General features: G+C 28.9%; 3 protein-coding genes across 6 annotated transcripts in view; all 3 read left to right on the top strand.

The window, feature by feature from the left end:
* LOC111680779 (protein diaphanous) overlaps window positions 1-1,515 on the top strand; it is a 15,957-nt gene extending 14,442 nt beyond the window's left edge. For all 4 annotated transcript variants that reach the window (XM_046951773.1, XM_046951766.1, XM_046951776.1 and 1 more), the window contains 2 exons: window positions 1-386; window positions 738-1,515. The exon at window positions 1-386 is cut by the window's left edge and continues 145 nt beyond it. In XM_046951773.1, coding sequence (XP_046807729.1) covers window positions 1-386; window positions 738-1,216 — 865 coding nt within the window. In that variant the 3' untranslated portion in view covers window positions 1,217-1,515. The remainder of the gene's footprint in view (window positions 387-737) is intronic.
* Window positions 1,516-17,368: 15,853 nt separating this feature from the next.
* Window positions 17,369-47,085, top strand: LOC111680395 (homeotic protein caudal). The gene is made up of 2 exons (XM_023442029.2): window positions 17,369-18,281; window positions 46,032-47,085. Exons 1-2 carry the CDS (start codon window positions 17,549-17,551, stop codon window positions 46,496-46,498), a joined length of 1,200 nt encoding a protein of 399 aa, XP_023297797.2. The 5' UTR covers window positions 17,369-17,548; the 3' UTR covers window positions 46,499-47,085.
* Window positions 47,086-72,061: 24,976 nt separating this feature from the next.
* The window catches only part of LOC111680690 (proteasome maturation protein), a 770-nt gene continuing 742 nt past the window's right edge, over window positions 72,062-72,089 (top strand). Inside the window, exon 1 of the mRNA XM_023442394.2 lies at window positions 72,062-72,089. This exon is cut by the window's right edge and continues 122 nt beyond it. The gene's annotated coding sequence lies outside the window, so the exon portion shown is untranslated.

Below are 72,089 nucleotides of genomic sequence, written 5' to 3'. Positions count from 1 at the left end.
CCTGGAGCTAATATTACTCATGGGTAATTACATGAATTCCGGCACCAAAAATGATCCCGCCTTTGGTTTTGAAATCTCTTATCTGACCAAATTAACAAACACAAAAGACGCCGAAAATAAGCAAACTCTACTGCACTACTTGGTTGATGTAGTGGAAAAGAAATTCCCCGATGCTTTAACCTTCTATAATGATATGACACACGTGGACAAGGCGTCACGTGTCAATTTAGATGCCATACAAAAGTCAATGAGACAAATGACTTCTGCTGTTAAGAATTTAGAAACCGATTTGCAAAACAATAAAGTGCCACAATGTGAAGATGATAAGTTTAGTGAGGTGATGGGTAAATTTGCTGTTGACTGTCGGCAACAAGTTGATGTGCTGGGTAAGTGCTTTATTTTACAGAACGGCCCATGGATGCTTTATCTGGTGGGTAACCATGAGAACTTATAGATAGATGGATAGAGATAGATAGATATATAAATAGATAGATAGATAGATAGATAGATAGATAGATAGATAGATAGATAGATAGATAGATAGATAGATAGATATATAAATAGATAGATAGATAGATAGATAGATAGATAGATAGATAGATAGATAGATAGATAGATAGATAGATAGATAGATAGATAGATACAAAAGTCTCTCAGACGACTAATTTTTCGACAATTTAACTTAAACTTTGGCACAAATTACAATTGAATTGCAAATTATTGTTTATCTAATCTAGGCAAAATGCAAGTACAAATGGAAAAACTATACAAAGATTTGGGTGAATATTTCGTTTTCGATCCCAGCAAATATACAATGGAAGAATTCTTTGCCGACATCAAAACCTTTAAGGATGCCTTCGTTCAGGCCCACCAAGAAATCATACGTCAACGTGAGGAGGAAGAAAAGAAGCGACGTATGCAAGAAGCCCGCGAACAATCATTGCGCGAACAACTGGAAAGACAACAACGTAAGCTGGCCTTAGTCGATATGGATGCGGCACAAACGCAAGAAGGTGTTATGGACAGTTTGTTAGAAGCATTACAGACAGGTTCCGCTTTTGGCAATCGCAATAATCGTCAACAGCGTAGACAACGACCGGCTGGTGCTGAGCGACGGGCGCAACTAAGTCGTTCGCGTTCGAGAACAAGAATAAATCCCGGCTCTCTGGTAACGCGAGAAATGCTCAGTAATGAAGCTTTAATGGGTTCTGCATAATTTATTCCTAGAAAACTCTTTATAATAAATTTCATGTATATATAGAAAAAAGTAATTAAAGAAAAAAAAAAACAAACAATGCCACTATAGTCATTTAAGTCATTATATAAAACTCTACTTTTAACTACAACTACTTATTTTATAACTACTATATAAACGAATGAATGGTTCTATAAAAAAACGATTACCGTTGATAACTAAAAATCGTTTAATAACAACTATTCTTTAATACTTTATAAATATAATATATTTTTATACATCGAAAAATGTACTTGTAAAATAAAATAAATAAAAAAGTACTCATTTTTTATTTATACATAAAAAAACAGAAACTTACTAAGACTAATAATTTTACTACTAAAAATTCTTTTATTTTTCTACTATTCCTTTAAACAAAAACTATTTTTTAATTATGCATTTGTAATGGTTTGCATTTTTATTTAATAATTTTTTATGTTGCATAGTTGTAGCTTTTTTTACATTTCTTTTTACAAAACATTTTTCTACACAAAATATTAACTCAAATTTTATTCCTTTTTTAGTTTAAACTCTGGTGTTAACAGTAGCTGTATTTTGTATAAAAAATTTAACTAATTTTTATAAAAATTTATTTCTATTTTTTTTTCAAGTAACTTTTATGTATTTGTATGTATTTTTTTAAAGAAGTTTTATTTTAATGCCAATGTATTTTATTTAATTGCATTTGAGTTTTAATTATTTTGCGTGTGTTTTAAAAAAGGCATGTAGTTTGTAATTTATAAATAAAATGTGTTAATAATTTGTATTTCTATTAATTTGTGAGGAATAAAATTCCATTTAAGAAAAATAAACCATAAACTGAAAACAAGAAACATATTTTTGCTTTTAATTTGGGATGGTGTGGTTTTAAGTCTATAGTCTAGTCTACAGATTAGTCTATAGTCTAGTCTACAGATTAGTCTATAGTCTAGTCTACAGATTAGTCTATAGTTTAGTCATTTGTCTAGTTTATAGTCTATAGTTTTGTATAGAATCTAGTCTATAGTTTGGTCTATTGTCTTGTCATTTTTCTAGTCTAGTCTATTTCTAATATAGTCTACAATTTAGACCTTAATCTAGTCTATAGTATAGTCTTAAGCGTAGTCTATAGTCTAGTCTAAGTATATATAATTTAGACTATATAATAGTCTAGAGATTTGTCTATTAAATTGTCTATATCTAATACATAGTCTTATCTATAGTTAAGTCTATGATCTAGTCTATAGTTTTGTCTATGTTTTAGTGGATAGGCTAGTCAATAGTTTAATCTATTGTCTTGTCTATATTCCAGTCTGTAGTCTGCAGTTTAGTCTATTGTCTAGTCAATAGTTTAGTCTATTATCTTGTCTATAGTCTAGCATATAGTTTTGTCAATATTCTAATCTGGTTTATAGTATTGTATACATTCTAGTCTACAATTTAGTCCTCAATCTAGTCTTTGGTATTGTCTATATTTTAGTCTATATAATTTAGACTATAGACTGCATAATAATCTATAGATTTGTCTATTGTATTGTCTATACCTAATATATAGTTTAGCCTAATCTATAGTTTATGTTCTATGTTCTAGTGTATGTTCTAGTGTATAGTCTAGTCAATAGTTTAGACTATAGTCTTGCCTATATTCTAATCTATAATGTAGTCCTTAGGCTAGCCTATAGTTTAGTCTATTTTCTTGCCTTTAGTTTAGTCAAGAGTATTGTCTATATTCTGGTCTAGTCTGTAATTGAGTCCATAGTCTATACACTAGTAGTCTATTGCTTAGTCTATAGTCTAGTTTGTTATCTAGTATATAGACTAGTGTCTAGTCAGGTCAATAGTCTGGTCTACTGTTGCCTAGTAGACTGTTGCCTGTGTAGTATGTAGTCTAGGCTTGAGTCTGTTTTATAGTCTAGTCTATAGATTAGTCCAAGTTCTAGACTATAGTCTGTTCTATAAAGTTTATAGTAAATAGAAATAAAAAATCAAGTCGTATCAGATCAGTGAAAATTTTTATGTACATAAATACAGAAAAATAGACTTACGTACGTAAAATCTGACTGTGTGAAGTGGTTTTATGATACAGTGTCATCTGTTGCTGTATAAGTTAAATAGAAATCTTAACTACAAATAGAACCAATTTAGTTTATTCAACAACCAGTTCCAAGTGTATAACAGTTTTTTATTTATGTTTACAAATCACCCTGTTAAAACAACATTGTCCCAAACTAGTTTTATCAATGAATGCAACTCTTTTCCTGTAATTCACTGTTATATATGTTTATAAAACAAAAGTGTTATAAATAAAGAAAAATACACGAAATAAAGAAAAATACAGTATCATTCATGAACTGAGTTATTGATGTTATCATCTGGTTACTTATGTTGAATGCTTGTGATCAGTCATACCGCTAAACTCAAATTCTAATTGTATCAAATTCAATATTATACAAAATTGAAAAGCATAACAATTGAATAACGAAAAAAGCAGCAAAAAGTCCTTTCATACTATTATTTTACTCTTTACGATTTTTTATCTCTTTGAATTTTCATGAATACCAAACTAATATTTATAAATTTTTAACAAAATTAAATTGAAGAAAATAACATTAAAAACAAGTGAGAGTGTTATATCCGGCTGTTCTGAATCTCATATACCCTCCATCAAACCGTATGTCTTAAAAAGAATGCTGCCCTATAAACAACACTCATCAAATTAACTGGAGAGGACCTTGTATGAAAGATTGGGTTAATTATTATTAACCGTTTTTAATATTTTTGTTCATGCAAAACATATTTACATCCAATATCACTTTCCGACACTTTTCGCATGAAATTCGGTAGGAAGATTTACGTTCCTATGAATGTTTCTTATATACAATTTCATAACTGTTCACGAAGTTTTAAGTTAGCAAAGATCGTTAAAGTAATATTCTTATATACCGATCCCCAATACATTTGGTACAGAGCTTTTAAAATATGTTTATCGAATTTCATAGTTTTTCGTATATTCAATACATTTGGCAGAAAGGTTTTAAAATATGTGTCTCGAATTACATCGGCTTTCTGTATTTTGTATTTTTAAACCAGTAATGATCGTTTAAGTAATTTTTTGAAGGGCACCTTATATGGGGAGTAATGTCAATTATCAATTATGTATCGATCAACATAAAGTTTAATAGAGAAATTTTGGAACATATGAAACTTATGTGTGTCGAATTTTATCACTATTTTCGTATTTTTAAGTCAGTAATGAGCGTTAAAGTGGAGGGGACCTTATATGGGCGTAGGGTCAATTATAGATCGATCAAATAAAATCAGGAAGGGAGATTTTGGAACATATGAAACTTATGTGTTTTAAACTTTATCACTATACTCGTATTTTTAAGTCAGTAATGAGCGTTATAGTAATTTTCTGAAGGGGGTCTTATAAAATTGGGTAGAGAGATTTTGGATCATATGAAATTTATTTATGTCGAATTTCATCGCCATACTCGTACTTTTGAAACAGATGTGCCTGTTTTTCGGGGGTCCACTTGTATGGGGCCTATCCGAAAACGTGGACCGAAATTGCTCATTTTCAATACCAAACAAATCTTACCTTAGAGAATATTTGTGGAAAATTTCAATCCTCTATCTTATTCCGTTCGGACTCTATCGTGCTTTCAAAAGACAGACTAAAGGACAGACATGGCTAAATCGTCTTAGAATTTAATAAGACCCAGAATATATGTATATATACTTTTGTGGGTCTATGACTAATATATCGATGTGTTACAAACGTAATTCCAAATTAATATACCACCATCTTTTTTAATGGTGGGTATAAAAACTTACGATCATTATATAAAATTTCAAAAAGCTAAACTCTTCATTAAAAAATGATACGTTTTGTGTTGGCTCATACTCTTAGGAAAACTAAACTTCGTTTATGAAAAACTCAAATAACTTTAATTAAGACCTAAAATCATAATTCGTTAAATATACCCTCAATTGAGAAAATAAGTTATATTTGAGATTACCTACTTATTTTCCTCGCCAAAAAATTTTTGACAAAATTTAAATTTAATAATTAAGAAAACGGATCACGATTTGTGATTACTAGAAACAAAAATATTATTATCATATTATTTATAACATTATCATATTATTTATAACATATTTTTAAAATATAAAAAATGATTCCTTTAAATGGTAAATCTTAAAAAATTTTGAAATTGCACTTTAAATTTTATTTTAACATTTAATTTGTAAGATTCGATTTTACGCTCAAAATTAAAATGGGCGGGATTATAAAGTGGCCCCGACCATTCTCATTATGTTTTATTTCGATCAATTTTTAGTCGGAATTTGAATAGTGGATGTGGAAACTTTTATTACAATTAATATATGAAATAAATCGGGTAACAATATAGTACATGAGTTATTTAATTTACTAATTACGTAAGTGGGCGGGTCATTTTTAACAAAATACTTTGTTGTAATTAAATATTGTTACTGCCTTTTTCATAAACACTTACCAACGTTTTATAAAGCAAATTTTTATACAAAAGTTATACCCAATGTGCTTTGCTACCCTAAAAGCAATATAAATAAAAAACCCCCGTGACGATTTTGAAGATTCTTATTACAATAGTCTTCTACATTACAATTTGAAATAAATTTATAGCCTATAACCTCTTCCAGATATAAACCAGGAATACACTGTGCAAATTTCTAAAAAATCGGTTCAGCCATTTAGTATAAACTATTCTATTCTATTCTATTAACCTTTAATAAATGTTTATGAGAAAGGCCCATAGACTCTAACTAGAGTAGTGTTGATGATCAACTTTAGTCTTAGCTTAACTCAAGTCTCTGAGTAGATAAAAGTTAATAGACTACTTTTTTCTGACTAGAGAAGAGTTAACGATCTACTCTTTGACTAGAGTAGGGTTGATGATCAAATCAAGTCTTTGGCTAGAGTTGATGATCATCTTTAGTCTCTGACTATAGTAGAGTTTATCATCTGACTAGAGTGGAATAGACAATCAAATCTAGTCTCTTAGTAGTAAAGTTGATCTTTTCTATGACTAAAGTAGAGTTGAAGAGTAACTCTAGTCTCTAACTAGGGTAGCGTTTATGATCAACTCCAGTCTCTGACTAGGGTAGAGTTGATAATCAACTATAGTCTCAGATTAGGGTTGAGTTGATGATCAATTCTGATCTCTTACTAGAGTAGAAATGATGATCAACTATAGTCTCTGACTAGTGTAGAGTTGAAGATCAACCCTAGTCTCGGACAACTCTTATAGTTGATCGGCCCTAAATGGGATTGTTGTTCATCTCAGACTAGTGTAATGATGATGATCATCTTCAGTTATTTTCAGCTATTTTTAAGAAACTTTTATATAAAAACTATTTGCGGCATTTTTAGGAAATTCCTTTTAGAAAAGTGTTAATTATTAAAAGAAATTCAATGAAGTTAATTTACAAGAAATATGTTACTACAAATAAGTGTGACTTGCTCTGCAATACATTTTGTGCTTCCAAATACAATTTATTTATTTCTTTACTCTTAATGACTTCAAAGTAACTCGTCCTTGCAAACCTCTAAAAGTTGCATGACTTAAGTAAGGCCGACAGTAAGACAGACAGTTAGCGTAAGGAATAATATATTTATGTTTATACTTGCATACAAAATCCTTTACAAGTACGGTAGTCAGTTTTAACTTTTGAAAAACATTTGGCACGGTTTATGGTAAAACGGTGTAATTAAGTAGAATTTTGGCGGGTTTTGTTTGTGAAATTTTTAAAACTGAGTTTTTGTTTTGCCTGCCTGCTATATAGCAAGTAATAGGAAATTTTATTTTCCAAATAATACACAAGAAATGAAGACAAGAACGTGCAACTAGAATTTTAGCCGACATTTTGTTTTGAGTTGGAAAAATTCACCCTCCCTATACCTGGTTGCCTGACTGCTTGGCATTCGTACATTCTAATGACGGTGTGATATTTATGGCAATGTGCGAAGGGCCTTTTGTTTAGTGTCCTTTTATAGTGGGTCATAAAACAGCCTACTAATCCGCCCTAGTAACTGGTATTCTAGATCGCGTTTTCAATTTGCGCTGTTTTGTCTTTTGTTTAATAAACCATCATAAAAGTTTCCTTTTTCGATCTGTAATTCAAAGATCACTATTTTCATTTACATTAAAAGGGTTTTTTCCGTCATTATTACTATTATTACTTACTACTTAGTAGTAAAAAAAAACTTAGTCTCTTGCTAAGCTTGTTCTTACCTAAGTACTTTGTACTTGGTTACTTAGTAAGTATTTATGTGTATATTATATTTTTATGACCATTCTATAATTAGTGGAATTGTCCTTCTTATTGTGTTGGACTCAATAATAATATTGTTTGTAAACAATACTCTGATTAGGGAAATAAAGCAAAGTATTATATTAAACTATGGATCATTTTAATGACCTTAACCCACACTGAATAAAATTAGATTTTTGTTTAGTTTATGAATGGCTAGTGTAAACAAATTCATTGTCAAATCAATTTTACAGTAATAGCTACTTCATCATTTAGAGAAATTAGTAATTTTTCTAAAAAAAACTAAATTTGAAATGTTGAAAAAGTTATTTTAACTGGAAATAGAAAGTACTCTTTCGAAAATATCCCTATTGCTCATATTATTTTGATATACATATGTATGTACTGTGTTAATTTAATAAATGAGTTAATCGTAATAAAGAATTCCGAATAGATCGATACACAATCATCTTTTGAAGACCTCCTTCCAAATTCACTTCAAGTTTATTATATATATTTATTAACTACTACTTCTTTATAATGTTATAATAACATTTTAATCAAAATTTCATTTATATTTGTAAGAATATTACAATAACAAAATACAAGTAAAATTTGTGCTCAAACTACTCGCTCGGTATCTAGAAACAGCACATTAGTTTTATTTTTGAAGAAAATAATAAGGGTTTTCATTTAAACGTTCAAAACCCTCGTAAACTGTGCAACCTGTGCATGTTTCCATTCTAGCAATTGACTTGTATGGAAATTGATTTGCACAACCCTTATAAGTTTGAACTACTATTTAGACTGACAAACTTGAGCAAACAAATTGTGCATTTAATAAATCCGTTCGCTATTGTTCACTTTTGAATTTATGGACTTGAATATTCACGTTTTAAACATATTTTGTAAAATTTTTTGTTAAAATAATTTATTAATTAATTTTTTTTAATTTTGTTTGACATTGTTTTTAACTGTTTATAAATATTGTAATTGAACAGAATTTGAACAGGGATTTCATGAAACAAGTCAAATAAACTTACCTACTTGCACAAATGGGAAACTTAATCGTTTAAATGAAAACCCTTAATATAAAACTCAAGAATAGCTTTTATTTTTCAAGCAAAAATATAAAACTCAAAAATAGTAATTATTTTTTGAACAAAAAATAAAAATCCAGAAATAAGTTTTATTTTAAACATAAAAATAAAACTTAACAATAAAATGCTGGAGTATTGCTTTTTTTTCATACCAATATAATTTTAAATTTGACTATCTCGTTTTAATCCACTCCAGAGTCAAACAATTTCTACTCCTGAGTCTAGATTATTTTCAATTTGGAGTGAACATAAAAATGTTAAAGCTAACATGACAAATGCTAATTTAAAATAAAACATTTTGTCAAAAATAAATAGACATTTTTTATTTTTTAAAAAAGAATAACATTTGAATGTATTTTTATAATGATGGATGATGCCTATTTTGCAGGAAAGAGGTTTGCTTGAGCCGAAGGAACTTAGATACATACAGAGGACAAGTTGAACACTATTTTCGAAGGGCAGGTTGCAAAGGAATAGTGCTGGACAGGTTAGGCATTTTTTATGGCAAGCTGTTCATGAAGGAGCATGGGTGATTGCAGGAGGAATTGAGAATTTTTTAAACATTGGGCTTTTGGAAATGTCAAAAAATACTTGGGAGAAAATGAGCAGTGGATTAGATAACATTAATGTCGGAATGCTATAGGAATGTGTTTAGTGGTTAGACTATTAGAAATAATAACTGGAGGTTAAAGCAACCTCGAATAAGAAATCTACCACGAAAATAAGATTTCCCAATGTCGTAGGAGATTCTCGCAGAAAATGTTCAATAATTTTTTTCTGGAGATGGTAGGAAACTTAAAATTCAAACCAGTTTCATATTAACTTTGCAGTCATTTTTTTCCGTTTTTATATAAGTATTGTAAACTATTACCATTGGAAGCTTCAAAAAGCAATTGTTATTAGAATTTTTGTAAAATTTATTGAATACATATTAAAATTGCATTAAAATAAAAAATTAATTTTACTTTGTTTATATACAATTAGTTTGATAGTTTATTTCGAGTATTTTCCACTCTGTATTTGGAACAGTTAACATTTTCTTACTGGAGTGCATAGTGGAGTACTCCAGCATTGTAAAAATAGCATAAAGGTTATTTTTTTGGAAAAAAATTTTGCTTAAAAAAAATAATTTTAAGTTTTAAGCTACGTTCACAATGCTAAGTACTCCAGCAAATTGTCTTTCTGTTTCTTTTTATCAACAATATTTTAAATTTGACTTTCTCTTTTTAATTCACTCCAGAGTGGAGTAGTTTGCCATTGTGAACGTAGCTTTATAATAAAACTTAACTGTATAGATTGAAAATATATCGAACCAGATCACCACATAATCTGGTACTACGGGTGGCCACTTGCCCGCAGGACTATGTCCTGGCTGGTCAGTTGGTGGATTATACCCAAAATCGCGGGGAGAGAATATTGGTTTATGGACTGATTTATCCTATACCTAATAGGTTGGAGAATTCTCTCATCTAACAGATCTGTGCACAAAGCGGCATATGCTAGATACTTCAACCCAATCGGTTTTGGGACGCCGGTCGCGTTATGGGACACTGGTATTATTTGGGGAATTGTCAGGTTAGTATTCAATGGTTACCTGTCATTCCGTAGATTGACCTTTTTGATCATGGGAATGGAACTTGGAATTGGTTAACGATCACGAAAGTCTCCATATATAGATTTAGTATGCCTTTTACGCTTCGAGGAAGTTCTTCGGTGCTGTTGTCATCTCAACAGGATATATTGATACATGCTACACGGCTATTTGTCGTAGTAATTATTTAAATTTATTGACTTTAGAATTCCTAATTCCTTTGTCAAATTATCGGTTCATAAAAAAGGACATTCGTTTTAGTCTAAAGACTAGAGTTAATTATCAGTTCTACTCTAGTCTAGAGAATAGAGTTGATAATAAACTTTACTCTAGTCTAGTAAGAGATTAAATCTCTACCCAAGTATAAGATTTAAGATGTTCGTAAACTCTACTTTTTTAGTAGAGTTGATCATCAACTACTACTCTACTCTAGTAACAGACTAGAGTTAATTACCAACTTTACTCTAGTCAGAGACTAGAGTTGATCATCAACTTTACTCTAGTGTAGACACTAGATTTGATCATCAACTCTACTCTAGTTAGAGAGTAGAGTTAATCATCAACTCTACTCCAGTCTAGAGACTACAGTCTAGAAACTAAAGTCTAGAAACTAAAGTCTAGAGACTAGAGATGATCATCAACTCTACTCTAGTCAGAGACTAAAGTTGTACATTAACTGTACTTTACACAGAGACTAGATCATCAAATCTATTCTGGTAAGAGACTACACTCGTCAGAAACAAGAATTCATCATCAACTCTGCTCTAGCCTAGGGACTATCAATTCTACTCTAGTCTAGAGACGAGAATTGATCATCAACTCTACTCTAGTCTAGTAAGAGATCTAGATCTCTACCCATGTAAAAGATTAAAGTTGATCGTAAACACTACTCTTTTATTAGAGTTGATCATCAACTTTACCTTTACTCTAGTAACATACTGGAGTTAATCATAAATTTTACTTTAGTACAAGACCAGAGTTGATCATGAACTCTATTCTAGTAAAAGGCTAAAGATGATCAACTCACTCTAGTAAGATACTAGGCCCCGTATTCATAAAGATATTAATCGCATATTTTAGGTTTACTTATTTCGCACATTTTCCATACACAATTCCTACAATAAACCATTAATAACTTATTAATATCTCTACCCTCGCAAAAGACTACAGTAGAATTGATCTCTACTAAATTAAGAGACTGTATTTGATCATCAACTCTATACTAGTAAGAGACTAGAGATGATGCTTAACTCTACTCTAGTCAGAGACTTGTGTTGATTAACATCTCTATGATAGTCGAAGTCTATCGTTGACTCTCTGCTCTACTTTAGTTTTTATATGTTTTAAAAAAAAAATATTTTTAAAAGTCTTTGAAAAGATTTTGTTGTTAATATTTAACTCTTTTTCTCTCTATATATACTTCTTTGAAGCTAATACTAAGTAAATAAAAATATGTCATAAAGATTTTATTAAATTTGTATACATAAATAAATGAATAAAATAATTGAAATGCAAATTAGAGTATAACTACCAAAAATAACTTTATTATTTTATTTACATTCTTTTACGAATTGCGAACCTGTCTTACAATATAATTTCATCAAAAGTATATGAACAATGAAATAAATGTGCAAATTATTTAATTTGTAAGACATATTTAGGTATATATGGGTTATTAAATGTTAAATTTTAAAATTTATTATATTTAACATTATATTTAATGTTAAATATAAAATATTTTGAATTTTCGAACATATGCACTAATGTTATGAATGCCGTAGGCCAAAATTAAGGATTTTTATTTGATTCAAAGATTAGATCAACTTTTGGATTTGTTGTCAGTTTAATTATTTTTCGAATTTAAATATTATGGATTCATATTATTTACTGAAAATTCCTTAAATAGGGATGGGCAAATTAATTAATTAATATAAAAAACATTTTTTTTTTCAAAACTATGACTATAAAAAGTTAAACTCTCTTTAGTGGTGTTTCAAAAACCCGTTTTTAATTCTCCAAACTTATTATTAATAACAATATAAATAAACCCTTTTAATAGAATTTATGCACAACCCAGCCCAATTATTATTTTTTCTAATTTAGTTAATTTAGCTTAAACACACAACCGCAACAATATTAATTTATAAATGTGGGGAATGAACCAGAGCAATTTATTGCAATTACTAATGCGCCACAGTAATAAAATTTCATAAAACATGAAAAATATGCTGAATAGTAATTAACTTTCAAATAACTTAAAAAAACTGAAAAAAACGCAACAATATTTCAATTATATACATACAGTGTGGGTTAAAACAATTTAAAGATAATTATGTTATCTTACAATTAAGAAAAACTTTTATAAAAGTAGTAAAATTAGTAAAGTTGTTTACAATATTAAAGCTTTATTCTCTAAATTGAGAAATATTAAATATATTCGTATTAACTTAAATGTGAGTTTTTATCTACACAAAAAATAGCATAAACCGTATCGAGGATATAATCATAAATGGAAGGACCTTCAGACGGCAGTTTCAAACTTTTACAAGTTTTTTGTTAAGGCAAATTTTAAATTCTTTATGTAACTAATATACAGTTGACAATTAAATAAAATTAGGTTTATATCTCTCACAAACTAGCGGTACTTGCTTAATTTTAATTTAAAGAATTTCGGAAAAAACTATTTTTTGGTAATCTTTTGAAAAATTAGCCTTAATTGCTTAATGTTATGCATTTTATATAAAACATTTTCAGAATAAACAAGTATGAGTATTTAATTATTCGGGTTTTTGTCTTATTCGGTTTATTCGACAAATAATTGTTTGGGGTTTTATTATTTGGGATAATTCAAAATTATTCGGTTAATCGAATAAAAGGCAAGTGGGTGTTTTTTATACCCTCCACCAGCATCAGTGGTGATAGAAAGTATATATAACTTTATCATTCCGTGTGTAACACCAAGAAATATTCATCTGAGACCCAACAAAGTATATATATTCTGGGTCCTTATGAAATTCTGAGTCGATTTAGCTATGTCCGTCTGTCTGCCTAAAACATACTTACGTTAAAACTAAGCCAAGGACATTAACCAAATTCACCGAAAATATTTATTGTTATCCTAAGCAGTTTGGTGTTGAAAATGAGCAAAATCGGTTCACATCGGGAAAAGTTATGAATCAAAATTTAAAACAACCTCAAAAAAAGCATTTTTTACACATTCTGATGTAATTTTCTCGAAAACTATGCAAGATAATTCCATAAAAATCACCATATATTTGATTCTGTATAAGGGATTAAACTCTGCTGAAAATCGCCAGAATCGGTCCAAAATTTCATATACCTCCCATACAAAAGTACATATTCCCGGAAAATGGGTTTTTTGTTAATAACTTCCGTCGCAATGTCGATATCTTCACAAAATTTTACAAATTAAATTCTTATGCTAATAGAATTCATTCAGAGGAAAATTTTTTTGGATTGGTCCATAATTGGACATAACTCCCATACAAGGTCCCCTCCCGAAAATCACTTAAACGCACATAATTCATTACCAAATTAAGATATCCATATAAAATTTGGTACAAGTATTGCTCGGTCCGTAATTGATTATAGATTCCATACAAAGTCCCCAAATCGTCAAAAATTGATCGATTAACCCATCGACGATTTATCGTTTGAATACCCTATTATATACCGACCATCAAATTTCATTGCCGAAAAAAATTTCTTCCTTATGAATAAACATTTATATTTAAGAATCAACACTTTTGTTATTATTAAAACAATTTTCTCAGTTTTTAGTTCAATTATGGTGCGATCCTCGAAAAATTTTGTTGAACGATATTGCATCATACTAAACTTGTTTTTTTTTCTTGTAATACTGACTTGTTTCTCAAGTCAGTATTACTCGTTAATGTCAAGGGGATTTTCTATGGGGTTAGGATTAAATATGGTGAGATACTCGAAAAAAATTCTGGAAAAAATTTTGTTTATACAGATCTTATTTATGTTGGATTTCATCGCTTTACTTATATTCTCAAAAAGGAACCTTATATGGGGAAAGGATAAATTATTATGGCCGGATCCTCGTTAATTTTTTTAGAATAATATTAATTTATACAAATCTTGTTTGTGTTGAATTTCATCGCTCTGCTGCTTTTCTTAAGGGTCAATTATGAACCGATTCTCATAGAACTTAAAAGATAAATTTTGGCTCGCACAAAACTTATTCTTGTCAAATTTTATCGGATAGGATCAATATTCAATATTGACCCTACCTTAGGGTAGTATCAATGTTGAACCGATCCTTATTAAAGGTTCCTATAGTATATATTCATGTTGAATTTTAGATGATTCTTTTGGGCATTTAAGAGCTTTAAGGTTTCAGCTCGCTAGCTACTTCTATTTGGACTTAATCGTGTTTTCAACAGACAGACGGACATAGCTAGATCGTCTTAGAATTTAATAGGGGCTTAGAATATATGTATACACTTTTATGGATTTTAGATGAATATTTCCATGTGTTACAAACGAAATGACAAATACATATCTTTTCTGATGATGGATATAAAAATATCAGATAATACGAAACGTACGTCTGAAGTTTTAGTAAAATAAAATAATGTAAACCCATAAACAATTAAGTTCAAACTCAAGCTACACTATATTGAGAAATTTTCCTGAAATTATAGTGAATTATTAATTTGATTTCAATCGATTTAAATCAAACTTATCAAAATTATATAATAAAGATTCGATCTAAATTTACCCTTTAACGTAAAAATATTTTCATATAAAATGACTGTAATGATTAAAGAAAACAGATGAGGTTTCTGCTAATATAAGTACAACATTAACGTCAGTCGAATTTATTTTTACATCAAAAATATTGTAAATTTTATGCAAAACATGATTGGGTCAATTATAGACCGATTCTTATGGTATCATAATTTACGTACTGTTAACAAAGTAATGATCGTTAATGAACGTGACCTTATAGGTGTTGTTTTTTATTTTAGACCGATCCTAATGAAATTATCTGGATAGCTTTTGGTTTTTGTCTTTGTCAAATTTCATTTCTACATTTAGAGTAATTTTCTGAAGGGGGGCCTAATATGAGTATTATTGACCATTTCCAATACCAATAGATAATATTAGTTAAACATTTCATCTCTTTACGTTCAGACTCTATTATGCTTTTAGCATATAGGTTATATCTTCTTGGAATTTAATAAGGACATACATATGTATATACTTTCTTTCAATTCTAATTTCTTTATTTTAATGGCGGAAAATGCAATTTATGTTTTGACTTCAAAACTTCTCCCGCCCTATTACGAACTTTAACAAAATCTTTACCGGTAAGTAGGCAAGTAAAACGACAAATCATTACCAAGTAATGTATGATATAACTACATTACCTACAATACTCGTTACAAAAATTTTAAAATTTGTATTAAACAAAATACATACATAAATATGTGTAAATTGAGGCTAATATTTTCCAATTGTTTTAAAACGCTTAATGTTTAAATAATTTTGTTTTTAGATCTTTGCATATAATTGCGCTAAATTATAACATCAGTTTAGCGTATTTATTTGCACTATACTGTGTACTTATAGGACTAGATATGTGATATTTGTATGTAAAATATGTAAATAGCGTGTAGAAAATAACTCGCGCGCATGCACACTTTTATGACCTTTAATTACATAATGTCCTAGTAAATAATTACCAAGTACCTACCAACAAAAACCTCTATATGTATAATAAAACATAATAAATACAAACAAAACAATGAAATAAACTAAAAAAAATACTCTAATTTAAAATGTTTGACTAAAATAATGATAGGCACGCCTATTTGGGATTCTACCTGTTATTAAACTAATTGTAAATATAAATAAAAATTACCTTTAGACTAAGGTGTATTAATAACAAAATCAACCATTTAAACGTAACATTTGGGAATTGTGAAAATATTTGATTAAAACCAAAGGCAGGGAGGAGTTTAAATAACATGTATACAGTTGTATGAGTACGATAAAGAGTTTCCGTTTTGTAAGCAAAGGGGAAAAGAGAAAACAGACACACAAAACAAAAGCCATCTTGAATATTTGTGATAAATAACTACAAAAAGGCGGAGTTTTAAACTAGAGGGTTAAATTTATTTAAGGTAAACACATGTTTTTAGTTTTCGATGACAGTTAAGACAGAAAGAGAAGGTTCACTGATTACCTGTTTCATTTGAACGCATGCATGCAATGTTGGTTGATAAGTGGGTGTTTTTTGTTTGTTTTGTTTTTGTTATACGACTGACTAGGGTTTTTTTGTATTCGTTTTGTTTAATATCAGTTTACGAGTTTTTATCAGCGCAACATTTTTAGTCAGAACGCTAAAGTTAACAACGTTAGACGACTATCGGTTGGGTAAACTCATAATAAAACTTCAACAACATCGTCGTCACAACACTCGTATTTTGTAAACAATTTCAATTCCTATTCACAGTATTTTATGATACGCAAACAAGTGAGTTACAGTCGTCGTTCGCTTACGTTGTCGTCGTAGTCGTCATTTTTAACGCTTTTATTTCAAACAATTCATTTAATTACGACGGTGATATACTATTTAAAACTCTAACGCTTGCTGTTATGGTGTTATAAAGAAATATAATCAACATATAAAATAAAACATAATTAAGCAATTGCCATCACAAATATTACAAAAAATCACTTGAGGCCTAAACATTGTGAATTATCGCAATCATTATAAACAAATTACAATATAATAAAATAACAAATATTTAAAATTCTAATAAAATTAAACTTAATATTTTGCATTAAAAAAAAGTACTCTTAACTAAGAGAAAAAATAATTGGGATTATAAGAGGATTAATAGAACAAAGTTTTAAACAGTTTTAAAAAGAGAGTGTTTAATTTTTTTTTACAAAAATAAAAAGAAGTGTGAGTGCAATAATCAACAATCAACAATATTGATCTGTCATTAAGTCAATTGTCAACAATATAACGGCAGTAATAAAAGAACAAAAATAATAAGACAACAACGCGTGCAAAAACAAACGAAAAGTTAACGCAAACAGTTTTTATATAAATTAGTGTTAAAAAACAAGAAAATGTTAAACATAAACTATAAAAAATAATTTATTGAAATAATAAAAAACAGATATTTTTAAATACTTATTAAACCTAAACCAGTGTTATTTTAAATAAATACAAACGAAAAATAAAAAAAACAAAACGATTTTCTAAAAATCGTTTCTAACCTCAAATTATCAATAAAGAAATTATTAATTGATTACCCCTAAAACAAAAAACTCCCTTTAAAAATGGTCTCATATTACAATACCCTGTCCTATCCCCAAAAACATAGTGCTGCCAATTTGGCCTATTCAGCTGGTCAGCCTTGGCAATGGACTGCCAACTATCATACACCACCCAATCATCAATATCTCGGTGATATGGATTCACCTCATGCTGCCCATCATCAAATGTATTACAATCCTCATGCCATGTTCCATTCAGCCTCTAATGCCGCCGCCGCTGCCTCCGAATGGCATTCTCCCTCTTCGGCCGAGAATTTCGCTCAAAATGCTCAAATGCTGCAACAACAACATCAATTACTTAATGGCTCGGCTGTGGCCAACGGTGCTAATGGCTCTACACCTTCCTCTTCTTCAGGCAGTTCCACTTCTACAACATCGGCTGGCCCCGCTTCGGGTAGTACACAATTGAATGAAACCGTCAGCAGTATTGGTGATCAACAACAACATCAACAACAGCAGTCATCACAACAACCTCCACATATTACCGAAGGTCTACCTTCACCACCGATTACGGTTAGTGGTAGTGAAATATCCAGTCCAGGTGCTCCAGCATCTTCTTCATCACCCCATCATATTGCTCATCATTTGAGTAATAACAATAATAGTCCTTCAACCGCTAATAACAATAACAACAATAATACAACAATCAATAATAATCATCGTTCGTCGCCGATTAAGTCGCATCAGTACTATGAATGGATGAAAAAGCCATCGTATCCGGCTCAACCAGCACCCGGTAAGTGTTTTCTTTTTTTTTTGTTTAGTTTTTTGATTTTCTTTGTTGTCTTATTATTTATTAACTTTAATTTGATATTTGTTTAAACAGTTGAGTAATTATAAAAGTAAAGTTAAGTTATAAAGTCTACATATTTTCGAACATTTACAAAAAGTTTTCGGGTGCATATGGGCGTTGGTCTTTAAGAATACGTTACTTAAAACATTGCTTCCAAAATATCGAAATCGTGTAAAAATTATAACAAAACCCCTTCCTCGTAATTTTTGTATTTCGTTAGCCCGGTCCAAAGCGTTTAAAAATAGGTTACATTATTTTTTTAATATATCCGATTAAAATTCCCACATTGATTACTTTAAGGGTCGATAAATGTTAATCTTTACCCGATTAGTTCGATCCGACGTGGTGGTTATTGTGAGTTCCATTGATTTCTTATTATAAACCCTAGTATAATAACTTAAGATCTTTAAAATTCCCACATTGATTACTTTAAGGGTCGATAAATGTTAATCTTTACCCGATTAGTTCTCCGTTCGATCCGACGTGGTGGTTATTGTGAGCTCCATTGATTTCTTATTATAAACCCTAGTTCGTATTAGCTATTCAAAATCATATCACATTTGGGAAATAACCAAAGTAATCCACTAATTATCAAACATATCATATAAATTGTTGGACCTAGAATTGCTCAGAAACTTAAAAAAGAATTAGTTTTGAGTCAAAACTTTTCCCTCTACATAAGTATTATAGAAAATATTCAACATAATTATAGCGCTATAAGTTCTGTTCGGGGCTTTTCTATAAGACCCTGGGATAAAATAAACATTTGTTTCGAATTTCATATAGTTATCAGTTCTGAATAGATCGGTATACTTCAAGGTGGGTGTAGGACCAATATTTTAGTGCGGTACAAGCATCAGCACAAAATCGTACTACTATAGTGTTGAGAAGTATAAAATGTGTTCAAAATCGGCTTGTGAATTATTAAACCAGAAAAGAAACATCTTAGATTTAGATTTTTAAAACTAAACTTCTAAATTTCGAGTTTCTTATAAGGTTCTACGGTTTGGCCCGATTTTGAGCAACTTTATTCTACAAGATAAAAATATTTATAAAGATTTCAAAATAAACAAATGGAAAATTTCCATATTTATATATAAGTTATATATAAAAAATGTTTTATCTACAATTTTGCACGATCTAATCTTCATAATCTTTTTAAGATCGTATAAAAAATAATATACTCTAGCAATTATCTCAAGCCAAACAAATAAACAAAAATATAAAATATTCTAAATTAAGAAAATCCCCTAACAATTCTTGAACCGTTTGTAGAACTTTTAGTTACTCGTGCTGCAAATATTGAACATTTTTGATTCCCTACTTTAGTTTAAAATATTCCCTTAAAATTGACAAATTTTCAAATAATAAATCATTTAAACAAACAACAACAAATCGTTAAAATTCAAAAACAAGCAAAGGTTTATTATAAAGATTTGTCGTTTATATTTTTTTACGAAAACATTTAAATATTTCCTTGGTATTGTTTGTTTTTCGATCATCGAATCCAGTCAAAGATATTTACTATTTATAACTTTTATTATTCTTTTTTTTAAGTTTATGTATTTTTTGGTTGTTTATCTTTTAATTGTATTGATATTTTTAGCTGTTATTTTTGTGGTTTGTTTGTTGTTTTTACTTTAAAGTCCATAAAATCCGAGGTATTGCAATTAAAGTTTATGACTGCTTTTTATGTTTAATCCAACATGAAAATTAATTTATTATTTGAATATTTTCTTAATGATTTTTGATATTAAACTGAAGACATGTTAAAACAAAAGTATCGCTGGTAGTAGTTATAAAAAAGGGGTTTGTTTTGCATTAACAGCTTTAGTGTTAGAGTTTGACATTTATGACATTTGCTTTAAATTGATTTGTGATTTATTGTTATTTCTTTTGATTTGAGATGTTGACTAATAGTTTTAAAAATAAAACAGAATTTCAATATAAGACTAAACTATAGACTGTTCTTTATCTAAAGACTTTTCTATAGACTGATCTGTAGATCGATCTATAACTGGTATAAAGAATGATCTATAAGCTGATATATAGACTCATCTACAGAGTGGTATATAGTTTGGCGTATTGACTGATCATTAAACTGACCTAAAGAATGATATTTTAACTAATCTATAGACTAGTATATAGAGTGGTATATATATTGATCTATAGAGATGGATATAGACAGATCTATAGACTGGTCTACAAAGTGGTTTATATAAAAATCTATAAATTGATCTATACACTGGTCTATAGACTAATCTGTTTACCAGTTTATAGACACAGATATTGATTTGTCAACGGGTCTATAGAATAATCTATAGATTAATTCATAAACTGATCAAAATCTGATATATATATTCTACAAAGTGGTTTATATAAAAATCTATAAATTGATCTATACACTGGCCTATAGACTAATCTGTTTACCAGTTTATAGACACAGATATTGATTTGTCAACGGGTCTATAGAATAATCTACAGATTAATTCATAAACTGATCAAAATCTGATATATATTCTGAACTATATAATGATCTATAGACTAATTTAATGGCCAATTAATACACCGATCTACAGTTTTATATATAGATTTATTTATAGACTCATCTGTAGACTATAGTCTATAGACATAGATAAATAAACTGATCTGCATATTGAACTATCTACTGGTTTATAGAATAAAATATAGATTGATCCACAAATGGTCCATAGTCCATAGATTGATATTAATACTGGTCTATACACAGAACTATTGACGGATCTATAGATTGCTCTATAGGCCGTTCTACAGTCTGATTTATAAATTGATCTACAAACTGATCTTTATATTGATCAGAAGACTGGTATATAGTCAAAAAATTGATATATAGGCTGGTCTATAGACTGTTCTTAGTAAGTTATCTACTCTAAAAAGTATTCAACTTTATATAATACTGAAGTATTACTCAGAACGAAACGTTTTCCAATAATGAAAATTTATAGATTTTGTGCACTTTGAAATGCATTTAAAAAAAAAAATATTTCTACACATTACCCCTCTAGACAAAATGGTAACTAGATCCAAACCCCGACATTCATACATTTTATTCATATCTGACCATTAAATAGGCGCGGTCATAAAACATTATTTTCTCTATTTTTGCGATTAGATTAATAATAAAAAAAATAATAATCAGTACTGAAATAAAGGTTGACACTTTGACAAATATCAGAAAATAACATTGATAACTTGCAACATTTAAAACTCTATTATCGCTTTGTCAAATAATTTCAATTGCTTTTTTTTGGACTGTTATCTCTATACAAAGACGTTATATTCGCCGTTAATATAAATACAATTTTAGGAATATTACATACATATGTACGTCTTTTGTACTCGAGTGGCAGTTTATTAAAGTCATAAAATTATTATTATTACTTTCTTTCATATGTATATGACTTCCAATAAAAATTAAAAAGCGACATTTTATTTCACTAATTTTGTAGTCAAAATAACTTAAAATATCATGTACATAAAAGAAATCTTTTCGTCAATTATAGTTATTAATACATATTTAATAATTCAAATAAGAAAAATTTGTTAAATTATTGCCGCTCATAAAAAAAAAATGTAAAGTTTTTGTGTTCAGGAGAACAAATAGAAGTTTTTTTGTATAAAACAAACAATTATTTGCACTTTTATAAATCCTGATAAAATGTAAAGGTTTTTAAGTTTTCTGCTAAAAATTTACTTAAGGTGATGAGATAAGGCGTTTATGACTCTGTTTAAAGTCGATTAAAAGTTGTTGCCTTAATAAATTTCTAAACGTGTTAACATACAAATTTCTGTTATGATGAAATACCTGAAGGCAGTTATAAAACAATTTGACATATCGGTCCATTAAGTTATGTTAGTAAGAGTTTGTATAGATTCCCAATGAATCTATAACGATTCATAATTATAAGGCTCTTTTTGAACATTATATTATTTACGAGAAAAAGCTTAAGTATAGTCTGAGTTTTAAAAATTAACTCTGATATGTGTAAAATAAAGAGGGAGCTTTTCATAATATCTTGACTATAGTCTATTCGATAGTCGCCCCGAATTTAGCCTCAAATTAAGTCTATTTTATAATCTCAAAAATAGACTTTATTATATAGCCAGGACTATAGTCTAGACTAGATTATAGTGTATTTTATACCTTCAAATATAGTGTACACTCGACTTTAGGGTGATCTAAAGTCCCTACTGCAGTGTATTTCATAGTCCCTATTGCATTCAGTCTTATTATATTCTATAGAGTGATCTAAATTCAATTATGCTATAGTCAATAGCTATAGTGTATTTCATAGTTCTTATATAGTCCCGTTTGTAGTCCGTTTTAGTTTATTCTATAGTTTAGACTAAAGTTTATTATATAGAGAATAGAATATAGTATCGAATATAGTGTATTCTATAGACTTTACAATAGTCACTATATAGTCTATACAATAGTCTAGACTATAGTGTATTATACAATCCCGACTATAGTATATTCTATAGTATCAACAAAAGTCTTTTCTATAGTTGCTCGGCGGTCTCGACTATACTTTATTTTAAAGTTTCGACTATTCTATAGCCTCTCATATAACGTATTCTATAGTTTCAGCTATAGGGTATTCTATAGTGTCTGTTATGGATTATAGTATCGACAATAGTGTTCCTATAGGATATAGGTAAACAACAGTAAGAGAGAGAGTATACTCTCTCTTACTGTTGTTTACCGTTTTTTATACATGTGAGTGCAAGAAAGCTCTTAATAAAACTCTTTGCCGATCAGGGGTCTAGACTATAGTCTATTATACAGTCTCGACTATAGTTTATTCTATAGTCTCTACAATAGTATATTTTATAGTTGCATCTATGGTCTCGAGTATAGTCTATTCCAATGTCTCGACTAGGGTCTATTCTATAGTCTCGCCTATAGTATATTCCGTAATATCAGCTTTAGTTATAGTCTCGACAATACATTATTCTATATATAGCATTTGTCGAGATTTTTCGACTTTAACCAATTCTATAGTCTTGACTATAGTCTGTTGTATAGTCTCACCTTTGTTTTTTAGACGAAAGTCTTTTCTATAGATGTTTTTTTTTAAATTATTAAACAACAAACCTAAATAAATAGTTTTAAAGCTGAAAATATAGATTTCTTTAAATATCCAATCAAACATTATTTATTTTGAAATTGATCGTTTAATAATAGAGCCAAACTTCAAAGACTTTATATCGAAGTAATAATAAAAATAATTAAAAATTCTCTAAAAATAACCACTAAATACATATAATATTAAACAATATAAGAATTCTCACATAATTCAAATAAATAACTCTATTCATTACCACTTCAGTTTATCTTTAAAATACACAATGAGAACGCAATATCTAAAGAATAACTCTCATGGTTCAATTACATACAACTTCATTTAAATCATTCATTACATTAAAGGTTTATCTTTCAAAAAAAAAAAATGTACACAATGTGAACATATTACCAGAACTCTGGATAAAAAGAGTAAATAAATAAACCATATAAAATAGATAATTTACGATTTGTATATAAAGGTGTAAAGAAAAGTGCGCTTTAAATATACATTTACACATATATTTCATATATGTATGTACATATGTATAGATATGAAGCTAGAAAATGGATCTGTGTATATAGCTTATCAAAAATTAAAATTAGAGTTTACTCTGCCAGTATGCTTATTGTTCTATGGTTATGGGTTAATAATTTAACAATATTTATTATTTGTTAATTATCAGAAAATAGAACATTGTTAAAGGTTACAAGACATTTATATTTGCCAAAGTTATAAATAATAATAATAGGCGTTAATTTAAAATATTTTATAAACTTCGCATAATAAATGAAATATAATTTATTTTCTCAAATATTCAATTCAAACCCTTACTACACAAATCACAAACAATTATTATTTATATTTATAGGATAATAATAATTAATTATTATTTATATTTACTGGTATAAAGTATAAAACTATAAAAAACAATTTACTACAAAGCGTAAAGTGTACTTAAATTATGAATGAATGAATGAACTCATTAAAATTAAAAAAAGAAACGCAATTTTTATAGAAGTTATGATATTAAATAAAAATATTTATATTATTTTATAATTATTGCTACTTTATTGTATTATTAAACAATTATTATGATTTGTTTTCCAATGACGTTTATTTTAACGCTTTAAATTTAAATCATATCATAAATAGAAATCATAAATTTTATTTTAAATTGAATGAAATTATTTTCAAGTAAAATAAAAATATTTTTGTTTTTTTTTAATTAAAAACTAAACGTGCTTTCAAAATACAGGATGTGGCTCTACTTTTAGTGTCACGTTTGTCTCGCCTTCTTTTAAAATATCTGAATGATTTCTTTGTTAATACTATATGTTTTTAAAATTGATTGACATTTTAGTTTTAAAGACTTCATTTAAAAGCTGCTTTTCTTTTAATTTTATATAGGTTTGTATTTCTATGTAATACCCTATGTTAATTATAGGTAATATGAAGTCCAGCAAATTGTTTGCAACCCTCTACAGAATGATATGATTTTGATCCACAGTGACGACTATAAACAATTTATAGTCTTGACTATGAACTATTTTACATTTTAGACTATAGACTATTCTATAGTCTCGACTATAGTCTATGCTATCGTCCCAATTATAGACAATTATATAGTCTCAACTATAGGCTATTCTATAGTCTCGACTATAGACTATTATATAGTCTCGACTATAGGCTATTATATAGTCTCAACTATATACTATTATATAGCCTCGACAATAGACTATTCTATAGTCTCGACTATAGACTATTCTATAGTCTCAACTATAGACTATTCTATAGCCTCGACTATAGACTATTCTATGGCCTCGACTATAGACTATTCTATAGCCTCGACTATCGACTTTTCTATAGTCTCGACTATAGACCATTCTATAGTCTCGACTATAGACTATTTTATAGTCTCGACTATAGACTATTCTATAGTCTCGACTATAGACCATTCTGTAGTCTCGACTATAGACCATTCTATAGTCTCGACTATAGGCTATTCTATAGTCTCGACTACAGACTATTCTATAGTCTCGACTATAGACTATTCTATAGTCTCGACTATAGACTATTCTATAGTCTCGACTATAGACTATTATATAGTCTCGACTATAGGCTATTATATAGTCTCGACTATAGACTATTATATAGTCTCGACTATAGACGATTCTATAGTCTTGACTATAGACTATTTTATAGTCTTGACTATTCTATATTATCGATTAAAGACTATTCTATAGACTCGACTATAGAATATTCTGTAGTCTTGACAATAGACTATTCTATAGTCTCGACTATAGACTATTCTATAGTCTTGACTATAGACTATTCTATAGTCTCGACTATAGACTATTCTATAGTCTCGACTATAGACTATTCAATAGTCTCGACTTTAGACTATTCTATTGTCAAGACTAAAGACTATTATATAGTCTCGACTATAGACTATTCTATAGTCAAGACTGATGACTATTATATAGTCTCGACAATACTTTATATTCTCAATTACAGTCTATTATATGGACATTTATATAGTTTCGACATTAGTCTACTTCATAGTCTCGACTATAGCATACTATTAGGAAGTTTTTAAATATTTCGTATTTTACCGAATGTAGGTCACCTACTGGATAGCTTGTCACTTAATAAAGGTGAAAGGAAATTGTTCACATACACACTCTTTTAATTTACCAACTGATAACATTTCGTATTTTCAAATAATTTGAGTTGTATGACGTACTTTTTATCAGTCTTATGGGTATTTTTTGTACAATTGGGAAAAACCCAAAACCCCTCCGAGAAAGAATAACACAAAAACATTAGGAAGGTACAAGCAAATAGTTCGTAAAAAATAAATTTTTAAACTTTTTTAAAAGGTGTTAATTAAGCTTAATTTAAAAATATATTTTATAATACATATCTGAAATAAATTATTTTATATCCAATTTTTAAACCAATTGGGAATTTCCAAATAATAAATATTTTGCATAATTTATAAACCAGAACTTAGGAAAATTTTACGCTAAATTAGTTTGGCAGACTGTTGCTAAATTGTCTTTGAAATTAATAAATAACGTTAATAATTATCTGTTATAAACCTACCGTAAAAGACAAATGTTATCACTTCCTATTAATATGGATTAAATATCTTATACTATTATTAGTGTTATCTATCTATTGGTTAATCTTTCAAAAAAAATTATGATTTATTAGAATTTAAAGTTATAACTTTAATTATATATTGCTTGCGTTTCACTAATCCCACATAATAAAAATCGAACTTAAAGAACGATCAGTTAACTATTAAATTATACAACCTAATTGTATCGACAAAGGACTAATCCAGATGAATTTTATTGCAACGCTCAAATAGCAAGAATGTTTATACAGTAATAGAATAGTATACCAAGTTGTGGAAGTCAGTTTGGAAGAATAAACCGCTATTAAAGATGAATCTAATTCGATTCAGCAATCAACATATGATTTTCTATAATAAATGTATATATTATTTTTTTATAATTACATTTTAATTTTTTTTGGCAAATTTTTCTATTTCATTCCAATATTTAATTAATATAATTATTATTTTAGATTTATATGGGTCATAAAATATATTGTATACCAAAAATTATAATTTAATAATACTAATTTAATTATATGGTCATAAAATTGTTATTACAATTTTATCCGATAGAATTTATAAATATTTATTACATTTAAAAACCAAATTTTTTTTTCGTATTCGTTTGTTGAACTGTGTTGTAAGACTTTAATATCCAAACTGATTAATAATAAAGCTCTAATAGAGCACAAGCAAATGTCATATTAAGACATTAGAAAATAAAAATAAAAAAAAGTAAGAGAGCTATAGCCGGCATTATATGAAGCATAAATGATATATACTTAGAAAAAGTTCGACTAAAGTATATTCTATAGTCTGTATGTTCGACTACAATATCTTCCATAGTCTCGACTATAGTCTATTTTATAGTTTCAACTATAATCTATTCTATAGACACGACTTTAGTCTATTCTACAGTCTCGACTATAATCTATTCTATAGTCTCGGATATAGTCCCGACTATAATATATTCTGTAGTTTTGGCTATAACTTATTATATAGTCTTGACTATAATCTAATCTATAGCCTCGACTATAATCTATTCCATAGTCTAGAATATCATATATTATATAAGCTCGACTATAGTCTATTCTATAGTCTCGGTTATGGTCTATAGTCTCGGATATAGTGCCGACTATAATATATTCTATAGTTTTGGATATATTTTATTATATAGTCTTGACTATAATCTAATCTATAGTCTCGACTATAATATACTCCATAGCCTAGTATATAATATATTGTATAGACTCAACTGTAGTCTTTTCTATAGTCTCTGTAATGGTCTCGATATATTCTCGACTATAGTCACAGTTTCTCTCAGTTTCGGCCATTTTCTATTCCATAGTCTCGACTATAAAATATTCTGTAGTTTCGGATATAGTCTGTTCTATACTCTCGATTATAGTCTAATTTATAGTTTCGACTATAGTCTAATTCATTCTATACTTTCGATTATAGTCTATTTTTTAGCGTCGAGTTAAGTCTTCTCTATAGTTTCGTCTATAATCTATTTTATACTTCCGGCTATAATCTCTTCTATATTTTCGACCTTAGTCGATTAAGCCCTCAATTAAAACTCACAGAATAAAAGTGAAATTAAAGAAATTACAAACGAAATGTCTAACTTATATACTATGATGAAGGGTACATTAGAACTAACACCAATGAATCAACCAAATAACAACTGCTTCAGAATAACTTAGGTAGAATGATGAATTCAATGTTGTGTTGTCTTGTGCAGTCTTCATTTAGTTTGATTTGTTTATCTGTTTGTATACACAAAAACCCTACATGTAATCCTTAAGCTAACTTATCAATAGAAACCCTATTAATCCATAGAATGACACAAAAATATTAATAACAATAACAACAATATGAAATTAGTTATAAAAATATAATAATGTGTACGTACATACGTACGTGTATGTGTGTGTTTTTTTTTTTTTTTGTGAAATTGTCTGATTATTTTCTTAACAAAATTATTGTACACTGTACAAAATATAAAAAAGTAGATCGAATGTAAGAACACAACCACCATCACCACCATTTCCAAATCAACATTTGTTAATGATTGATAACGATCAGTATATTGAAAATATGAAATATGTTTATATTATAATAAAATATATATAAACAATATCTACTATTTTAATGTTGTTGTATTTTAACATTTAAGTGTGAGGCCATTTTTGTTCTAAATATGAATAAATGTTATCATAAACTATAGACGCTACACATACACATGTACAATATCTAATGAATGAATATAGATTTTGTATTCTTTTTTTGGGGGGGTTTTGCTTTTGAAACCATTAAAAACAAAAAATCAAACAATATGGAGTATAAATATTTAGTTAATAGCACACACATCGTAAACAAAAAACAAACCAAAAATAATTTCAATCCAAGGGGTTACATAAATCTATATTTATGGTAGTTCTGTGGGTGAGAGAATGAAATAGTCGATAAATATTTTCCATTTCATTCATAGAGTATATTATATGGCCTCATATAAATTTTATTTAAATTGACACATTAAATCTGTATGTGTCATTAAAATTGACATGTGGCATTATGGTTATTTTATGCTACAGAACATTACATTAGGAAACCTGTCAAAGTACAATTTTTGTTATTAATCAAGCTTTTTTCGAGAGTTTTTAGAATTTTTTTTTAGATTTTTCGATTATCATTAAAAAAAAAGTTATGAATTATCAATTGATTGTTATGACAGGAAAAGCTTTTAGAAGTTTTCTATTTTTGTATTGAAAATTTTATTATAATTTTTTTTTATAGATTTTCAAAAATTTCTAATAACTAATAATAGAATGGTAAATGGTCTATAATAGTCGATACTATATACTAGGAATATAGAACAAATTAAAGTAAAAACTATAATCGAGAGTATAGACTATAATGCAGTCTATAATTTTGCCATCCTACAATTCCTATTATGAGATAGAGTATAGTCCTGACTACAGTCCAGACAAGATCATATTCCACACTTTAGACTACAGCAGAGACTAGACTATATAGTAAAGAGTATAGACTATACTATAGAGTCTCATATAAACCAGACAATAGACCGCATTATATAAATAGACCAGGCTAGACTGTATACCATACTATATTTCAGACTTTATATTAGACTATTGACCTGACTATATAGTAGACTATAGTACAGACTATATAGTAGATTATAGTAGAGACTATAGATTCTACTATAAACCAGGCAGTATACCAGTCTATAGATTAGAATATAGTCCAGAATATAGACTATATAGTCTAGTCTAGTTGTGACTAAAGTTTAGACTATAGTTTATAGTATAGTCTATAGTATTAATATTAATAGTATTAATTATAATCTAATCTATAGACTGGATTATATAATTTATTTTATTAACTATAATTTATAGTCTGGTCTAAAGTCTGGACTATATTCTAGTCTATTAAATAATATTGACTATAGGCTAGTCTATAGTCTGGATTATTGACTCGTCTATAGTCTATACTATAGATAGGACTATAATCCAGTCTATAGACTAGATTAAAATCCATTCCATTGACTAGACTACAAACTATAGACTAGACTTCAGTCTCAACTATACACAAAAGTATAGTCCAAATTATGGACTATTTTACAATCCAATGTTATGAGTTTTCATATAACTGATACGATTTTAAGGACACAAATCCCTTATCAATTTGTATCATAATTTTTTAAAAAAAATTTCTTTTCATTTTTTTTTTCATTTCAATAAAATAAAATCCATCCATTCATTAATAAATTTTTTCAAAAACTTATCATTAAAGGAAACTATACCGAAGCTGAGCTTTGTACTACACCAAATTTAGATGATTTCTCCGATTTATTGGACCCAAGCGGTAGGATTTCCAAAATGTTTCTATACAAATTGTTATGCATGATGAAATGCTAAATTTGGTTTATAATTTTTGGTTAAAAAAATACTTTGGAAATTTTTATTTCTTAAAACGCATGACTGCATCATGTTTTTATTTTCTTAAAGTTTATAAATTTTAAATTTAAAGAGAAATTCGTTTTTTTTTTGTTATTTTAAGCATGGTTTAAAGTGTTCGTGTTGTTTTTTTGTATTAATTTTAAATATAAAAATATTTTTTGTAGACGTGTTGGCAATATTAAAGTTTCTCATGTTCGATTAAAGTTATACGTACAAAAAAAATATTGACATGCAAACCTGCATGTTGAAACATTACTTCTTTTTCCTTTTTCCGTTTCTACTCTGATGAATAATGACATGTTTCAAAGCCATTTTGTATGTTTTTTTTTTTAATTTTTTTTATTTAAAAAAAGTATGTATGTATATAGAAGGTTATTGTACGTGTATTGTATTGTAATGCCTTTTCAGACATTAATTCAGCCATCAAAACATGCAACATTGCTACTCGGCTACATTTATATGACTATATGAAAACCATAAAAATACTGAAATGTAAAAAAGAATAAACCGGTATGAGTAGAAAATCTTCCCAAAGGGGGGCTCAATATATATATATATATATATATATATATATATATAATTTTAACCAACCAGCATATGGCATGCCATTTTTTAATGTCTATAGATTGGTTAGATTTTCTATGTGTGTTTGAAATTATTAGTTGGTTTCTGTTATTTGGTTGGTTCGTTAGTTGTTGTGTTAATATTAGAATTATTGTCACGCAATCAGATAAAATTTATATATATAAATTTGCTTTGTTTTATGATATTAGGAATTTTGGTTTAATTTAAAAAAATTTGTATGTGTTTGTGTAAATTTAATATGATATTTTTAAATGTATATATACATATACATTTTGTTCTTAAATAAAATGTGTAACATGTTGCACTTATTAAGGTAAAATTCTTTTAGAATTTAGTTATTGTAGCAGAATCCTTTTTATAAGAATTTTAACTTAAGATATTGATAGAAATAGAGGAACTGATAATTAGGATCTAAATTACGAAGATAACGCAACAACGATCTATACTTGAATCTATTTCTGTGGTTTTAAAAAGACTTAATAAATACTCTGGTATATGGGTTAATCTATAGGATATTAGAGTCTAAACACTAGTGTAATGGCTAGTATATATACTTGTATTATGGCTAGTGCAATAACTAGTTTATTAAGTAGTCTATGGACTACTCTTTGTATTAGTCTAGTTAGCGTTGTAGTTCAGTGCAATTGAACTGTCAAGGGTGGTCACTTTCGCATTGTCGGAAGAATGATTTCACCTGATGTTGGGACTCGTCACCCCCTTCTATTGACTTTAGACCAGTGATTGCTTTTTCCTTGTCGGGTTACGCGGATTTATTCCAGATGCGGCCTGTCATTCCGCAACGGGGCTGCTATGGCAAGAGATTAGATAGCTTGTACATGGACCGCACATCCATGTACAAAAATTGCTACCTAAGTTCTTCATTGAGGAATTCAGAGGCGCATGGTAGACCGTCTCTAGTCTACCCAGAGGATGAAAAAGACCACCGTTAGATAAGGCCGTCAAGGCAGGTGCTCACGTTAATCTTGCGACATTCATGTCAAATGGAGTCGAAGAGACTCCGTTTTGACCATGGATTAGTCTTCTGACTGGTCTATGAACTAGTCTATTGTCTAGTCTATGGACTATGTAGTCCAATTACTGATCTAACTACTAGTCTTATAACTAGTCTACTGACTAATCTATTGATTAGTTTAATGACTAGTCTATGCGTTAGTTATTGACTTGTATGTTGATAAGTCAGTCCATTGATTAGTCAATGTACTGGTACCTTGAATAGTCTATTGACTAGTTTATGAAACGTTTTATGGGCTACGGAATAGTTTAACAAGTAGTCTATGGACTAATCTATTGATTAGACTATAAACTTGTCAAACAACTAGTCTATGAACTAGTCATGGATAAATCTTTTGACTAGTCTAATAACTGGAATAGTCTATGCCAATAGGCCAAGGCTAGTGCATTGGTTAGTCCAAAGCCTAGCCTATTGCCTGATCTAAGACCTAGTCTTATGGCTAGTGAAAGGCCTAGACTATATACTTTTCCAAGGACTTTGGACTATTCTATTGTTTAGTCTATGGACAAGTATGTTAACTAGTCTCTGGATTACATTAGATTAGTCTAAGGACTAGCTTATGCACGAGTATAATTACTAGTCTATGGACTATTATTATTAACTAGTCTTTGAATCTAGTATATTAACTATTTCATTAACTAGTCCATGAACACGTCTATTGACAAGTCTATTAACTATATCATTAACTAGTCTCTGGAGTAGTATATAGGCTAGTTAATGGATAGACTGTTAACTAAAATATGAACTAGTATGTGGACTAATCTACTCAATAGTCTATGAACTAATCTATTGTTTAGTCCATGGACTAATTTACAAGTAGTACATGGACTTGATTCAAATTAACAATTTCGTCAAAGTTTTATTAATATTTATTATTAAAATAAATAGCTAAATTATACTTTACACCATCCAGTTATAAAACCTTCAAGAAAATTCCATAAAAATCTTTAACCAAACATATTTATATCTCTCAAAAAAGAAAGCCAAATAAAAGTGTTCTCAAAAAAAATACAATATTTTTATATCCAAAATAAACGTCAAATCGAATCAAATGATTTTATGATGTAATTTGCAGCTAATATTTACGATATAACAGCAGCTTAGGATGCCACAAAATACCAAATAATGTTATGGTTATATTGTCGCTTTGGTGACGCTCATGAAAATAAAACTCTTCATTCCTTCTTGATATTTTGGCAAAATATTTTGCAAAAGGATTTCATAGAAGAAGAAAAAAAAAAGACTCTTAAGAAAATATACAAAACTTTAACAACTTTAAGTTGTTTTCTTTATAAACATTTGCAAAAACAGATAATACATTGAGATAACTTAGCCATGGTCAAGTTATATACGAGATAGGTTTATTCCAAGGAGATTTAAAACAACTTTATATACAAAATATTTCCTCAACAGTTTTTCTTTTCTATTTTTTCGGATTGTTCTTTTTTAGTCAAGCAACAATTTTGTACAGAAATTCCCCAGAGTGCTATAAAAGAAATTACTTCTCTGCTTACTTTTCCTTCATACAACTTTACATTTGTACAAATTTATTATATTTTTGTTGTAAGTGTTTCAAAATCTGTAACAAACATGATGAACTTTTCGTTTAACATTTAAGTTCATGTCTTTCTTTTGTCTGCCAGACAAATGTTTCCCAGGACATTTATTTGTAGAGGTTAGTGATGTGGTCGCTGCTGTTATTGCTGCAACACACTTGTAATTGTGATGGTGGCAAAGAAAATAACCCTGCAGTTTGTGAGAGATGTCATTAAATAATAACATTACATTTTGTTAAGGGCTACTTACTTGACTAATTACAAATAGACAATACACTCTAAAATTGATAACATTTGGTGGTATAAGTAATTTCTAAATTTCAAATTATGGAAAAAAGATTTAAATCGTCTTCTTTCGAGATTATTTGGCATTACTTAAGTATCTAGTGATCACAAAACGTATTAAATCTTTTTAACCTAAAGAGATATATTGACTTTTCGAAAAATGCTGGGAAACTCAAACTAACATTCCTCTGTTGTGTAAATGTGTGCTCTAGTATTTATTTAAATACAAAACATATTTTAAACATGTTTGTTTTGATTTTGACTTCTTTCTTTCCTTTTAAATCTCTTGTAGTCTGTGGTCTTTATGGGGTGATAATTGTTCTTCTTCAACTAGTTTCGCTCAGCTTAAGTTATTGTTTTTTTGTGTGCGACTTGAGATTATGTTGTCATGATTGTCACCACAAGTGTCAACACTTACTGTTCGGGGCGTGCAATTGGCAATTATATTTAAAGGACTTCAAAAAAAAAACACAGTTATTGTTGCTTTTGTAGTGGTAGTTTTTATGTATATTTCCTGTCTAGTGGTTTAACCGAATTTTGGTTTAAATTATTCGGTTTTAGTATCCTGTTGTCGTTTTTTTTCATTATTTAAATGTCCTTGGGGTATATTTTTGTTATGCGTTTGGTTAGATAAAGATATTCTTGGGTAATAATTAATGATGTTACAGTTTATGTTTAACACATCTGGTCAGTTTGTTTTTCTGATTTATAGGTTATGTTTGCAGTGGTTCGATTTGTAAACAGAAGATTTCTTTGAATTTTAAATAGATTGTAAAATTGTATAGAGTCCTTAATTAAAAAATGATTTAATAGCGATCATATGTCAAAAAATTTAAATTTTGAATACACTTCACGAATTTTTTATGTTAAAACAAAAACATAGAAACAAATTTTGCATATGATTAGTTTCCCTTATCATTCCTTACCATTCTGTTAATATTTGTAAGAATCGCTTACTATTTTTATATTCTAAATCCAGAATCCAAAAGTCAAATTTCTCCGTCTTTTTGTTGCTTAATATACTGTTACGAAAGAAAGATACCGACGGATCTACATATATCAACAAATATGTACATACAAGAGAAAAAAACAGGACTCAAAACAGAATTTTGAAATCCAGAAAAAATTTACTCAAAAAAGTTATTCCAAACTTTTCGAGAAAAAAACAAAATTTGGAAAAAATCAACGCAAAATCAGATTAAAAATCCGTATAAAAAATTTGTGCATGAAAATTTAAAATACATTTTCGAGTTTCCGTCGGTATTTGAGGAAAAATTTTGGTTTTAAAGTTTTACAAAGAAATTGATAGAACCTTCAGATAACTTAATAATGTTTGTAAATTAAAGACTCTTCGTGCTAACGTTTCAAATATGAACAAAAATAAAGGGGTTTGAAACTTATGGACTCGATATCTCTAAAGCATAATGTGATAAGTATTGGGCACAGCACGACTTTTCCTTTTTCCCGTTATTATAACGTATCCAATATGACCAAATATTTGTTCAATTTTTAGAACGCGATATCTCGAAAAACTTATAAAATAGAGAAAATCTAAGAATTTATCGATGCCTGAAAAATGTTAAATATTGTTTTTGAATTTTTGTTTTCGATTTTTTTTTAAATTTTACACTAAAATTTCGAAAAATGCCTCAAAATCTTTTAAATTTGTATTTTATGCCAGTCTTTAATAAGTAATTTTTTTTGATACAAATGTTTCCTTGATTTAAGGCCAGGTTTTGAATTTCAAAAATTCTAAATCAATTACGAAAATTTTTTATTAAAAATATCGAATTTAATTTCGAAATCTGCATAATTTTCAAAATTCTCTATAATTTATTTTTTAAAAATTTTCCTTACGATATTATTAATTAGTTACAAGTTTTTCTTGATTTCAAGCCAAAATTTTGAAAAATTTCGAAATTTTTATTTCAAAGTCTCCGAAAATATTTAAAACTCATTTCAAATAGTATTTTATGTTAATTTTTCTATGAAAATATCCCATAATTACAAATTTTATTTCAATTTTTGGAATTTCAAAAATTTTAACTTTATTTCGAAATTTTCAAAAATGTCTAAAAATCAATTAAAATAGTATTTTATATTAGTTTATCAAGAAAATACTCTTTAATTACAATGATCCTTTTATTAGATAATCATTTAAATTTGTATTTTATGTCAATTTAAACAAAAATATTTCTTAAATACAAGTTTTCTGTTATTTGATCGTAAATATTGAATTTCGAAAATTCGATTTTAATTTCATAATTTTTCAATATTTATAAAAATCATTAAAAATTGTATTCTTCTATTAATTTATTATCATAATATGCCTTAATTGCAACATTTCTTACAATATTAGGTTAATTTTTGAATTTTGAAAATTCGAACTTAATTTCAAAATTTCCAAAAATGTCTACAAATTATTTAATTTTGTAATTAATGTTAATTTATTATGAAAATATGCCTTTATAACATATTTTCTTTTAATTTTGGTTTAATTTTTGAACTTTGAAAATTCAAACTTAACTTTGAAATTTTTTAAAATGACTAAAAATCATTTAAATTTGTATATAATAGTAGTTTTTAATGAAAATATCATTTAATAAGAAATTCTTATATTATAACGAAATATTTCATAAATATAATGAAATAATTTATATCTGGAATGACGATTTTTTCTTCTAATGTGTAATTGTAAACATTTTTTTTAATTTTGAATGAGTTTTATTATTTAAATGAAATAATTCATAAATACAATGAAATAACAAGTTTTTTTTTATCTTAGTGTGTAATTGCAAACAAATATTAACGTCATAGGTCTTGAAACTTGTCTAAATAAAAGTAAAACAAATAAATATATTTTCAATCTGCCAATCCGTGATATGGGTTTTATACAGGTAAACATTTATTAGAACACTTTAGCCCTGTTATACACTTAGCAAAAAAAAAAAAAAAAATGCAAAAAAAAAATATTTCCTAATGCAATAGAGAAAATTATATATAAAATTTTGAAATTATACAAGTGTTAAACAAGTTAGAGAAGTGTGTTCCCAATTTCTTGTTGAAACTAAAACTGGTGATTATTTAAATACAACAACACAATTAAACTAAATAAAATGCAAATATTTTCTTAAGCATTTACGAAAAAAAGATAATATTATTGTTACGGCTTGGTTAGAGTTCTAAGTAACAGAAAACATTTTTGAATTTCGTTTTTTTCTTTTAATTTAAAATTTTAAAGATTTCCAAAAACCAAGCAGATATAAAACGAGCATTTGATATTTATGTACTTTATACGTTTTTTTTTCTTAAGAGCTTATCTAAGGTCTTATTTTCACACTATTTGTTTTTACACTTTTATTTAGTCTACAAAAAAATACTGAGTGTATTGTTGTGGTTGTTGGTGCTATAAAACATTGCACAGTGTTTGAATGTGAACAAATATTTAAAATTTATTAGAGCAGACCTTTTAACAGCTCCTCGTATGTAGAACATTCTGAACATCTTCAAAAAAAAAAAAAAATATACACACACATGCCATTCAACCAGCTATCTACATATCTCTCTATCCATCTATAAGACATTTGTTGTTCGCTATTTTGTCGCCATTCTAATTTTAAACTAATGATAATGAATATTTATTTTTAACAAATACATAGACATTTTTTTTGGTTCCTACAGATTTTGCAATTGTTTTAATTTTTAAAATCTTGTGTGTCTGTGTTGTATTATTTTTAAGATACTAACTTGAAAACACTTTTTTCCCATTTTCCTCCAAAACTTTTTTGTAAAACTGTTGTCTTTTCTTTTTTTGTATAAATATTTTTTTGTGTATTTGATTAGATTTATTTATCTTGGGGTTAGGTGTTGTCTTATAGCGATAAGACAATTAAATATACAAATATATATGTTTTTTGTTGTTGGAATTCTTATTTTTATTTGATTTTAGTTAAGATTTTTATATAAATAGTAATAAAAATGTGAAAAGTCATTTTCATACAACAGCTCTAGATCACGTATCGTAAAATTATTTAGAAGAAAAAAAACATTGAAATTTATAATGCAAATGACTTTTTGTCTCTTGTTAAATATTTATTTAATTTAAATTATAATTTTGCTTAAATTTACTTTAATGAAATTGCAAATTTGTGAACAAAATTGTGAAATTTTATATAATTTTGAGTTAATTTTTCTTTGAAATCATAAAAGTGCCAATTTTTATAGAAAAGTATTTATATATTTTACACTAAAATAATTTTCATTCTTTGGTTAAATCTGGTTAAATTTTTTATGTTTGTGTTTTTCGGTTATCAGTAAAGAAGTTAATTATTATCTTAGTTTAACTGAGTGTAATTGGCCAATTAAACCTAATTTAAAAGTGAGAACACACGATCAACAAAAACAATAAAATAATGAATTCGGAGGAAGAAAAACTTTCATCGGTTAAAGTCCGCCTTAATTTGTTCCGAGTTTAATCTAACGGCAAGTTAAGCCTTGTTTAACTGAGTAGTAAGAAACCCGCCCTAAAAGGGCTCGAAGAAACCCACAAATGATTATGGCGACATCAATGAAATACAATAACACAGACCCTGAGCTTCATTCGTTTTTCACATAAGAATTTCCCATTCAAACCAGGTTATGGAGTTATTGTGTCCTAAAGTTTGAAAAACCAAAATGAAATACAATCACACAGACCAAGAACAAAGTTTCATACGTTCTAAAGTTTGAAAACCCCCCAAAAAAGGGTGATTTTTATATGTTACACTAAATGAAACACAATAACACAGACCCAGAGCTGATTATTTTTCAATCCTCACATCAGGTTATCGAGTTATATTTGACAACAGCAACAAATAATTGGATTAATCATATATGTTACATGTTTATACCTCCCCTTATAAACGATTTATAAATCAAATTTCGTTCGAAAATTTTGTTTTATAAACCTTTTTTTAAAATAAAATATTGTATGTGATTCACTCATTTCTCATTTAAAATGATCTAAAATATTTCCCTAAAGTGTTACTACTTACTGACATATTTGCGAACAGTAAATGTTTAAATTTGAGTTTTATAAAATTTTTTTTGATTGACATATAATTTACGTAGTTTATCATCGCCTTAAGTCAACATTTTTCATTTATTCCTGTGACAGTTAGTTAAATATTTTCTTTTTTTAAAAGAACGTGAGTATCATAATTTAAATATTGGTTAAAAACAGATTTTATATTACTACGTAATCAGGAACTAGTTGTATAGGAGATGTAGGTAATATACGATCAGTGATCAGTAAGAAAAAGAAATAAATTGAAAATTTAACTTCTTTTAAAATAGTAGATGCGATCAGCAATCGTTCAAAGAGAACTTCTTAGACATAATCTAATGGTAGATTCATATAGTATTGGATCAAATCCGGATGGTAACAATTATGTAGATAATCTTTGAGCACTGATCATTAAAGAATGAAAGATCTGATTACTTAAGTTATTAATATTAGATTCATTGGAAATCAGAAAAGTTGGGGCATGAAATGCAATCAGTTATAGTTTATAAAGAACATTTAAACATTAACTGCCATTGGCACAGATCAGATTATAAAGATAAGTTATTTTGTTATGAAATTTAACTGTTTTCATTTAAAACAAGCGATCAGTACTGTTCGTTTAAAGAGAACTTATACTCCTTAAACTCCGATACAGTATTTGATAAGATACTAACATTTCGTTTTTTAGGAATCAAAAATTCTGGCAAAAGTTATCAGGAGTTAATATGAGATTATCGATCGTTTGCAAAATGTGATTTTTAATATGATGGTTCTTAAATTAAACTCTGATCTCTGTTCTTTAAGAATTCGGAAAGTTATTAAAATACAGATTATGTGGATCACTGATCTTTAAAGAGATCTTTATAAATAAACTTTTTATAAGAAATTAACTAAACTTTATTGATGGATAATATTAAAACCAAATGCTATAAGCACTGACCGAAATATAAAAAATATTAGTGAAAGTTGAAATTTTTATTGAAATTAATTAGTATAGATCAGTATTTGAAAATATTTATCGGTTTTCATAATATTCTCTTAGTATTCTTTAAGAAACAGTTAAATTATCTTAATAAATGATCAGTGATTATTGAAAATTACTTTATAAATTAAATTTTTTAAATAAATATACCATTCTTTGAGAGATTACTGATCCAAAGAAAAATCATTTTAAATATTAATCGAAAATAGTAATCGTAAGAAAAATATTTGTATAGGGTATTAAAAATTCGTTATACTTACTCGCAACGAAACCACTATATAAACAAACATTTGACATAAGAAAACAATAAATAACGTCATTTAAAATAGTATTCGCGACAATAACAAGATGACATTAAACATATCAAGATATCAACATTCGAACAACAATCTGAAATAATAAAACAACAATAATTTTATAACGTGACTATCCATAAAATACAAATGATTTAAATTAAAGAAAATCCTACTTCTGTGAAAAAAAAATAATAAAACTATTCACCACTTAACCATTACAAAGGACTGGCCGTATTTATTAAATTGTTCTATATTTCAATTAATTATACTCAGCCGATTTATAAAGTATTAAAAATACTCATATTGTTCTAACTACTCGTACACTACCAGACAATAATAATGAAAATTTATAATATTAACGATCATAAATTCATAAATAATCTCAATTGGTTGTTGAGTTACAAAAAGAAGTTAATAGAAATCCCTTTTGATTATAATATTTACTTCATCATCATCATCATAATCATAAAACAAAAACAAATTATTATTTACTATTCTAGTTATTATAAACAAGAATTTGTTGTTGGCAGAGTATTTGCAATCAATATCTTAATGTAAAATCCAATATTATAAAACTTTTAAGCTTCAATGCATAAAATATTAATATAAATTATTGTTATAGTCATACATACATATATGATGATATATATTATTTGTTTGCACGTTTTATAAATATATTTTTTTTATTCACTTTGTCGGCGTTTTTTTTCAGACAATATAAGAAATCCATATTTATACACAAGAACAACAGCAAAAACAATAGTAACAATTAAATAAAATAAACTGAAAAATGATAAATATATAGTTCATAATATGATCACATTTGTTTTACAATCAACACAGACCTAAACGAACCTTACCGTAGAACCAACCTTATTTGGACAACAATAACGACATTGTATTTATATAAAAATTTATAAATGACTTTATAGTATTTGTTTAATTGTATTGTAATATGACACTTTGGTATTTTAATATTATTATTAATTATTTGTATAATTAATTATAAAATATTAACAAATTATCGAAAGATTTGTTTATAAAAATATTTGAAAAAAAAAAAATTATAAATAATTCCTTATAAAACAAATGTGGGAAAATTTAAATTTGTAGGTTAAGAAAATATATAAATCGAGGATTTTTAATTCGTTATTAAACTATTACAACACTAGATTTATTTTAAAATATGCGATCAGTGATCGTTTAAAGAGAACATCTTCAGTTTAATTACTATTAGCACGGAGAAGTATTTTATAGAATAACAAATTTCTTTAGTCATTTAAAAATTCTGATATTTTTATGTTGGTAATTATTGATCATAGATCGTAAGAGTAATGTTTATAAATTAACTTGTGATAAGAAAAAATCGAAACTTATTAAGGTTTATCAAATTTAGTTTCATTAGTAATCAGAAAAGTTTAAAAGTTGATGTATAAAATGCGATCATTGATCGTTTATAAAGAACAAATTCAAATTTACAGTCATTGGCATAGATCAGATTATTTAGAAAAGTTATCTTGATATAAAAGTGGAAATTTTAACTAAAACAATTTTATAATTTAAAAATTCGATCACTACTGATCGTTTGATAAAATTAAAATTGCGATCACTACTGATCATTTAAAGAGAACTTATAAAATTAAACTGCAATTCAGTATTTGACAAGATTGATAGATATAACATTGTGATTTTATAAAAATCTGAAAAGCTAATGTAAAAGATCAGTCAATAATATAAGATCAGGTATAGTTTGAAATAATTAATAGAAATAAGATATTGAAATTATGTTTCACAATTCGCCTGAACTTAAAAGTTAATTTCAGAGAGAAATGTTTATAAATAAAACACTTTTGTTCAAAAATAAGTTTAAGTGGGTAACATCTTTATAAGATCTCAAAAAGGCTCAGCCAGTGTGTTACAATTTAGATAAAGTACCAGTTTTTCTCGAAAGTATATTCCTAAAAGTATATTCCTAAAAGTATATTCCTAAAAGTTTCTCTTTCCAAACCGAGGAATTTCTTTAATTTGTGATCTTTTTGAAATCGAATCTGATTAGATGGATTATTGACAAATCTCTAAGATCACAAAGTTCGTGAGGGGGTTTTATTCGTTGACTTTGCGGACTGCATTTGCTAACAGTCTCGCATTTGTTGTAGCATTTTTAAGAATAACTATACATAAGTGAAAAGTAGAGAGAAAGGAAGCTTTGGGATATCATAATAATTTTTCTCTGAAAAACTTAAAAATCAAACATCGAACTGGGAGAATTAAAATCTTAATCAGTTTACATTAAAAACTGATTAAGATGCGAATCTTTCCAATTATATAACAAATTCATCGGTTCGAATTCTCTAATGCAATGCAAAAATCTCTCTCACATATTTTCTATAGATCAGTAACTCTAGTTTTCTTAAGGAAAAATTATATTTTCCATATTTTATTGCTATAACTTCGTTCCCTCTTTATAGTACGTATGTATATAAAGAGAAAGGCAAAGGGAGAGAGAGAGAGAGCTTTTAAGTACTTACTTATATAACCTCTAATAGAGCTCAGTTGTCATTCTCTGCTGATGCCTGTTTTAGACAAGTGCTTTATGTAAACAATCTCTGCCGATGGCTATTTTCGATATTTTTGTTTGCTAAGTACTTAAGCTCAATTTTTTGTGATTTTATTGTTATATTTACGAATATTATCACACGTTTTCATTAATAATAACTGCAATTATGCAAAATTTCCTTTCTCTTTTTTTTATTATTTATTACAAAAATTATAAATTGTCTTTAAATTATTTCTCTGCTAAACTTGACTGAGTGACACAATAATAAAAATTATTCACACCTTTGTTTTTTGTATAGTATTTTATTTTTTGTTTCTATCGTAAACATAAAGTTCAAAAAAGTCTTAAAATAAAGCGAAAAAAAAAATAATTAAACATTGAATTTTATGGTTTTCATATGAGTACAAACTCGTACAATAACAACAAAATTAACACCAAAAAAAGTTAAACATTTGAATAAAAAAAATTCCCCTGCACTCGACGCCCAAATATTTAGGGTAAACAAAAACAAGTGGTTTTTTTCATAAGCAAAAACCACCCACTTGGGCTTGTTGTCACGAGAGATAGGTATAATAAACCCTCGTTTAACGAGGCCAGATTAAAAGTTTTAGCTAATGGAGATATTTCTTAAGGAATTTTTTTTAGCTTAAAGAGAAAAAATTGTTTTAGGTGTTGTTGATGATAAGAAGTTTTCTTAAAATCATATTTGCTAAATAACACAAAGAAAACAAATTTAAAAAAATATATATAAAAATACATTTTATTTGTTTTAAGTATTTTAGATTAAAATTTATAGCAAATGTTGTGTTAAGTATAACATAAACCTGCTATAGACCGTTACCCTGACTTCTTATTCTCATTCCCATTCAGTCACAACAGTTTTTGTTTTCTAAAAAGCTTAAAACGTTAGTGAAGAGATCACATTTTTTTTTTATTTCACAATCTTGTGTCTTTTTATATCTTATCTAAAAGTTTTGTTTTAACAGTTAGTATTACACTAGAAAATCTAGATTTTCTTATGTTTAAAATTCAAATCACATTATGAGTTCTAGTTTTTCTTCGAGAAGAGAAGGACAAATGCTCTTAATACATTTACGAGAATAGTATTTAAGTTTTATTTTGAAATTCTAAGGTAAATATAATAAATGTGATATTTTTATAATATAAAAAAATATTTACATTTATTTAGTGTGATGATTGTTGTATAACAATTAGTGGAAAATTAACCAAGTAAATATGTACATAAATATGTTAATAGTATGAGTGATGAGCTGAATATAAAGTTAATGATATAATAAATGGTATTAGAATTTATTTAAGCCATAAAACCTTGACATAGTTTACTTTTGTAATTAAAATTTGCAAAAAAAAAACTAGTATAACACTTTTGTTTTGCAGAGAGAAACAATGGAAAGTTTTATAATTTTATAACTTTTAGCATAGGTTTCTATTTTTATGTCAAATTTCAATTGATGTAACAATTAGTTACATCGAAAACTATTAATTAACTTAATTATCATTTCTGTAGCAAGTTTGAAAATATAAACTTTATTTAAAAGCTTTTTACATGGAAAATACAGTAAACTTGTATAACTTTTAAAGCTCTTAAAGCTTTAATTGAATGCTTTGAGGAGATATACATATAGTTATTTCGAAAACTATTAATTGACTTCATTATCTTTTCTGTGGCTAGTTTGAAAACCAAAGCTTAAAAGTTCTAATAGGGAATAATAAGCAAACTTTTATAAGTAGCTTTTGAATTAAGTAATCGCAATTCAGTTTTAAACTTAATCTAAAACTTTTATTCAAAACGACTTAAAGCCTATTTTAAAGCTTTTCAAAACTACTCTGCTATAACCTTTTAATTTAATTTCAATGTCTACTGGTTCTAGTAAAAAAGAATATATTCAAATACTACCAGACATTTTGTCGTCATAACTCGCTTCTATCCCACAATAACACATTATCATTTTCCTAAAAGTAAATATTGAGAATTGTCATCGGAATTTATTTACACATTTGTTCCCTGCTAGTCTTTAAATAAATACACAACTAACTACAACAAATACGGCCAGCCATGATGGATTACTTTGACATTAGCTTGACATATTATTATAGATGTTAAACTTTTCTACTATTTTGCTATTTTCTAAAGCTTTTATTGTTGAACAACAAAAAAAAAAATCGTACTCGTTGCACATCAAATATACCGCATTGCATACAACATTTAATACCTCTTGATGAACGAATCAATATGATAAATATTATTTCTGTTGCACTCGAAGCGAACATTGTAATTTGGGATTCTATTCGAAATGGTCTCAACTAGAAACAGTTGTTAGTGGACTTTCTTATCGCAGTTGTTGTAATAGTACTAGCGTAAAAACTAGATAAAGCTTTTGAAATGTTTTATCAGGATTTAAGCGATTGTCATTAAGTTTATTTAATAGATGTTTTAGATTTTTATAGACAAAAATGCCAGGAAAGTAAAAATTTGATCAGTTTAGACTATATACTAAAAACGACAGACTCGTCTATAGTCCAGACTATAATCATAGTCCACACTATATTTTAAAAAAAGATTATAGATCTGAATATATACAAGTCTTCTCTACCCTACAGACAAGACTACATTCCAAACTAGAGTCTAGCCTGTAGACAAGACCATAGTCCAGACTATAGAAAAGAATATAATTCAGACTATAGAATTTACCATTGTCCAAGCTATAGACAAGACCATAGCCCATAATATAATATAGTTCAGACTATAGAATAGTTTATAATTCAGACTATAGACAAGACAATAGTCCAGACTATAGAATATAATCCAGATTATAGAATATACTATATACCAGACTATAGGTCAGACCCTAGAATGGACTTCAGTCCCGACCGTAGAATAGACTTTAGAATAGACCAGACTATAGAATAGTCTATAGTCCTGGCTGCGGAATAGTCTGGTAACTTCAGTCTATACTAAACTCTAAAATTTACACGAAACTAAAACTAATACAATCTAATCGGATTACAGAATTTATTGCAGTACAGACTAGACTTAACTGAAGCTAGTATAATCTTCTTAAATCTTCTAATTATAAAATAAATTAATTTTATTCTTCTTTTTTTTTGTTCTTTTGCAGGCAAAACACGCACCAAGGATAAATATCGTGTTGTCTACACCGATTTCCAACGTTTAGAACTCGAGAAAGAATACTGCACATCGCGCTACATTACCATACGCCGTAAAACCGAACTAGCCCAATCGTTGTCGCTGTCCGAACGTCAAGTGAAAATCTGGTTCCAAAATCGACGAGCCAAAGAGCGTAAACAAAATAAAAAAGTTAACGAACCCACCTTAGGTGGTGTACAACATCCGGACTATGCTAATCTTATGGATACAAAACCCAAACTGGAACCAGGTCTACACTTGCAACATTCCCTACACTCTATCAATTCCATGGCCATGTCAATGCCCGCCATGAGACTACATCCTCATCTACATGGACATCCATTGGCTGTAAGTGCTCACTCACATCATTTGCAACAGTCGCCTCATGCTCAAATATCAGCAGCTGCTGTCGCCAGTGTGGGTTCATTAGCGATGTGACCACCCTATGGCCGTATTAATGGTAGAGAAAATAGTTTACTGGCAGCATCAACAGCAACTATGAATAGCAGTGGTTGTTTAGGTGTAGGTTCGGATAGTGTTTTACATGATATGGTAGTTAATTCGGGGTCCTCTGCATTGGAGTCAGATCATGATGCTGCTGAAGTAGAGGCTGCTTTGGCTGTAGTTGCTGCTGCTGCCGCCCACAATAGTAGTAATAATAATAATCTTAATGTAACATGTAATAACAACACTTGTCCTAGTGAAATCTTAAACACTCCCCTACACTGTATTTAGGCCTAAATTAACACTTTAACTTAAAACGCGTTAAAAGTGTTTAACTCCTAACAGGGTTTTAATATTATAGTTTATAAGAATTTTGAGGGCATTTTTTCGTAAATAACTAAAAGAGATGTGTACTTTCTGTATATAGTTGTTTTAGTATGTGATCATCAGTTGAATATTGCACGTGTTGTCTTTTGTGATTGTATATTCCAACTGTTGTTAAAGCATGCTAAAGCCCTTTCCTCTCCCCTTCTTTCTTCAAAATGATAACACATCGTATGACTATCTAGCAAATATATATATATAAAAAAACTCCCTCAAAATCCTTATCTAAGTAAATAATTTTTATGTTTTTTTTTATTTTTATTGTTTTTTTTTTGTTTTGAGTTTTTTTCGTTTATTATTATTTAATTAATAGTATTAAGCTGAAATATGTTTAAATCCTATAATAAGTTAGATTTTAAACAACAAAATCTATAACAAAATCTAGAAAATATATATAATGAAGAGAAAGAAATCATTGCCTTAAATAAGCTTAATTAATTAAAATAAAACAAAAAATATCTGTAGCCGTCCTAATACAAAACAAAAATACACTTTTAAAATTATATATGAAAGAAATAATTTAAGCTAACACAATTATAAAACATTCCCATTTTGTAAATCTATATGCTGTTTCCAGTTCCTGTGCAATTTTTTTCCTTTAATTCTTTCTCCTTGACTTTTCAAACTTTTTTTTCCTTGTAAATATATAAATTTTTTTCTAACACCGTTTAAATTTATATAAAATTTTAACGTTTATTACTTATTAAATAATAAGAAAAAATTAATAGTTTAGAAAAAAAGAAAACAATTTAAAAATAAATTAAATATTTTATATAATTTTCCTACGTACAAAAAAAAATACCCACACATATACAAACTACTACTTATTAAAATAATTATTTTTAAATTGTTTATCATTGAGAAAATTTAAACAATTTATCTTTGGAAAAATCTTAATTTAGTGTAATTAATAAAAATCAAAATTTGTTTACTAGCTATGTACTATTTATGTATAAAAAATAATTAGTTTTAAGTAAATATTGCTAAAGAATCAAATCACAATGTAAATTTTCTAATAAATTCACAAAATTAATAAATTAATTGACAAATCAAAATAAAATACTTTTCGTTTTCTTTAATGCCAGCAACGTAATAACAAAACTCAGGATAGACGTAGACTACAGGGATTAGGTGAGTTAAAAGCTTTTTCATATATTAGGTATTTTTAGCCTTAGGAAAGGCTTATCTGTGGAACGATCTGTCATACTCACCTAACTTTTTATATCCTACACCACTATAGTTTGGAAGTTTATTATGCGTTTGTGCTGATTTTTGTAACATCCCAAACAAATTAGTCATACACCCACCTGCGAGTGAATATAGGCCTATCTGTGTATCCAAAGGTCGCAAATTTTCAAGATAATTTGATGAAATTGTGATCAATGATCATAACGAAGAGATTAATTTAGGTTGATAGGAGCACGTAAGCTACATATAATCCGAAAAAATACTCCTAGGCTACTAGAGAGTTTTTTATGTTGCTACAAAAACTTATTCATAAACGTTACCAAATCTTTGATTTATAAACCTTTGATAAAAGTTCGATAATTAAAAATTCAATTTCTTGGAAGTAATTTCTAAGAACATTTCATTCAGTAACTGTGAGGGATGTTACATCCCAAATATTATCATTCCCAAGATATTTAAAGTTAATTACAACAGAATGATGCCAATAAAGGGGAAAGTGTTCCAAAGTATCAGTGTCCTTTTCACATGCTCTACTTTCTTCTGAATCCTTTCGTTTAATCAACTATAGTTGAGTACGTATGTCTGAATCCGTACGACTTATTGTTTATAATTGTGCGCGTAATGCTGTGTATCCACGGAAAATACATACCATTACACTAACCCACTCACTTATTTTGGGGAGTTTTCTCGTTCTCTCGTTACCCTACATGATTTTTGTGATTCTATCCAACGTTTTATTATTTCTAGAAGTCTAATATGATTCTAAGATACATATTTTTAATTTAGCCCTCGTTGTGTCAAATGGTTTTTAGTTCATCGACCTCCCTTCTCTTTAAATCTAAAACATTCGCTCTTTCGTTTTCGACTTCTAATAGAATTCTAAAAGACATATTTATAATTCGGCCCACGTGTGTCAAATGGGTTTTCATTACTTGATCTCCCTTCCCTTTAAAGCTAGTGCATTTGCTCTTTCATTGCCGACTGCTTACGAATTGAATGGTACCTATAAGATGCAAAGCTTACCTCTGCCAGTCGATTTGGTTAAATATATTTTACAATCCAATACAATCTTAAATATATTCTTATCATCTGATATCGACCTAATTGATATCTAACTGTCGGTAAATATGTTAACAGCTTTAGGCAATTGCTCGGTCTTCTGCCTGAAAATAAGTGTTGATATTACGTAGATCTCAATTAAGATCCATCCGTGTAGCAATGGATTCCTATGGGTATTTGCTCTAATTTTCCACTTTATCATGACATTCTGTCAAGGCTAAGTGTTTCAAAAATCTTTACATATTCTGTGTCTGGTATGCGATCGTGCACATCCGATGTTTGTGAATAGCTTTCCTGTATATATTGATGATGTGACCTACAACAGGCTTTACTCAGTTAACTCTGTCAGTCATTGGGTATCTTTTTACCAAACAAACAGAGTTCAACACCACCTAGTGACCCAAGTCTGATGTAGCTTTAAAGCTCTCTCCCCCTTTTCACTTTTACTTGCTTACTAAAGGCATTTTGTACACATGACACATGTTACACCCAAGTCCCAAGTTAGTCCTGAGTCCAAAGAATACAAAATGTTCTAAATTTCATCAACTTAAACCAATATACCTCTTCAATTAAAAGCTTAATTACAATTGAAACCGCTGTCGACAAATCACACAAAAAGAGCGAGCGACGAATTAAGATTTATCGACTGTCGACAGACCACATTTATTGACGTTTATAAGAAAAAATCAATGCAAAATAATGTTTTATTTAAAATAATTTTTTATGAAATAAAAAGAAATGATCAAACAATTATTCTGAATAAAATACGGGAACAGACATATTATTTTTCTTGTTTTGTTTTTATTTAATTTAATATATTCCTTTAATAATAACACATGACGAAAAATGCGCATTATAACAACCCCGCAATTTTGCAAGATATTAAGCAAAATATTCTGAACATATGGCAACGCCACAATATAAGAAGAGAGAATGAGAGGATCGCCAAAGATCGCAATAAAAGTAATAAAGAATCCATGTCAACTATAATGTCGCCAACCAAAGACGATATTTTGCCCTCCATGATCCAAAATGTACAAAAATTCATTGTCTATAGCGGTTGTGGTTCCAATTTAAATTAGCTGTGAGTCGTGTAGGGTATAAAAATATTAAATAATTGATCTTAAAATATGACAAACAATTTTTCGATGAAATCAAGTAGAATAGTTTAACTGATCATTATGATCTTCATTTATAAATGACCAAGAAAACAGTAACGACAACAAAATAAAATTTTAATAGCGCTATTGGTTAAAAGAAACAATAATATTGTTTGTTTAAAGTTTTAACACCAATCAAATAATAAAAGTAAAGACATATGTTTACAGGTAAAGTTTGTACTACCTCAGACTTACAAAAAAAGCTAAGTCTCGTGCCTAATAATATATATTAACAAATAAAATAAACAAAATTTTGACAAAAGTAGAAATTGACAAAAGGTAAACCTTAATTTAAAGAAATAAACAAAAATTTCCATTGTGATAATATAATCTCCCACACTTTTGCCAACTTATAACTTTGTTTCTTATAGTTTTGGGTTTTTACAAAAGTTTAAGGTATATTCGCTCAATTAAGATACCGGATAAAGTATGGAATTTAACAAAGATTTTTTAATTAGTGCATGAATACTAAAACATTTGTCGCCTAATTGTGAAATCGCGTAGTAGTATATATTTCTTGATATAGAGGGCTTTAATTAAAATTTAATTGCGTGAACTGGTTTTTCGATTTGTATGTGAGATCCATTTAATGGTTGATAAAACCTATTGTTGTTTTACTATGTATATTCATATGTATGTATATTGAGCTTAAAGTTATCGTACCAATAGATTAAAGGAACCAAATTGACGCCAAAGTGTTTATAATTTTTGAGTAACATCCGTTGTCGTTGTACACATACGTTCGACAACACTCCGTTGTCAATAGTTAACATTAAACCAACAGATGTGTTTAAAATTTTGATTTCAACAACATTCAACGTTGTCAACATTACAACAATTCGTTAACAATTTTTATCGGGTATTTATCATAATAAAATTTGTTATTGTAATAAAGCGGCCAAGTTAACTTCATGTGAACTTTACATTAACTTATCCAAAAAACTTTAATACTTCAGTTATAAATTAAACCAGATTTTATATAGTTTTCTTTAAGATTTTCGGTATAAATAAAATCTATTTAACATAAGTAATTAAGGCATTTCAATTTAACAAACATAATTTTAAACAATTTTACAATCAACTTAAACATAAAAATCTCAAATTAACATATTATAGCATTTTAGTGCTGATTGACAGTTGACAAACAGTTAGTTTTGCAGTAAAATTTAACTTTTAAAAACATTAATTATATTCACTAATTTTTACATAAATTATATTTAATGTTAAATTTATACATTTTGTTGCAAAATTACAGTTTTTTTAATTAGTACTTTTGATGATTTTTCATTTTCGTGAGTATAATATATGTACATAAGTTTGTCAATTTAATTTTGTGAACCGAAAAAGTATATGAATTCTTTGATAACGAAGTTTATAAGTGCGTAAGAATCAAGTTTCTGGATACCCCTGATATTTTAGGGATCCGAATCTTAAATAATTATGTGAAATATGCAGCATGCTATTAACAGATATGAACAATATAAACAAGTAGGAAAGTATAGTCGGGCTTGGCCGACCATATAATACCCTACACCATGAGTATATTTTTAAAATTGTTATTTTTTGTAAAGAAACTTTTATGTTGAATATTACCATAAATCCAAAATATTTAAGCCATTTATTGATAAAAAACTAAAATTTCTAAATGAGGCTTTATATAGGTCAAATATGGGCCGATCCTCGGTAAATTTGGGAAAAGGATATATTTCTAAATAACAGTTAGTTTCGTTGAGTTTCATTGCGATACAAATGGTTACAAGTCAATTTTAGACGTTTAAGTCATTTTTTGAAGGGGGGTTTGAATGGGGGCTAGGGTCAAATATAGGCCGATCCTTAAGAAAATCTGCAGTGTCATTTATACTTATATAAAACTTATTTGTTCAAATCGGGAGGTACGGTTGTATGGGGTCTAGGTGAAATAATGGACCGATTTCAAAAATTTTCAATAGGCTTCGTCCTTGTGCCAAAAAACATGCTTGGTCCAAATTTCATCAAATTATCTTGAAAATTGCGGCATGTACCTTGCGCACAAGGTTTATATGGACAGCCAGCCAACCAGCCAGCCGGACAGACGGACGGACGGACATGTCTTAATCGATTCAAAAAATGATTCTGATTCGATCGGTATACTTAGGTGGGTATTGGACCAATATTTTTGTATGTTACAAACATCAGCACAAACGTATAATACCCTCCCCACTATAGTGGTGTGGGGTATAAAAAGGAATATAATCGGAAGTACTTTTAAGCAACGTAAGGCCTTAAATATAGTTGAGTATTCTGACACAGAAACCTCAAATTATAACAAACACAATCATAACTAAACCCAACAAGGATAAAGTATTTAGAACGAATGGTGGAAGAAGTGAGCGAGTTAAACTCATAATGGAACTGTTCCACTAAATGCGAACGAACAAGTATTTTCTAGTTTTATATTGAAAACAACAAATAAATTCGCAAAATTGTTATTGTTTTTAATATAAAATGAGATGGAAATGTTCGTTCACATTTATAGGAACAGGGAGCATAAGTCAAACTCAATACACTCCTATAATTCTATCGAACTCTCATTTATCACTAAATTAGGTAAAGAGTATAAATGAGAATAAATCCAAGATAAGTAAGGCAAAGTTACTTAGAGTATAAGGGCTTTTGAAAAGAAGCTCCTTTTATAGCGAAAAAATCCTTCACCTTTTTTCTAAAGTTCGACAATCCAACAGAAGACCCGTATAGTTGTTTTTGAGATAATGAGAATCCGATCTTCCGATTAATTAAACACAGAATAAATCACACTGTATTTTATGCTATCAAAGCCATGTCATACAATCTTTCAAATGGCCTGAAGCTAAATACTGTGTACTCTCAAAGCCAAACCATACAGCCACTCAAAAAGGTCTCGTGCCATTTTGAAAAGACGAGCATGTAAGCTTATTCGGCTCCATAGGTGAGGTGTTTAAAAATAATTCCCTATCAATGGAAAAGATAAAGCCATATTCTGAAAAAAGAAAAGATCGGTCATCTTATGCCAAATTTGCTGAGACAGTTTTATATTGAAAACAACAGTTAAGGAACGAGCTTTCTCGCTAATAAAGCTTGTGGAGAGTATTCCTTCATACTATACCTTGCGAATAAGTGGAAGCGAAGTGGCTTCCATAATGCCAAAGTAGATGTGAAAATATGTAAAGATTTTTTTTAAGCTTGAGGATCCTATCTTTCTTAAAGTAGACATCAACCAGAATTAAAACTTTACCCCTGCAAAGTACAAATGTATGGACTCCAAAAGGGTTGTTATTACTATTCGCAAGATGGACCTTGTATCACCATTAGCCAAAAGAGGAGAAGATTATCACCAACAGTAAAAATACTCAATCATATTGATCAAAAGTCGGTTGTTAAAATGATATAAGGGATTTTATGAGATTGTTTACAATTAGACTGTGTTGGGTGTCGAGACGGAAGGTTGCGGAAATATTTACTAGTTTCGAACATTGGCATAAATGATAAGAATAGCATTGGTTAGTTTTCAAAAGGATCCGTGAGATCATCAATCAATATTGGAATAGTTGAATGGATTGCAAAGGCCTTATGGCCAACACTAGATTTGAGAGATACTGTTTAGCACACAGAGAAAACAGATTCGTTCTGATAACCGAATTTGTTTCCAATCGAATTCAGTCGGTTCTCACAACTATACCTTTATTCGATTGTAATTATTGTAAAATTCGGTTAATCTTATTGAATATATGGAGTACACAACTATTTTTGATTATTATTCAGTAATCAGGATTGAAATTATTAGTATTTACAACTGAAATATTATTTATTAAAAACCAATTTGTGGATTATGTGTATTTGTAAAATATAATTCATTTTATTTAAAATATTTACAATAAAATATGAATCTGTATAAACTTACAAAACGTACATATATTATTCGATTATTGATGAAAATTTGATGTTTATGTGCCGGGGATTTTGTTCTTCATCCTGTCTAACATGTCCAAAGGAGTACTACCTTTCCGCAGCTATAAAATTAAGAAAACTAATAGAAAATAACAAAAAATAGATTAGGAGATATAAAACATATTTAACATTACCTTTTATATCCGATCTTTCCGTATTTATTTATCCTCAAATGTAATTTGTCTTTTTATTAAATATAAATTCATTTTATTTTATTTATTTTTATGTACGTCATCTAAAATTACCAACTTATTGGTTGTGAACATCGAAATTGGTTCCTTTAATCATCATTTAATTTTAAATAATTGTTTCCATTAATAATTGGTTGCAGTGCCCAATATTTTTTACTCTCTACTATTTTTCAGTTGCAACGACTAATATTTGATGTTCTGACGTTTCAATTCTAAATAAAAATCGGCTTCTTTTACTGAATTCACAAAAATAATTAATAATCGATACAATTCAGTTCAAATTACTGATATGGAAATTGTTAACACCACAATTCGTTTATAATTATGGTTTTTTAGTACTGAATATAGAAAATTAGTTAATTTAATTTTAATTAATTTAACTAAATATTTATCATGCTAACCGATTTCCAATCGATCTTTTTTCTGTGTGCATATAAAATAATTTAATCTGATAAATTCAAAATATTTCTTTTATTAGTGAGAATATCAAAATTCCTATGGTGCATTACAAAAATATTTTGACACACATTCGTGACCTGAAAAAGATTCATCTAAACAAATTACAAAATTTCTTGTTTGATTTTTTTTTTTTTTTTTTTTGATAAGACAAAAAGTGTAACAAAAAACACATACAAAACAGACGGACGGACAGACAAACAAACAGATAGACAGTTGAATGCATATAATTTATAACTCAAAATGTTTATATGCAAAACTCACAACTCGGCAAGATGTATTTTTTATATAAAAAAACAATACAACTAAATATTGTTGTTGTCTTAATGATAATGGAAAGTCAACCGAGTCACAAAGGTAAATTCGACAGAAATTTTTAACATTTTCACACTTATATGCTAAAAAATATAAAATAACCGAAAACTGAAAAACAGAAACATTGCACAAATTAAAGCCAACTTTGTTTATAAAACAGACAAAAATTCAAATTGACATGGATGACTGTTCAAACGTAAGAATGCGCCTTTATGCCGAAATAAAATTATCATTATCTGTTGTACTGCATGTACGAGTTAAATATAAAGCCACGCACTGTATGCAGAGATACATACATACGTAAATATCCGTATCCGCAATTGTTTGTATCCATCCGTACCATCGCACTTTCACACGCATATGCACAGACACACATAGAAAATTGTAGACTGTAATTGGGGTGTAAAAATGTTTGCTTTGCAATGTATTAACTATTTACATGTTGTTAGAAAGCAAGATACATACATAGTACGTATAAAATGGTTGAAAAGTTAAATGCATTTATTTATGTTTATACGGATACTGTATCTAATCCTTTTGTTTTCCACAAAATGTTTGATCGTTTGTTTCAAATGCCGACGCTAAAATTGTTTTCTATTTAAATTGTTGCGGTCTTTGAGCTGCTACTTGTTATTTCTGTACAAATACTCGAGCTCTCGATATTTGCCGAAAGGGGTTTTTGATAAAACAGTTGCTTTTCCACAGAATTCACAATAAAGTATTGTTTTCTATATTTCTAAGTAGTACATACACATGTATCGTTTTAATTTAATTAACATGTTATCATTTTCGTAGAACTGTTCGGATACTAGATTGAAACAACAGCTAAATTGTTGACTAGAAATTGAAATTTGTGTTAATTGAAAATAAAACATTTTTAAACTTTTCAAATAGACATCTAAAAGGAAATCAAAACTCGACAAGAGTAATCTGTAAGTATTCGTAAATCGATTAAAGATCACTCATATAATACTTCATGTAAAACTAGAGGTCTACATTAGACATCTTCGTGTCAAAGCAATACGTGCTTTTCATACCTACACAGAGGGAATAATAAATATTCAAGCCTGATACCAAATTGACATCAAATTTTTCAATAAAACCGTTATCAAGAATATACACGTACGACAACACAACGTTGCGTTGTCAACATTGCAACAATTCGTTTTCGCATTATAAATTTCGTACACATCCGTTGTCTTAAAGTAAACGAACGTGATAAGCTCACTATTGGCAATGGATTGTGAGCTTACCACGTTTGTTAACTTTTAGACAACAGATATGTATAAAATTTAGTAGCGACAACGAATTGTTGTAATGTTGATAACGTTGCGTTGTCAACATTATATACGTATGTATAAACTTGACAACGGATGTTATTAAAAAAACTTTGGTGTCGATTTGAAATCAGGCGTGTATATACTTTTTCCCTCTGTGTACTTTGCATTAAACGCTTCAAGTTATTTGCAACGATTTGACGCTTATAAAAGAAGAACGTAGATCCACTTTTAGCATTCTACGCTTCAATGCATTCTATGCTTGTAACTTGCAGCCTACAATTAGATTGATTCTACTTTTTTGACAGACGCGTAGAATGCGTGGTGTGAACCTCAAGATTAAGGCACTTATGTATTGGCTATCCATATTGAAAAAGTTGCTTTCAACTTTCAAAATCACTGGCGTGCGGTATGTGACTTAGTATTTCCACACTCTATAGTCTGAAATGGTATTGATCATCTGTGATAGGTCGTATATGATTTAGACTGATGTCTCTAAAGAATGAAGACTGTGGTGGTAAATGTGCTGCCCACACTGTAACGAAAGTTTCATTTAAAATAAATCACCATTTTATTGCTCTGCAGGCTTTACTGTCATATATGAGCATCTGCCTTCAATTCTACTGAGTATATATCGTTCATATTTATACATAAACTAACGTTAACTTCCAAGATTGATACCGGTTCGGGTGTCACTGTCTATACTGTGACACCCGACTCCCTGACGAATGTAGTTTCTTTCTTCAAGCAGAGAACCTAGCGATCTGAAAATTGATTGAACTGATACGAAATCTTATCGATCTAGGATTGATTGTAGCAATTATTAATGATAGTCTACCTGTTCCTAGAGCATTGAAATATCATACGGTTCAATCGCGCCTGCTTCTAGATTCTATTAATACTCTTAGGGACACTTTGAAATTGTTGGATGTCGAAACGGAATGTTGCAAAAGAACTTACTAGGTTCGAACATTGTCATAGATAATAAGAATATAAAAGAAAAATCTTATATCTGTCTCTAGTATTGATTAATTTTCGAAAAAATTTGTGACATCATCAAGCAATCCTGAAGTAGTTGAATGGATTGTAAAATATCACGTGAAGTTTATTAAGATGTTTAGATGTTTAATGGAGCATTGCTCAATTAAGTAAGGCGAATATGCATAGATTCAGAGGCGGTTGAATGCTTAATTTCTTATAGGTTGAAATGTTTGGAAATATGTAGGTTCCATGACGAACTAAGGGAGATTAATAGGTTTTATCAGAGGAATTATATTTTCTTTTTTATCTTTAGATTTTCACAATAAGCTTTATGGTCTGCGAGTTGCACATCTTTCTGGTGCATAATACTTCTTAACTTAAACCTCAACAATCAACATAAAATTTGGTCCGACTGGGCATATGTTAACTAGCAAAACAAACCGCGGTGGTATTGTACTATAGGACTAATTCCAGCCAACAGCAGAAAATAGGAAGAGAATAGACCAACAGCTTTGTTCTAATATCTCTCTAAAGCTCCAAATATTATATTTTAAATGAAAGCAAGGAGCATGCATCCCGGTTGTGAAACGAGGCTACCTGAAGAATTATTCAATTATTATAAATTATTTCCTATTATCACAAGTCTTGATATACACTTCTTCCGAGAACTCAGCTACGAAACATAATACTGACCACTGGCCTTCACGCCATAAGCAGAAATCTGCATATTATGCAAAAGCATTAATGATGTTCCACAATTTTTATATGGGTCTCTTAACGGATTTATCTAAAGTAAATATCTGGAAAATAAATTGTTTTATCATTCTACTTAAAAGTGTACTTTCTCTTAAAAGGTTTACTTATGGACTGAAGTCTTAAGTTTTTTGTCATTATAACACGATTTCATAAAGAATCGAACATTTAAATATATCTTCTGTAGACATGCCAATTATGGACCGATCCTAACGAAATTTGGAAGACGTTCTTATAGAAGTTGTTGGTCATGGTGAAGATGTCCTTAAATGGTAAAATGTGATCAGATTTTTCTTATATTTTGTAGCATCATTTCTGAAATTTGGATAAACTATATTGATGAAATCTTATCATTAATTACGACGTGTACCCTTAGTTTAGAATAAAAACTTTCTTAATTTACGACAACAAAATTCTATCTGACTGTTAATTAAGGACTTTCAGTTAAAATAAGATTGAATTGTCTAAATGATTATAACCAGGGAAACATTTTCTAGTACCTAAAGTACTAAAAATGTGCGATATTTAAAATATTCACAGAAGGAGTAACTTTTATTATATCTATAGATTATTACATTGTAAATTATTAGATTAAATCTATGCTTTCGAACAATAGAACATTTTATGGATGAATAAAATAAAAAATGGCTTCTTATAACTATTTATAAATCAAATGTGAATGTGACACCTTTGCCACCAAACATTCTCCTCTGAATGTAACCATTTTGTAATAATCCCAAAAAATTCAACCAAATAAAACTAAATACAACCCAAAAGATGATAAAAGTTAATTCAATGGAAAAATAGTCAGAGAAAAAAATGATTGCATGTCAAATGATTTATGAAGGCTTTCTATATAAACAAAAACATCCAGCTGATGCATACATACATTGCTGTCTCTCACTCATCCAATAAAATCCCATAATCTTTAAATGATCTTTTGGGGAAGAAATAGAAAAAAAACAAAATTTGATACATGCATGTATGAGTGAATAAAATTTTTAAGAAACGAAAATTAACAAAAAAATTGTATATAAAATTTAACACGACAAAGTTTTATGATGATCGGAGCAGAGTGTGTATCTTAATTGAGGCTCTATATGTTATTTTTTTTTTCATTTTCTTTTGACGTGACTTTGTGAAATCAGCCATCATCATGGTATGGAATCAGCTGCCATTGTTAAAGTATGAACAATTTTTCTGTTTCATTTCATATTGTATTTTATTCGACCAATACAAACACAACGCTTCAAACACATACAAACATATAAAGTATTAACTTAACAGACATTCATTTATTAGAAGCATTCATTCGAATTCGTATCAATTTAATTCAATGTCATAAAATTTTATTATACCCTTTCAGTAATACATTTATTTAACTGTCTGAATATCTGCATGTCTGTCAGTTTGTCTTCTTAGCCCTCTCTTCACACTTTGTATTCTATATGTTTGTACCCTACATTAGTTAGTTTTTTTTAATTATTAGTATTTATATATATAGTAATTAATATTTCGGACTCAATAGTCCGATGACCGGAAAACAAAAAACAAAAATTACTTGTTCAGGTGATGCGAATTTTATAGGATTCTACAAGGACGGAGTTTTTTAGCTTTTGTGTTACTTGTACATTAGTGTTCTTACTAATATAATCATATGGTTAGGTTGATAGGAAGATGTATACTACATCAAATCGGAAGAAATACCCCTATGCCTTTTTCGGGCCTTTTGTACGCTCCTTATCGTGAAAAAACGTTTACGGAAAGAATTAATTTTCAGTGTTCAGAAACTCAGTTTCCTGAACGTAATTCCTAAGAATCTTCCAGTCAGGAATGTTATATCTGGAATAACACCACTTCTAAGATACTTGGATCTAACTTCGACGAATGCCTGGCAGTGGCAAAGAAAGTGCTCCAGAGTTTCACGATGCTCTCCACATGGTCTACTGTCGTCTGAATCCGCACGTCTAATTTTGCAATTGTGCACATAATCCTCCCCCCGGGGGCATGTTACCTTGGCGAGACCTCCGCCTTGGTGTTATTGCAATCCCGGGGTATAAGGAGGGCCCAATACCTCCAGGCTGACCGGGACTGAAAAAATCTACTGTTTGGCTTAGTCCTTGCATAGATTGCCAGAGGTCAGACCAGAGCACCGCATAATCTGGTACTACGGGTGGCCAGTTGCCCGCAGGACTATGTCCTGGCTGGTCAGTTGGTTGAGGTTCCTTCGGGATCCACGTAGTGGCTGTTGGTTGAACCCAAATTCGCGGGAAGAGTATAAGTGGCGGTTAAAAGACTGATGCATGATAATAGTCAATATTTCGGGATAAGAGTTCGGTGCTGTTGCCGAAAATCAACAGATACCCCACAGAGGAGTGACTGTGGGACTAAGCGTTGGAAATGGGTTGGAGTCAATTGTATATGATACGGAATGAATGTAGAGGTATGCGGGACTCATCCACCCATATACCTAAATGAGTGTGTCGTATGTTTTTCTCTATGAATGTGTCGGATAAATGAGATGTGTGCTGGGTTGAATGATGATGGATGAAAGGTATCATATACAATGTGATACCAATTAATTTTCCTTCCTTGTCCAGATATGTTCAGAGTATACTCTGTTCATATCAGACTTACCACAGCGTGTCACTGTGAGTAAGAACGATGTCTACGGCTTATTGATGGATCGTGCTTCGGTCCACCGGTTACGTCTCTAGGTGCTGTTGCCGAATCAACAGAGCCATAGTAGTGTAGTTGTCTTACAACGTGACTACTTTGGCAAGAGATTAGATAGCTCGAGTACTCCAGCAAAGTACTTGCGCATGGTACCGATCATAGTTAATGTGCAAAAATTGCCACCTGAGTCTTTATTGAAGACAAAGGGGCGATGGTAGACCGTTCTCAAGTCTACCCTGTGGATGAAAAAGACCACCGTGAGATAAGGCCGACACGGCAGGTGCTCACGTTAAAACTCTCGACAGTCTGTGCACATAATCCTGTGTGTCACTCAGAATACGTACCATTATACTAACTTCAGATTTGCTCATTTTAAGGAGATTTTTCATCTTGCTCTCATCAGAGTCACCCCATATTCCAAGAGGCCTTATGAGATTCGCTTAACCGTCTCTTTATTTCAGCTTATGTTGCGTTAAATAGTTTTGCGTTTATTTGGTTAACTGACTCGAGTTCTCTTCCCTTTAAAGAACTCATATAATCCGTTAAAACTAGCAAAGTAACCTCATTTTGATATCTATTCCGATATCTTGTCAGTTATATTGCCAATAGTGTCTAAGTATAATAGCCCGAGCCTGGAAATATCCTTCTGGTTTAGACTCGTAACGTCGTAAAACAAATTGTAGTTGTAAGTGGACTCATCCCATACAAACACCCTTCTGAAACTATATTTTACCATTCAACTGTCAAGTTTATGCATCTCGATCAAAACGAACTTTTTTAAAAATGGTCAATTCTGATTGCAATGCAAAAAGGGCTAACACATCCGGATGTTGGAGAAACATGAGGATTAAAAAACTCCTGCTTTCTGTCCAGAGCCAAACGTTTAGCTATATAACCCAATATTCGGACCCTTGCGGACCAGGGTGAATTAATATACAGATTGCTCTAAAATGAACTATTGGATTAGGAACCTCTCATTGTCTAGACGAGATATGTAATGCTTTTGGGACATAAAAACATTGGAATTGGATAGTCAGAGAGGTATTCTCTCCTAATAGACCAGATAATAAAAAAAATATTTGTCAAGGCTGGTTCGTCAGTCTAAGATTACATTAGATACTTAGTAGCTTGATATCGCTCCGATTTTTGCTCTTTTGACAACAGAATTATGGTTTCTTTCTTACGGTTGTGCGGCAGTAATATATTAACCCAAAATTTATTTCATAAAAAGGAAGTTTTTAAAGGATCTGTTTTTTAGAAGTCTTAGTTGTATATCGTCGGATGCAATTCTAGATATAGCGGTACAAGTGACATTAAACTAGATTGATTAATTAATTTCTAAAAAATGTTTATTTTTTTAGAATATTTAATTCAGTTAGGACTAGAAAACGTTGCAGTTTATTGGTCTTCAAGCAAGACATATAGGGTGTTCTAAGGTTCTTATTTGCCCGTTTTTAAATTAAATATTGTATTTTTCAAAAACTATAAAAACGTATCTTCATATTCCTTCATAGTATGTACATTAGTAAAAAAAATATTTACGATTAGTTCGATCTCGCTTAAATTATAAACGAATCATATCAAATGTCTTTATTAGTGATGGTTTGGTAGACTTGCGTTTAACTAAACATAGGGCCATTTAATATTATTCTGTTTTCCATTATGGCTGATTCCTTTTTTGGACTATTTTTCGATAACAAGATCCGTACGATGCAAATGTTATAAAAATATTTTTTTTATTTATTTATTACTGTGAAAAACAAAATATCACCATGCGTCATATTGTTGCAAGTGATGCAGCAGCATATTGAACCTTTATATACAAACATACATACTATATGTAAATTCAATTTTATCAGTTACTATCCATCTATGCTCCACTCCAAATAAACATCACATATTTTTTTTCTTTGACCATTGATTGTAAAATGTTGTCTCTGTCTTAATTGGCCGTTTCATTGAAAGCCTCATAAATCATTTCGATCGGCATCTTAAGACAATATTTTGATGTCAATGATGGGCTTATATCTATCAGACTTTGTACGTTTGTTTAGGTTTTCATATGTACGCATTTCGGTCAATTGTTAATGACATTAACATATTTTATTGATTATTACATCAGCTATAACATTTCAATAAATAAACTAAGAAAACAAGTTAAATTTTTGTATTTAAAATTATTTCATACTGTCTTAAATGAAGACATTAAGTAGTGATACTTATGAATTATTTATAGATCTTTGCTTGCCAAGTACTCTGTTAATATTTACGAAAAATATAAATTAAGAACATAAAAATTCTGCTTTATATGTTTTTTGAACGATATAAAACAAAACTTAAGCATTCATAGAGATCTTTGTTTAAAAAACATTTCTCATGTTATTAAAGTTTTGACAGTAAACACACATATACAATTTCGATATAAGAATTCGGACTGAACTGATTCAAAATGTAATCACACGCAGAGAAAAAACATGGTTCGGCATGGTTAGGAAAACTATTCTATGTTTTTTGTAACAATAATTCGTTGTCATAACCAAACAATTGTCATTTTTATTGAACTTCATCAATATTTTAGTTACTGAAAACATTTATATGTTTATGACAATTATAAATTTGAGAATAATTCTTTCAAAAATAATTATTTTTACAACAAATAAATAATTATGTAAACATATTACATATATTCTTTAGAATCATTTAAACTATAAAATAATCATTAAATGGTAGGATTTTATACGGTTATGCATATAATGTTTAAGATATAAGTAAAATACGTTTACTATTAAAAATATTTTGGTATCGCCATTTTTATATCAGTTGTATGGTTTATCGGTAATAGTTCAGATTAAATAAATTGTGAATCAAATGCAGTGTTAAAATAATTGTGAAAAATAAATACTATCTAAAAATATAATAGGGTACATAAAAAATTAATAATTAAAAAAAATATATTGTGTTTATATTGGCTTGAAAGTGTGGATATATATTTTTTATGTGAATATCAGTGCTTGGAAGTTTTGTGTTTGTTTAAAAGAAAATTAACAAATAATTACATTTTACGCCGAGCACATAAGATTAACCATATTATGTTTAATATGTAACCAGAATATGGTTACATGAAGACATGTGACTACTTGTAACCATAATATGGTTACTTGAAACAATAATATGATTACTTGAAGACATTATATGATTACATGAAACCATAATGTGGTTGCTTGAAACTACAATATGATACTACAACATCACATTATCACTATATTATGATGAAATATTCGGACTATATTTAATAATAATATAATAGGTTATTATACTAATAATGATCATAATATGTTTTAAATTTAACCATAATTCTAACCATGTTGCTCTTAGATTATGGTTACCACAACTATATTTTTTCTCTGCGTGTAGTTTTGAATTTTGATTGACTTTTGATCAAGTGATGTGGGCGGAACTGCTTGTTAATTATTTATGATATTTATTAGATGTTACGCTTCTTTTTGCGACCGCTCTGTGTAAAACAAATTTTTATCCAATACCGACAAACTAACGATAATTAATATTTTGGCACGCTCACATTAAAAATTAGTATTAAAAGTTGTATCTATTAATATCTACTATAGCTAGAATCCTTAAATTTTGCACGGGCAATTTAGAAAACTATAATTATACAAATTAATATTTAGGGTAAACTAGATGTCTGGGATCAGTGGGCGTGACAACTTCCTTATTAATCGAATACAAAAATTCGAATACTTTTAAACCCGTAAACATATTTTAAATATTTATAATTCTGGTATAACGATCAAATTCGATAAAACAAGTTTTATAAGCGAGTTTTTATCTTCTAAATATAATGAGAATAGGTCCATAACTCATCGTATCACCCTTCTACAGAAAAGGTGTTTTTCGGTAAGCTCACTATTGACAATGGATTGTGAGCTTACCAGCAAGGAACCAGGCGTATATATTTGTTCCCTCTGTGTACCATATCCTATATGAACTAAAACGATAAGTTTATCTTGAGTACAGCTAGAGCATTTAAAACTTTTAAACCCGTAAACATATTTTAAATATTTATAATTCTGGTATAACGATCAAATTCGATAAAACAAGTTTTATAAGAAAGTTTTTAACTTCTAAATATAATGAGAATAGGTCCATAACTCATCGTATCACCCTTCTACAGAAAAGGTGTTTTTCGGTGCACTGTAATCCCTGGATAAAGACGTGCTATTAGTAACTCTGGTCTGTTCAGAGAACCACATAATCTGGTCAGTTGGTTGAGGATTCTTCAGTATACACGCAGTGGCTATGGTTTAAACCTAAATTTACTGGAAGAGTGAGTTGCGGTTAAAATACTTAAGCACGTCATAGTCTATAATTCGCAATAAGTTCGGTACTGTTGCCGATAAAAACAGATAGCGTTGGAAATGAGTTGGTGTTAATTGTATATGATACAGAATAAATGTAGGGGTATACGGGTCTTGTCAACCCGTATGTTTCTCCTCTATGAATGTATCGGTTAAATGTGAAGTGTGCTGTATTGGATGAAAGGTATCTTTTGCATTCATTGAATCTCGGTATATTTGCATCTCGGAACTCAGAACTCAGCATGTTTAATTTTATGTTTCTAAGTTCAAAATTATTAAAAACTAATAAGTACCAATTGGTAAACCAGAACCAGAACCAAAAAAATTTGTACACTTTAATTCACAATATACCCCAAAATTAAATTTTTTGATTCAATATTATTAGAAAACAATGTAGAGTGCAATATTCGGCTGAGCCGAATCTTAAAATACTAGGGCATTAAATTATTCGGGTTTTTGTCTCATTCGGTTTATTCGACAAATAATTATTTGAGGTTTTACGTTAGCCTGTTAATAATCGGATAATTAAAAATTATTACAGTTTTTAAGATTAAATTACAGTTTTTAAGGTTTTCAGCGAGTTCTAGAATTCATACGTTCCATCGAAGACTAGTTCAACTATAACTGTTGCTGAAAAACTTATTAGATATACATATGTACTTAAGAACACAACAATGTTCCCAAAAAACTGGTTGTAGATATAAAGGCTATATAATTATTTCCATGATCATCAAATAAATTTTCTTTATTATAGAAAAAATGATTAAAAAAATTAAGAAAAGAAGAAAATTTAATATAACAATATGAAATTTTGTAGAAAATATATAGTAATTTTACTGCTAAATAGTGAGTTTCTCTTAATCGGTTAATTGATAGAAATTATTCGGTTTATTCGTTATTTGAAATTTGACAATTTTCATTTATTCGAACGATTAATAGTCAAAAATTAACCGAATTACGATTAATCGTTTGAATACTCTATTGAATACCCTCCACCAACTATGTTTATATTAATACTTTTCTAATTGATCAAATATTTGTAGAAATGAGTTTTCTCACGGTTAAAGCGTTTTTAGAGGCTAGACCTAGTATGGGAGATATGGCCAATTATATACCGATCGTAAAAGATTCTTTAAGCTAAATTTTTTTACATAAAAAATCTTGAAATATATTTTTTTATACAAAAATAATATTTTTGCCAAATTATGTATCAATAGCTTTATTTGGTAATAAGTAATGTGCGTTTAAGAGATTTTCGCAAAAGGACTTTGTATGGGAGCTATGTCCAATTATAAAGACAAAAGTTAAGAATTCTGCATCTATATCATTACTTGGTAAAAAATTATGTGAATCTAAGTGATTTCCTGGACCTAGTATGAGAGCTATGACCAAATATGGACCGATCGTAAAACAATTTTATAGTGAATTTATGTATATAACAACAATATTTTTATTTGCGTTTTTTCTGATTTTCGGAAGGAAACCTTGTATGTGTGTTTTTCTAAAAGGGACCTTGTATGGGAGCTATGATCAATTATGGACCGGTCGGAAAAACATTTCACAATATTATTTCTCTGTATATGAGCAACACTTGTGCCAAACTTTATATGAATACCTTAATATAGTAATGAGTTATGTGCATTTAAGTTATTTTCGGGAAGGGACCTTGTATGGGAGCTATGACCAATTATGGACCCATCCAAAAAAAAAAATTTCTCTGAATGAATGCTATTGACATAAGATTTTAATTTGTAAAATTTTTAAAGATATCGTTATTACGACGGAAGTTATTACGAAAAACCAATATTGTATGGGAGGTATATGAAATTGTGGGCCGATTCTGGCGATTTTCCGCATAAATCAAGCACTTGTGTAGAAACGAACGTCTGGTGATTTTCATGGAATTATTTTTTCGATGTTGTTCCAAATTTTGATTCATAACATTTCCCGATGTGAACCGATGTTGCTAATTTTCAATACCAAACAACTTAGGAAAATGAAGAACATTTTAGGTAAATTTGGTTAAATTCTATTGCTTCGTTTTATCGTGAGCGTGTTTTACACAGACAGACGGACATAGTTAAAGCGACTCAGAATTTTATAAGGACCCAGAATATATATATATGTTGGGTCTCAGATGAATATTTCTTAGTGTTACACACGGAATGACAAAGTTATATATACCCTCTATCACCACTGATGGTGGTGGAGGGTATAAAAATACCCTTGAATAGAAAAAAGTACCAATTGAAGAACGAACAAGTGCCACAAAATAGTAATTGTTATCCAAGTTACAAGCAACACACCTTTATCATGTTTTTAAGTGTTTTAAAATATACCAATTTTTAAAATTTTAACATAATTGTATTAAATAGCTTGAATAAAATAAAATTTCCTGTCTTTAACAGCATTTAACTTTTTCTCTCCCCATTGTTGAAATAAAAATCGTATTAAAAAAAGCGTATATTGTATTCAATTAATAGGACAGTATGTTTTGTGATAAAAAGTATCACAAATATGTTCAATTTTCAGCCCTTGGAGGTACTAAATTTAAATTCATATTTTTTGGTTTAAAATATACATGGTGTGTAAAAAGGTACAAAAATAAAGTTTTTTTTCCATCAAACTAAGTAACAACAAAGCTCTTAAAGGAAATGGTCTAAGCTTTCTTTTAATACAAAAAAAGTCCATTTTGAAAAAAAAGGTTTAAGTTAGGTGCTAAATATTGAAAAAAAAAAAACAAGTAAGAGTTCTATATTCGTCTGTGCCGAATCTTATATACACTTCACCACGGTGTGTTACAAATAAAAGTCAGTACCAAAAAGTCCTTTTTAATATAACTTACTTTGGGCTCAACATGCTTAATTTCATGTTTTTAAATTCAATATTCGGATTTTTGCTCATATCTCCGTTATTTTTGCACCGATTTTGCTGATTTTAAATAGCCATCTTCCCGAAGGCATGTCTAACAGAATTAATGTAGATTCGGATCTCGCCGATATATGGGGTCCTCTAAAAACTGATTTCAACAAACATAATCGAAAGGATTAATCGATTATATTAATACGCTATCTATTAGAATCAGAAAATTATATTATAGAAATTACAAACGGAGAGACAAACTTATATATAGCCTTCTAATGCATCGCATTATGGGACTATAAAGCCCTTCAAGAAAATTGTATAAGCTTTCTTTCAACCAAAAAAAGTTTAAAAAATAGGTAAAAATTTTATATTCGGCCATTCCGAATCTTCAATACCCACTATAAAATTTTGTACTTTACAATTATAATAAATTTTGGAATTTATTAAATTTATTAAAACTTGTTTATTATAAAGTTTACCACTACACTGCTATTCTGAGTTTAAAAGTAATTTTTTAAAGAGGGTAGGGTCAATTATTTGTAAAATCGTATATACATATATGTCGAACTTCATCACTATACTCGTTTTTAAGACAGTAGAATGTTAAAATTATTTGCTGAAAGGGACCTTAAATGGGAGGTAGGGTCCATTATGGTACGACAATCATAAAGTATGAGACTGACTTCTATGAGATATATTTGTTGAATATCTTTACTCGTATTAATAATACAGTAACGAGCATTAAAGTCTTTTTTTAGGGGACCTTATATGGGGAATAGGGCCAATAATAAACTGATCCTCATAGCATTTGGCAGGGATATTTTGTCCTGTAATATACTTATTTATTTTTAAGAATGAGCGTTAAAGTCATTTTCCAATGGACCTTATAAGGGGGCGAAATCGAGGTCCAATATTGTCCATTTTCAATACCAAACAAACTGAATCAACTTAAAACTTCTGTTAAAATTTTAGGTCTCTAGCTGATCCTGTTTATACTTTGTAGTGTTTTCAACAGACAGACAGACAGACAGACAGACTAACGGTTATGTACGCTTGATCATCTTAGAATCTAATGAGGATCCAGAATATACAACATCAGTTTACAAAATACAAGTGTTTGGAACTGAAAATCTAACGTAAAATTTTCATGATTTTATACAAATCACATCAAGCAGTATTATAAAGAGAACTGACCACAGCTGCATATACTGTTATAGGTTTTAGACAAATATTTCGATATGTTACAAACGGAATGACAAAAACAATAAAAAACTTAAAAAAAAAATTTGAAAAGATTGGAAAAATAGCTATCTGAACTTATTTGGTTAAATTTTTGCTAGGACCAACAGGTAAAAAGTTACTCTGTATGACCAAAATGTCCTACTTAGACCCCCTCTGACTCCGACAGTTCTTGACCGATTTTTATGTCCTACTATCCCATAGTTCTAACCTTGGTACAAATCTTATCCAAATCGGAAGACATCGATTTTCAAAGTTCAGTCACTTGACACAAAATTTCTCATATGTATGAATGTATCTGCCAAATTATTCATAACATTCCCAGCAGTTCGACAAATAGTCAATGCATACGAAAAAGACCGTAATTTCCACTAATAGTTACCCACCTGGATGATCGTAATTCGTATGTTTTGGGTCATTCGTCACGAATGTACCCTTTGTAATCGAGAATGAAGACAGTCGTCACGAGCGGGAGCGGAGACAGTCGTCTCTTTACTGTCCTCAAATAACCTAGAGATTATACTCTTAAAAGTTGTTTTTTTTTTTTTTTTTTTGTTGTACTTCCGAAAGTAGTTATTTTACCCATCTTTAGGAGAAATGATTATTACTTTCTACAAATATGCCACCATCTGGTTGACTCAAATTTATAACTTTTGGGTCAATCGTCACATTATTGTCCCATAGAATTCTGGAGAGTAGACACTTGAAATTTTTAAATTTTAGTTCCATTAATATCTTACCACCTGGCTTACTCCAATTCGTATGTTTTTGGTCTTTTGTCACAAATAAACTCTTTGTAATCGAAAATGAAGACAGTCGTCACTTTAGTGTCCCTTTGTAAGCGAGAGCGGAGACAATCGTCTCGTTACTGTCTATTTATAGGGTGTAGAGTGACGATTGACTTCCTCGTAGGACAAGCCCATGTTAAAATGGTCAGTCACCTGGGTAGTCAGGTGGCTAGGGCTCACCACAAGTGGTAGGTTAAGTGGTCAGTTCGGGACTGTCCCGTCGAACTGCTGGATTGCAACGTGCCCTTTACATGAAAAGAAGAAGAATAATGAAAACAATACTCTCTTACACATACCAACAGAAATTCAATTCACAATATTCTTTCCACCATTCTGCCAAAAGAGACATTACATCAAAACAAAAACAAATAAACAATCATACTAGGTACAACATGAAAGTTTGTCCGGACCATTGGAAAATAAACAATTCCTTTTTTTGTTTACTTTAAACATTATATTTGTTTACTTTTTACAATAAGAAAGCCAATTTAGACCAAATCGTTTTCTTAAAGGTTTTCATACCTTCTATATCATATTTAGAAACGATTGATATATAATATTCAAACAAGTTAAATTTCAATAAACTTCAATTGGTTTTGTTTCTTTCATTTTCTAAAACTGTTATACTAGTTTAAAAAGGCATTTCCTTTTATACAAATGTGTCCAGACTAAGCAGAGACATTTATATTTTATTAAAATGTTATTGTAAGCACCCAGTGTCACAAATTTGTATAAATCAAAACGATGTTGTCAAGGTAATGTTTTAAATTTTTTCTTTAATTATCATTAGGGAATATTTTGAATAAAACATCTTCCAAAATGGATGTCAGATGAAAGTTATATATAAATTTTAAATAAATTCAATAAAGCGGTCGAAAAAAGTCGAAACGTTTAAAATTCATTATATTTAACCCTAAACCAAATAGTATACTTTGATTTTTAAAAAAAGGTCATTCATTCGAAAGTCGATTTTTAGAAAAAAGGACTTCATATTTTTTAGGCTTCGTAGTAGGGTTCTATAGTTGAAACGAAAAGTCGACTTTTCGACTTTTTGCATTTTATTAAAAGTCGATTTTTCGACTTTTTGCATTTAGTTAAAAGTCGATTTTTCGATTTTTTTCATTTAATTAAAAGTCGATTTTTCGTCTTTTCAACTTTTAATATTTTATAAATAGTCTACTTTTTCCGACTTTTCGACTTTTTCCGACTATTTTCGACTTTTTCCGACTTTTTGACTTTTTCCGACTTCTCGACTTTTTCCAACTTTCCGACTTTTTCCGACTTTTTTCGACTTTTGTCGAATATTTTCGACTTTTTCCGACTTTTTCCGAATATTTTCGACTTTTTTCGACTCTTTCCGACTTTTATTTACAAAGTCGACTTTTCGACTTTTTTCATAGATGATAGTCGAGTTATCGACTTTTTTTGGAACAAAATAGTCGACATCGACTTTTCGACTTTTTTCGACAAAAAGTCGATTGTTCGATTATTCGAAAGTCGATTTATAGAACCCTACTTCGTAGTAGATTTTTTGCAATATATGAAATGCGACACTATGCATTTCTTTTATACGAAATAGCGTTTTTTGAACAAAAAAAATCAACAAACTGATTACTTGGAACAAAATAATAGATTTCGACACTTTCCGGCAAAAAGTCAATTAGTAATAATTATAAATTCGATTATTTAAAAGTTAATTTATAAAATCCAAAATAATCCAACAAGAATTTTTAACAATATTTTATAACATTCGATTGTTGGTAGTAGACATATATATAAAACACACATTTTCAGGGTAAAATAATCTTTCAAAATAAAACGGCTTTTTTTATTCTAATTCGTAATATTGGTGTTCGCTGGTTGTTGAAAATATATTTTGACATTTGTTTTCTTTTCATTTTCTTAACACTAACA

The sequence above is a fragment of the Lucilia cuprina genome, chromosome 2 (genome assembly GCF_022045245.1).
Source record: "Lucilia cuprina isolate Lc7/37 chromosome 2, ASM2204524v1, whole genome shotgun sequence".
NCBI lineage: Eukaryota > Metazoa > Arthropoda > Insecta > Diptera > Calliphoridae > Lucilia > Lucilia cuprina.
The sequence above is the reverse complement of the archived record's forward strand: the minus strand, read 5'-3'. Positions and strand labels throughout refer to the sequence as shown.

Coding starts and splice junctions, on each gene's coding strand:
- LOC111680395 (XM_023442029.2), top strand. CDS start 17,549: ATGGTCTCATATTACAATACCCTGTCCTATCCCCAAAAACATAGTGCT. Junction 18,282..46,031: donor TCCGGCTCAACCAGCACCCG/GTAAGTGTTTTC, acceptor GTTCTTTTGCAG/GCAAAACACGCACCAAGGAT.